Source organism: Staurois parvus, unplaced genomic scaffold (genome assembly GCF_062004578.1).
Source record: "Staurois parvus isolate SC_StPar_1 unplaced genomic scaffold, SC_StPar_1.0 ptg000721l, whole genome shotgun sequence".
In the NCBI taxonomy this organism is placed as follows: domain Eukaryota; kingdom Metazoa; phylum Chordata; class Amphibia; order Anura; family Ranidae; genus Staurois; species Staurois parvus.
The window spans coordinates 1,606,839-1,678,927 of NW_028318517.1; the positions used below are offsets into that span (position 1 = coordinate 1,606,839).

Below are 72,089 nucleotides of genomic sequence, written 5' to 3' on the forward strand. Positions count from 1 at the left end.
TCTGGTCTAATGTCCTTCCCAATGTAATTTTTGTTTCTTTCCACTCTTTATTCATTTCACACATTGATAAACTTCAACCTGACCTGAAGAATCTTCCACGCACCACAGATCACTGCCAAATGGCCTCTTTCATTGGTGTGAGATGGTGGGAGCTCTTGGGCTGGGACAGAGTGTAATGCATTTCTCCTCCGAGACAACAAATAATCCTCATCCTTAGGGAGCTGAGGATACAGCTGAATATAATCAGGAAGCGCAGTGGCAGGCATCAAAGAAGTGGCAAAAAAAGGATTATTACTGTGTTTAGCTACTGGGGCAGAAGGGATTGGTGTCGGGTACTTATATCCTGGGCCATACTTCAACCAATTCAATGCTCCCTCTCATATATTTCATATCCCACTCAGGATCTGGACCAAAATAGGGAAAGTCAGTTTTATCCCCTAAACATATCCCCTTTATCATATCCATGTGAAAGTCATCATTGTCCCCATCTCTGAGAAAAGGACTGGCACTCCCCATGGTTGAACTCCACCCCGCCAGGCTGTCCATTCATGGGACAACATAACAATCCCAAGGTGACAAATACTCTTTTCATGTCTCATTAGCTGGTAGTTGGGATTTTTCTAGAGCTGATCCGTCTTCCTTAGTAAATTTCTTTAACAGTTTTCTTCCTCTGAATACTTTACACGGTGGCTCCGGAGGGTCTGGGTACTTCCCCTTACCTTGGGAGTTTCCCATCATCACTGCAAAGCAAAGAAGCAATATTATGTGAGCTGGCCTATGTGTTTCTCTCCCGGTGATGACTCTTTGTGCCGGGTGAAGCTGGACTGAACTCACGTAGAGCTCCAACAAAATTCTTCTCAACTGCACAAGTGCTTCAAAGCTGAAAATCACCTGGACAGGTACACCCCTATTGTGACTCCTTCAGACTGTCACCATGCTTTCACCTATCCCAGGCCAATGGAGAAATCTCCTCGCTGAGTAGATGGGGCGTCTCACAGTCCTACAGAGACTTAGAATACATCTACTGAACAGTTTCTCTAGTTACAAGCGTACATAATCACTGAACACACTACTCTGTATGATTGTATGGAGGACATACACACATTTCTTATACATCAACCTAGGTTCTGTTTAACCCCGCGAGCTCCCAGAGCTCCAATGGACAATTGCTCATACTACCGCAGCACAGAGGCTTGGTGGAGATAGGGGGCGATCAGGGCAAAGGAAGACAAAAAATGCTCACTTACCTCCGATGGCCGATCCTATCCCACTTCTGACACCACTTCTGTCAGGAACATCAATTTATGCCGACCTCCTCCTCCATACAAACATCCAGTTCAAAGTACTTTGGGAATAATAAAGTCAGACATCTGGATGTGTGATGCAAAATGTGACTTCTTTATTATTCATCAAGCTTTAAGTAATAATTGATAACCCGGCATATATCAGGCGTTTTCCATAAATCACCAATCAGAATACAGAATTTTCAGTAAACTACTCCATGTTGCGTCATAACAAAAATACAACAGGATAGTGACTTCTGATTTCTATAAACAAGAAATGTGTGCATAGATACCAGCATTCACATCCCACGGGAACATCTTGTATGTACAACAAACCAGTTAGTAGGCACAAAGCAAAAGTGAGTGAACTATTAACCCTTTCATATAGTAGGTGGAGCGAATTACTATGATACTTAGCGCCATCTAAAGGCCAGATAGGTTTTTTTTGCTTTAAATCAATGGTTGGTTTAATCCTGAGGTTTTTTTTAATTTATGTCCTTCAATGTCTACTGTACTCATAAATGTAGGAGTGTGATCTCCGTTATTTGTATGACACCATCCCTGACATAGTACACTAATAATATGTTGGGTGGAGAGACAAGCATGTGTCCAGCCGTGACACCAAAATGCCTCAATTAGGAAAAACAGTTCCATACCACATTATGGCCACTAGATGGAGCCAATGATCATAGGAAATCACTGTATGAAAAGACCAACATGTGACATGGCTGAATGAATGCTGGTCATATTAGTTCATCTATTCTCTAAGTGGGGCGGTATCTATTGGGCCAATCCCTTTTACAAACCACACATAATATCGCCCTTCAAAGTGAGAACAAAAACAGTTTCCACAAAATCAAAGAGTAGAAATATTTTCCGGTGGATCCCCTCTACCCAGACCCCATATGTAGACATAGAACAACAAGCTGTGTTCCCTCTCATGCCGCACTCCTCCAACCACCCAAACCCACACAGAAGCCAAGGGAAATAATGAGAGGAAAGTTCCCCCCTAGTTTGGGGCGGAGTTCTCCTTCCCTCCTGTTGGGGGATGGGAGAAGGATGGACTGAAGACAGAGAGACGCTTCGGGGTCACCACTGTTCTGTAGAGCCTTGAAATGAAGGACATCAACTTCAGAAGTTCTTGTTGTCTGTGTAAAGTTCCCCGATAACGAGATCTGGGCTCTCCCGGCTTCTAGCTCTGTAACCCGCTATATCATTATCAGGAAACGCAACTCCGACACCCAAGAAGGGCTGAAGTTGTGTCCTTCATTTCCAGGATCTACTGACCACTCTGCACCCCGACATTTACTGCACTTCATCCATGTCTTTGGGGGCCTCTCATCTCCTTATCAACTGTTTCTTCCATGATGAAGATCAGCCATGGAGTATATCTGAGGTGTATATCAGGGTGTGCTTTTTCCCCACATGAGAGCTGGGATGTCCAGCAACATTCATCTAGAAGACATTTCCCGCACTCAAGGCACTAATACACCTCCAGGGTTGTGTGGGACCCCTGATGTACAGGAAGACAAGACTTCAGTGAGGAACATTTCCCTCACTCAGGACAGGAAAGTGGCTTCTCCCCCGTGTGACATCTCTGATGTCTGGAAAGATGGGACTTCCGTGAAAAACATTTCCCACACTCAGGACAGGAATACGGCTTCTCACCTGTGTGACATCTCTGATGTCTGGAAAGATGGGACTTCCGTGAAAAACATTTCCTGCACTCAGGACAGGAATATGGCTTCTCTCCCGTATGAGATCTCTGATGTGTGTGAAGATGGGACTTTGCTGAAAAACATTTCTCACACTCAGGACAGGAATACGGCTTCTCCCCCGTATGATATCTCTGATGTGTGTGAAGATGGGACTTCAATGAAAAACATTTCCCACACTCAGGACAGGAATACAGCTTCTCCCCCGTATGAGATCTCTGATGTGTGTAAAGATGGGACTTAGCTGAAAAACATTTCCCACACTCAGGACAGGAATATGGCTTTTCCCCCGTATGAGATCTCTGATGTGTGTTCAGATGGGACTTCACTAAAAAACATTTCCCACACTCAGGACAGGAATACGACTTCTCCCCCGTATGAGATCTCTGATGTGCGTTAAGACTGGTCTTAAATGAAAAACATTTCCCGCACTCAGGACAGGAATACGGCTTCTCCCCTGTGTGAGATCTCTGATGCTTGGAAAGACTGGACTTCTGTGAAAAACATTTCCCACACTCAGAACAGGAATATGGCTTCTCCCCCGTGTGAGATCTCTGATGTGTCTGAAGATAGGACTTGTCTGAAAAACATTTCCCACATTCAGAACAGGAATATGGCTTCTCCCCCGTGTGAGATCTCTGATGTGTCTGAAGATAGGACTTGTCTGAAAAACATTTTCTGCACTCAGAACAGGTATACAGCTTTTCCCCCATGTGAGATCTCTGATGTTTGTATAGATGGGACTTGTCTGAAAAACATTTCCCACACTCAGGACAGGAATATGGCTTCTCCCCTGTGTGAGATCTCTGGTGTGTGTAAAGATTGTACTTCCTTGAAAAACACTTCCCACACTCAGGACAGGAATATGGCTTCTCCCCCGTGTGAGATCTCTGATGTCTGTAAAGCTGGGACTTCACTGAAAAACATTTTCCACACTCAGGACAGGAATATTGCTTTTCCCCTGTGTGAGATCTCTGATGTATGTGAAGATTGGACTTTTCTGAAAAACATTTTCCACACTCAGGACAGGAATACGGCTTTTCCCCTGTGTGAGATCTCTGATGTCTATAAAAATTGGACATATGTGAAAAACAGTTTCCACACTCAGGACAGGAATACGGCTTCTGCCCCATGTGAGATCTTTTATGCACATTAAGACCATGTTTAGAACGGAAACCCTTCCCGCACTCAGTACAGGATAAGTTCTTCCCTGTTGGAAGGCCGGCCCGGTCCCGCACAGTCTGAGGTTCCTCAGGATACGAGGAATCCGATGGTCCATCTACACTGGGTGGTGTCGGATGGACATTGGAGGGAGCCGGGTTTTCTCCTGGACTATACTGTGTGATGTCCTCATCTTCTACTTTCCAGTCTGGAGACAAAGTGAGACAATCCTCGGAGGTTTTCCTCATCTCCCGACCATGGACTAAAATACAAAGACAAAGAGGATTACTAGACAGGAGCTGATTGGTTCCCCCAAACCAGGACTCCGCCCACATCAGGCAGCTTGGGCTCTGAGGAGCTTACAATTCCACCCTCAAGGGAACTAGGAAATGGCTCCTCTGATCTCCTACCAGGTCATTTCTTTATTCATGGACCTTAATCAGAGAGTGAGGAAACAACCAGAACTGTCTTTTATAGGAGGGACAGTGATGAGGGGATTATAGGACGAGGGTCCCCACCCCCTCTATCACTCATTGCCATCTTCTCCATGTTTTCCTATGTTAATATATAACAGTGGGTAGATAGAGAGCAGAAGTCAGGAGTATGTAATGTATAAAATGGAGTATATAGTGCAGGGGTCAGGAGTATGTAATGTAATCGTGCTGGAGCGATTGTGGCCTAAAACCAAATCCCACCAAGCATTCACCCAATATAAACCTGCTTTTCTAACATACACTTCCTCCCTTCAAACTGCCAAACAAGCCTACTTTGTCACTCTCATTAATACCTTCTCTTCGAGTCCTCATCGGCTCTTCTCTACCTTTAACTCTCTACTTTCTCCACCCCCATCGCCACCCAGCACCTCATTCACTGCCCACGAGATTGCACTCCACTTCCGAAACAAGATTGATGCAATTCATAGGGACATTGCCACTACACAGACATCCATCCCACTTAGTATCCCTCACACCATACCTCCCTCAACACTGTCCTCCTTTGACCCCGCTATACTGAAGAGGTCACTAAGGTTTTATCAGAAGCCGAACTCACCACCTGCCCCCTGGATCCTGTCCCCTCACAACTCCTTTGGTCCCCCTCCTCTTCCATCCTATGCTCCCTCACTCACATCTTCAATCTTTCCCTCTCTACTGGTGCCTTCCCCTCCCCTCTAAAGCATGCACACATCACTTCCATACCTAACAAGCCCTCCCTGGACCCCACCAACCTGAACAACTTAAGACCCATCTCCCTGCTGCCATTTACCTCTAAACTCCTAGAACGCTTAGTCTACAATCGTCTGAGCTCCTCCCTCACCGACAACAACCTTCCTGACCCTTTACAGTCTGGCTTTCACTCGCTACACTCCACTGACACCGCCCTACTAAAACTCACTAATGATCTACTAACTGCAAAAACCAATGGCCACTACTCCGTACTCATCCCAACCAATGGCCACTACTCCATACTCATCCCAACCAACGGCCACTACTCCATACTCATCCCAACCAATGGCCATTACTCCATACTCATCCCAACCAATGGCCACTACTCCATACTCATCCCAACCAACGGCCACTACTCCATACTAATCCCAACCAACGGCCACTACTCCGTACTCATCCCAACCAACGGCCACTACTCCGTACTCATCCCAACCAATGGCCACTACTCCGTACTCATCCCAACCAATGGCCACTACTCCATACTCATCCCAACCAATGGCCACTACTCCATACTCATCCCAACCAATGGCCACTACTCCATACTCATCCCAACCAATGGCCACTACTCCATACTCTTACTACTTGACCTCTCTGCGGCTTTTGACACAGTTGACCATCCCCTCCTCCTCAAAAAACTCCACTCTTTTGGCCTCAGCAACTCCACTCTCTCCTGGTTCTCTTCCTACCTATCCCAATGCTCCTTCAGTGTTACCTATAATGCTGCCACCTCCCCCTCCCTCCCCCTCTCTGTTGGGGTCCCTCAAGGTTCTGTCCTTGGACCCCTTCTCTTCTCCATCTACACCTCCTCACTTGAAAAACTTCCATGGCTTCAACTACCATCTCTATGCTGATGACATGCAAATCTATCTTTCTACACCTCACCCCTTCAGTCTCCTCCTCACCTCACCCCTTCAGTCTCCTCCTCACCTCACCCCTTCAGTCTCCTTTCGCATTACTAACCTACTAAGTGACATATCGGCTTGGATGTCACTCCACTTCTTCAAACTCAATCTTTCCAAAACTGACTTTTCCCCCCAGCCCGTGCCCCCTACCCTGACTTCACCATAAATATCACTAACACCATCCTAACCTCGGAAACCACTAAGCAACTTATTCACTCCCTTGTCATATCTCGCCTCGACTACTGTAACTCCCTCCTCACTGGCCGATCTCATCGCAGGCTATCCCCCTCCAGTCTATCAAGAATGCTGCTGCCAGACTCATCCACCTCACTAACCGTTCTGTATCTGCCACCCCTCTCTGCCAACCCCTCCACTGGCCTCCATTCAGTATCCTCCACCCCTCTCTGCCAATCCCTCCACTGGCCTCCATTCAGTGCCCTCCACCCCTCTCTGCCAATCCCTCCACTGGCCTCCATTCAGTGTCCTCCACCCCTCTCTGCCAATCCCTCCACTGGCCTCCATTCAGTGTCCTCCACCCCTCTCTGCCAATCCCTCCACTGGCCTCCATTCAGTGTCCTCCACCCCTCTCTGCCAATCCCTCCACTGGCCTCCATTCAGTGTCCTCCACCCCTCTCTGCCAATCCCTCCACTGGCCTCCACTCAGTGTCCTCCACCCCTCTCTGCCAATCCCTCCACCGGCCTCCACTCAGTGTCCTCCACCCCTCTCTGCCAATCCCTCCACTGACCTCCACTCAGTGTTCTCCACCCCTCTCTGCCAATCCCTCCACTGGCTCCCAGTTGCCAAACGGAAAAAATTCAAAACTCTGACAATGACATATAAAGCCATCCACAACACTGCCCAAATTTTAATAACCGATCTTATCTCTAGATATCACCCAAACTGTACTCTCCGCTCCTCGCAAGACCTCCTACTCTCTAGCTCCCTTGTCTCCTCCTCCCATGCTCATCTCCAGGACTTCACCAGGGCGTCACCCATCCTCTGGAACTCCCTACCCCAATCTATCAAATTATCACCTGCCTTTTGGCGTTCACTGAAAACCTTTCTCTTCAGGGAAGCCTATCCCGTCCTCTGCTAATTCTGGAATCCTCTACTCTTCCAACCACTCTATCCCCCACAGTTACCACCTACTGTACCATTCACTCCTCCCTCCTAGATTGTAAGCTCGAAGGAGCAGGGCCCTCAAATCCCTCTTGTATTGAACTGTATTGTTGCTGTATTGTCTCCCACTATAATGTAAAACGCTGACCAAACCATTGGCGCTATATAAATCCTGTATTATAATAATAATGTATACAGTGTAAGGGCCAGGACTCATAATATTGTTATTCAGTAATTAAAGGTCCTTAAAGGGTTGCTTGCCTCCCATCTCCTGAGACTGCACTCAGTGACTTGGGTCTGAGACACTACAGACATATCCCTCCACCCGGCACAGCCAGCAGATAACAGAGAAGGTCCCCTGGAGGAGTCAGGCACAAGGCAGGAGACCCCAGTCACATGTCCTGGGTGCCTACATTATGCAATGCTTAGAGTAAAAATCAACATTTTGCTGCCAGCTGAACCCCAGAACCTCCATAAATCCAGTCTAGATACATAAATTGTGTCTGCAGCACAGAGAAGGAAGATTATCCGAGAGAAATCCAGGAATACAGGACGGGGAACACAGCTCAGGAAAGTGACCAGGGGATTACAGGCTGATATCACCCAGTCCCCGCCCTACTCTGGACCAATCAGTGAGCAGTATGGGTGGAGGAATGGATTTAGTGTTCATGACCCACCTGTGCTGATCTCTGAAGGAGTGTCCTCCTCTATAAATGTCCCCGTTATTCCATCCTCCTCCATAGACTGCTGATCATCCCTCACATACGCCTCTTCTTCTTCTGCTTTCACCTCAAATTCTATATCGATTGGATCTCCACTCTAAATCAAGGAAATGAGAGAAAATATCATCTGTAAAATAAAAACTCACATAAAAATGTACACATCTTCTCTATAAGTCCATGTTCTAGATGCTCCATCCCACCAACCTTGCAATGGTGAGGGATGGTGTGACCTTCCTGTGTGGAATCCCGGGAATACAGAGGACGGGGACATCTCTCTGGTGGGTTCCTGGTATTAGGTGGCTCCATCATATCCTTGTGTCCTTCTGAAAACTCCTCCATCACTCCATACTCCTCATCCTCCTCTTTATACTCTTCTTTAACATCAATATTATCATCCCCGAGGATTCCACTCTGAAAGATATAATAAAACATTCATTGTAACAAACATGCTGTGTATAAATCACAACTACCAATAATTGTCATCATCTACCTGATGATGGTGAGGGATGGTGTGACCTTCCTGTGTGGAATCCCGGGAATACAGAGGACGGGGACATCTCTCTGGTGGGTTCCCATGACTGGATCCATCTGTAGGAAACACACACACTGACTGAATCCATTGTTTCTATGTGTTTATCAGATGATGGGGGATCTAGGTGGATCCTCCGTACTGCTCTCTCCTTTACAATAAAGTCTCCTCTTACCCGGTGATGTGAGGGGCGGCTGATTGTCCATCATGACGTCCTTGTAGAGATCCTTGTGTCCTTCTAAATACTCCCACTCCTCCATGGAGAAATAGACAGTGACACCCTGACACCTTATAGGAACCTGACACACACAATGATACAGTCACCATCCAGACACATCCCTTGTCTGTTACTGGAGAATGTCCCAGAATTCCCGGCACCGCTCACCTCTCCTGTCAGCAGCTCAGTGATCTCTCTGGTGACTTCTAGAATCTTCTTCTTCTTTCTCTCTTCTATCAGGGAGGGAGGTGGAGGCAATGTGATGTCATATGATCTCCAGACTTCACAGGAGGAAAACTCTACATCTGAACACAAATAGTCACATCAAATGATATTCCCAGAATCCTCCTCACCTCTCCAGTCATGTCTATCTATTATCCACTTCAATATCGGGCACTTTCACCCCCTCCCAGTTAAGGCCAATTTTCATCTTTCAGCACTGTTGCACTTTGAATGACAATTGTGCGGTCATGCAATACTACACATGAATGTTTTTTATATTTTTTGAGATAGAGATTTTTTTAAGGTATTTGATCATCACTGTTTTTGTTTTTTTGTTTGCTATATAAATAAAAAAAATACAAAAAAATTGAAAAAAAAAACATTTGCTCTCTTTGTTTTTGTTATAAAATTTTGCAATGAAATAATCTTTCTTCATACATTTAGGCCAAAATATATGCTGGTACATTCTGGGGGTAAAAATAATCCAAAACAGTCTATATTATTTAGTCTGTGAGAAAGTTATAGAGTCCACAAGCTATGGGATATATGTCTGAAAATTGATCAGTTGAGACCCTAAAATGCCAGATGCTGGTATGACGTATAGCACTGATTAGGACATTGGTATGAGGTATGACAATGTTCAGGATGCTGGTATGGTGTATGGTGGGGATCAAGACGCTGCTAGGGTGTATGGGGTGATCAGGACACTGGTATTGAGTATGGAAGTGATCATGACATTGGTATGGTGTATGGTGGGGATCAAGACGCTGGTATGGTGTATGGTGGTGATCAGGACATTGGTATGGTGTATGGAGGTGATCAGGACATTGGTATGGTGTATGGAGGTGATCAGGATGCTGGTATGGTGTATGGAGGTGATCAGGATGCTGGTATGGTGTATGGAGGTGATAAGGACATTGGTATGGGGTATGGCGGTGATAAGGACATTGGTATGGGGTATGGTGGTGATCAGGACATTGGTATGGTGTATGGTGGTGATCAGGACATTGGTATGGTGTATGGTGGTGATCAGGACAGTGGTATGGTGTATGGGGATGATCAGGGTGCTGGTATGGTGTATGGCGGTGATAAGGACATTGGTATGGTGTATGGCAGTGATCAGGTCTCTGGTATGGCAGTGATCAGGATACTGGTATGGGGTATGGCGGTGATAAGGACATTGGTATGGTGTATGGCGGTGATAAGGACATTGGTATGGTGTATGGCAGTGATCAGGTCTCTGGTATGGCAGTGATCAGGATGCTGGTATGGTGTATGGTGGTGATAAGGACATTGGTATGGTGTATGGCGGTGATTCTCTGACTCTGGGTGGAGGAACATTGGGTGGCGTGGATGGATTTGGCAGCGTGCTGGTGCCAACTTTCCTCCCCCCAGGGTCACTGCAGGTGTAGAGAAAAGCTGTGTAAGAGGATATGGAGGAGAGATGAGGAGGAGATCCAGGAATCAGGAGAAAGGTCAGGGCAAGCAACAGACGAGCGCATCCAAGAGACCAAGCCGGGGTCACTACACAGAAAATCAATCCAAGGAAACAACAGGCAGGACGAGGAATAGCAAGAAGGAGCTGAGAGACAAATGAGAATATTGCTCAGCCAATGGGAGATGATCTCAGCATGACTTCCATCATGAAGGAGATGAGGGGGAGGGGAGGAAGTCACTGAAGGTGACCATAGATCCATGGAAATTCAGCTGGTTCAGCAGGGATCGCTCACATTTCCATCCATGTGTGGTCACTGCTGGATAAAAGCCACTCCCCCAGCGGCTGCAGCCAATAGCTTCAGTGCTGATCTGTGTATTCTGAGAGCGGAGGAGTCCCCCCATAGTCAAAAAAATGTTCCGGCCCCGGAAGTGGGGGAATGTTCTGCCCCTGAAGGGGTTAATCTGGGTTCCCACACTATATATGTGTGTATCATCATCTGCTGGAGATAAAAGATGTCACAGTGACTATGGAGGAAGAGGACGGACATGACTATGGAGGAAGAGGACGGACATGACTATGGAGGAAGAGGACGGACATGATGGGGGGTTACTGGGTGTAAATAGGAAATAAAATCTTATTACCTCCTCTGCTGCCACTTCCACCAACATCTCCTCTCTACTTCCTGTCTGTACCTGACATCACTTCCTGTCTGTCTTCCATAGAGACTTCCTGTCTGGGTAGAAGTGAGATCCCCACCTTGTGGAGCTCAGAGGAACTGCAGCCCCGAGAAGCATCTGGTAGTGTGACCCCAGAAATATACCTTATACCAGATGTTCTACAGGACTAAATCTGCAATCAATGTTACTGCAGAATCAAAGGGGCCAAAATCCCTCCCCCGAGCAGTCATATATTTCTGTTCCCCTTGGTGGGAGTGGAGGTGACCCCTCTATAAGGATCTACAGTCCATACACACCCAGCACAAGGCCGGGGTCACACTACCAGACGCTTCTCGGGGCTGCAGTTCCTCTGAGCTCCACAAGGTGGGGATCTCACTTCTACCCAGACAGGAAGTCTCTATGAAAGACAGGAAGTGATGTCAGGTACAGACAGGAAGTGATGTCAGGTACAGACAAGACTTTCAGTGTGGAAGCGAAGCAGAGAGGAGACGTTCCTGGAAGTGGCAGCAGAGGAGGTAATAAGATGTTATGTTCTATTTACACCCAGTAACCCCCCCATCATGTCCGTCCTCTTCCTCCATAGTCACGTCCGTCCTCTTCCTCCATAGTCACGTCCGTCCTCTTCCTCCATAGTCACGTCCGTCCTCTTCCTCCATAGTCATGTCCGTCCTCTTCCTCTATAGTCATGTCCGTCCTCTTCCTCCATAGTCACGTCCGTCCTCTTCCTCCATAGTCATGTCCGTCCTCTTCCTCCATAGTCACTGTGATGTCTTTTATATCCAGCAGATGATGATACACACATATATAGTGTGGGAACCCAGATGATCCCCTTCAGGGGGAGGAGTTGATGATAATATATTTGCTCCCAAAGCTGGCCTACATGGTTCAGTTTTATCGTTCAGCCAGCGGGATGACCATAAACACTGAAGCGATTCCCCCATCCACACATTGGAGGTGGATGGGGGAATCCTCCCCGCTGCACTCTTGTATTCTGACAATGGGGGGACTCCTCCGCTCTTAGAATACACAGATCAGCACTGAAGCTATTGGCTGTAGCCACTGGGGGAGTGGCTTTTATCTGGCAGTGGCCACACATGGATGGAAATGTGAGCGATCCCTGCTGAACCAGCTGAATTTCCATGGATCTATGGTCACCTTCAGTGACTTCCTCCCCTCCCCCTCATCTCCTTCATGATGGAAGTCATGCTGAGATCATCTCCCATTGGCTGAGCAATATTCTCATTTGTCTCTCAGCTCCTTCTTGCTATTCCTCGTCCTGCCTGTTGTTTCCTTGGATTGATTTTCTGTGTAGTGACCCCGGCTTGGTCTCTTGGATGCGCTCGTCTGTTGCTTGCCCTGACCTTTCTCCTGATTCCTGGATCTCCTCCTCATCTCTCCTCCATATCCTCTTACACAGCTTTTCTCCACACCTGCAGTGACCCTGGGGGGAGGAAACTTGGCACCAGCACGCCGCCAAATCCATCCCCACCATTAGGGGCTGTGGAGACAATTGTCTGCTATTTACACTCCGTTCCTCCGCACGTCACCTGATCACATGACAGCTTACTTCCACAGATTCCGGACAGATTTCTGGATGGTAAAGGTCAAAGGTCACTCTTCAGTTTAGGAGAGGTAGGACGCACCCAGGAACAAGGATTTGGTTTGCATGGGAGCCTAATCTAGAGGACCCCTCAAGTCTCCCCATCCAAATGTCCCTCCATCCAGAGTCTATATATTCTATGACATCACACTGAACTCACCGCCCCTCCCCCCAATGTCCCTCTATCCAGAGTCAGAGAATCCTATGACATCACACTGATCTCACAGCTCCTCCTCCCAATGTCCCTCCATCCAGAGTCAGAGAATCCTATGACATCACACTGACCTCACAGCTCCTCCTCCCATTGTTTCTCCATCCAGAGTCTATATGTCCTTTGACATCATACTGACCTCAGAGCTCCTCCTCCCAATGTCCCTCCACCCAGAGTTAGAGAATCCTATGACATCACACTGACCTCAGAGCTTCTCCTCCCAATGTCCCTCCACCCAGAGTTAGAGAATCCTATGACATCACACTGACCTTACTGCTCCTCCTCTCAATGTCCCTCCATCCAGAGTCAGAGAATCCTTTGACATCACACTGACCTTACAGCCCCTCCTCCCAATGTCCCTCCATCCAGAGTCAGAGAATCCTATGACATCACACTGACCTCACAGCTCCTCCTCCCATTGTTTCTCCATCCAGAGTCTATATGTCCTTTGACATCATACTGACCTCAGAGCTCCTCCTCCCAATGTCCCTCCACCCAGAGTTAGAGAATCCTATGACATCACACTGACCTCAGAGCTCCTCCTCCCAATGTCCCTCCACCCAGAGTTAGAGAATCCTATGACATCACACTGACCTTACTGCTCCTCCTCTCAATGTCCCTCCATCCAGAGTCAGAGAATCCTTTGACATCACACTGACCTTACAGCCCCTCCTCCCAATGTCCCTCCATCCAGAGTCAGAGGATCCTATGACATCAAACTGACCTCATAGCTCTTAGGATGTGGGGGGCCCTTAGCATCCTCAGTAGCAAAGTTGAACTGCTTGTCACGTGTTGTATGTAATGACGCCAGAATTGACACATTTTTAACCTATGGAATGTGGGGGTCCTGTGTGGGTGAATTATACCTCAGACTGAAATGGGGCTTTAATAAAATGGGGACTTGAATGGTAAGGTGAGGAGGATTATGGGAATATTATTTGATTTTACTATTTGTGTTCAGATCTAGAGTTTAAAAAATCTATACTGGATGAAGGTATGTTCCCCTTCGCACCATCTGACCAATTGATGAATCTAAAATATATTACCTTTACTCAAACATATAAACAACGTATGCTCAGCTGTAATTGATGGCTTTATATAATCCCATTTTAGATGAAGTGACGGCATACAAGGAGGTCCTGTAGTTTGATCAGAAGCCTATCAGCTTGACTCTATAATCTCTGTTGAGGAAATGGAGTTCCCCCCCCTGGACAAAACTAATTGGATTGTATAATCTATCTTGTTACATATATGTAATATGGGTACACTCATCCACAGGCCTGAATGTCATCCTCTCGTGGATAAGCCCCATACATCACCATATCCAGACAAAATACCTCACTGTCTTGAGGAATGCAAATGATGCTTTGTAAAATGCAAACCTCTCCAAAGAAAGGGAGCGGAGTGAATATCATGTGCATTGAAAAAGTGTTCCCAAAGAAAAAAGAATCTCTACATGTTTCACTCCAGAAAACAGAGCTTTGTCAGGGATACAAAGAACCAAAATAGGTCACATAGTGGGTGGAAGTTGTGCTCAGCTGCACACGGTGGCACAATGGCACCTATCATTTGTTTCACCTCTATATATAGAGATGATCATCAAAATGCCCCCCCATCACACACAGAAGGAAGGAAGGTAAATCCTTCATTTACACCATGAGGTGCCCTTGATCCTAAACGGAAGATCCATTCTGCAAAAGACATTTATCTGGGCCTCCTTTTCTAGGACCTAGATTATATTTGTCAATAATCCAAAAGTCTAAGAGATCAGGCTATCCATCATGTTTTTGTATCATGTGTCTTGCTACTGGTCTACCCTTGTTTGGAGCAATATCATTCACATGTTCAAGAACTCTTCTCCTAAAGGGGCAAATTGCTTTTCCTACATATATTAGGGGGCATGGGCATTTTAAAGCATAAATCCCCCCCTCTGCACTGCAATTATAGCAATCTCTTATTTTAATAATCTCCCCAATTTTAGGAGTAACAAACTCCTTGGTATTGCTGAAGAAAGTCCGTGCCTTACAGTGACCACACCTGAAACTACCTTTTGGTTTCTCAGGCAGCCAAGTGTGTTTCATTGATGATTTAGAGGTTTTTTCTAGATGACTATGTACTAACATGTCTCTCAAATTCCTCCCCCGTCTGTAGGTTATCTTGGGGTCTGTAGATAGGATCTGTGATAGATATTTGTCCTCACACAAAATGGTCCAATATCTCTTTATGATGTTGAAACTCTGCCCTGATTGATTTGAATATTTACCTATGATACGCATGCCTTGCTGGTCATCCACTATTATGTTTTTCTTTTCTTTTTTTTGTATAATCTGTTTTTATTAAAGATTTTAAAAATAGAAGGTAAAGAAACAGTAAGGATAAAGACACACAGAAACATATAGGGCAGATATCAATATTAGAAAAGGTTCCAATAGCAGACCCAGTGTACAATGATGTAATACAAATATAGGTCCAGCACATGGTACAGTACAGATGACATGCCACATACCCCCCACCCGCTGTCATGGCAGCGAGAAGCTGCACAAAACTTATCACCCATAGATCTGACCGCCACGCAGGAGCTACGTCTCTGCTCGAGGCCAGCCAATCTCAGGGCGAAGGATCAAACATGCCCCTGTATACTTCAAGCTTCAAACTTAGACAGTAAAATACCATTATATAGCACAAAGGGCATTTGCAGAAACTCAGCACTCATGTGAGAAGGCAAAGCATATAAAAATAATCCAGAGAAAAGAAAAATAAAAGAGGGGAACAAAAGAGAGTACTAGAGGCCGTATAGGGCCAGTAGAATAGGAATAGTAACACAGGATTGAGGGCACGATGCTCATGCTAAAACAGGAGGGGGACAATTCAGGGAGCAGAACCTTGGAGAGACCCACCACATGGCAAGCTGGCCATAGAGTTTCTGGGTCTAGGCATGCAGAGGGACACCAGCTGGGGGAGGGGGGGTCTGGAAGCCCAGATGGGGGACCCAAGGAAAGGATTGAGAATTGTAGAGAGCCCGTATCTGGAGGAGAGTCAACTGGGTCCTCTAATTCCATAGAGTAGTACAACCACCCTTCCCAAATGCCATGAAATTTCTCAAGGTTGTTTTTGACAGTATGGTTCCAGCGTTCGGCCTGATAGACCCTTTCAACCTCTTGCTTCCACTCTGCTACTGTAGGGCATCTACTCTGCTTCCATAGGCATGGTACTAGGCACTTAGCAGCATTCAAAAGATGCAGAGTAACACTCTGTTTATACATTTTGATTGAGGAAGGGGTGCCATGAAACAGATAGTGTAGAGGGGTGAAATCAATAGGTTGAAAGGTCGTTTTCTGGATCCAGGGGGAAATATCCCTCAAAAACTTTTGAATCTTGGGGCAATGCCACCAAAGATGTAAAAAGGTGCCTTCCTGAGGACACCCCTGCTATCATCTATTATCAGACCCAGGGAAAATCTTAGCAAGCCAAGAAGGTGTCCTGTACCACCTAGATAAAAACTTATATCACGACTCTTGTGTTTTGGAACTAATGGACAAAGCATTGTAGTAGCAATTATGGCAAACCAGAAAACTCCGGACATGGACTTGAGGAATACAAATGATTTATTAAAAACAGCACTGTTTTGACCCAGCCGGGCACAAGCCTGCAAAGCTGAGTGAGTTATAGAAAACTTCTTACAAGCGTATATACCAACGATTACGTCACAATACATACATTCCTCTTTCACTTCCTATATTTTCAACAGGATTCCTAAACTCTGCAGAATAACCTTGGACAGCAGCTGCAGATAAGAATACCAGCTACGAGCCGGTACACAGTATTCACAGGAAATAAGTGAGGAGGGACTATGAGCCAAAAACCTTGCAAACAGATACTGAAGTGTGGGGTCTTGTGAGCTACTATGGTGTATGCTAAAATATTTCAATATTACCAATACTGTGTGGTAAAATCGATACAATAATGAGATTATCAGAAAAATTGTGTAAAGAAATATGAGAAAATGAGTGGTTCGCTTACACTATACACATCCTCATACCATTGTGTCATAGAATATAAAGTCAGAAGTGGTGTCGCGCTCCACTACCAATTGCAAAAATGTAAATAAATAAATAATTGTCCAGCTTCAATAGAGTGTATATTATGCACACTTTCGTAGCTGGACTGTTATTTATTTAATATTTATTTATTCACATTTTTGCAATTGGTAGTGGAGCGCGACACCACTTCTGACTTGCAAGCAGATCCTGTTAGAAATGTTACGGTTTAAAGGGGAACTCTGCCATATCTGGGTGCTACCACATTCCCCCCTTTGATGCTATCGTAGCGAACGTTTGAATGAGATAAAGTATCACCAATTAACCACTAACTACGCAAATCATAAGGGTCTAAGGGCAGACTTACTGATCTTGGACATCTAGGGGTTGATATTACCACATGGCCATTACATGGATTGCAGTCTTACTATTGGACAGCTGGATAAGCTAGGCAAGGACTAAAGGCTAGCGTCATGACTTTCCTCTCCCCATGTTCCCCATGCTACACAACTCCACTGAGGACAGTCATTTCAGAATTCATTATTGCAGCCATTTCCTCGCTTCCCTAAGCAAATATACTTATCATTTGCCAGGTACTCCCTTTCCCATTCTAACCCCCCCGCAACCTTTCCTGGGGGAATAGTTTAGGTTAATAGCAGAGCATACATCAAAGATCCGGCTCGCTGCAGCATTGGGATTGGTTATCAGGGTACGGTTTATCAGCTTGCCTGTGGAGCTGTAGCTCCATATGGTCACCCAGGTTTTAGTGGGTCTATAGGTGGGGTCATAACAGGTTACCTGGTTCCCTACCGTGCACATTGAATACGTTGTTTCATTATGTACACAAGTCTCAGCCATTGTTCCCTCACCTTGATAATGAGAATGCCATAGTAACATTCTAGTGGTTACAGATCCTACTCTTGTAGTCTCCATACATGGGTCACATGATCTGCCCTCCCCCCTCTCGTTCTAGTCAGGGTTATTACTATGGCTACCAGCATTTTATTAAAACATTTTTATCAGGTATCCTATCCGTGTATATTCCCATCTTGTGCTGTGCATTGGCCAGTCAGCTTCCAGGTGTGACTGGAGCAGAGCTGGAATTCTTCCTTCTGGTCAGATGTAACCTTTTCTTCCACCATGCGTAGACTCAACAGCTTCCAGGTATGTACTGAGAGCAGGGCTGGAGTCCTTCCTTCTGGTCAGATGTAACCTTTTCTTCCACCATGTGTAGACTCAACAGCTTCCAGGTATGTGCTGAGAGCAGGGCTGGAGTCCTTCCTTCTGGTCAGATGTGTTGTGGACCTTTTGAATTATGTCTCAAAAATATGACTTTATCAAGACATAATATTATATGGCAAACAGCTCAGTATAGCCGGATGCTAAGAGTTAATTTTGTCTTGGTTGAACCATCAAGGATTCTAGTTAAAAAAATGGAGAAGGGGGGAAGTGAGACTTTTCCAAGACAATAAGACTGTTTGAACTGTCAACAAGGACTATTTGTATATTGAGGTTGAGAAGAATGCAGATACAGAAAGTCAAACAAATAGCCAGATAGGACTTAGACTTTCAAACATTTAACAATAATGAGACAGGAACTCAACTGGTTGAAAGCTTAACCAAAACGTGCAGAGTGTGATAAACCAACAGACCTCTGAAATATACTATTGTTCACCAAGGGTGAAAGCATTAACAGTTGTTTACCATGAGTCCAACACAAGGGCCAGGCAAACAGAAAGTTTTTTTTCTACACAGAGAAAATGTTGATTCTAAAACAAAGGGGTGAAATTTAGGACATTTAAGTCTAAAAGTTGACTGTATATAAAGTCTAAAAGTTCACTGTATATAATTACAAAAATATATTACAAAAACATATTATAAATGAGATGTTATGGATTTTACACACCACTAAATATTCAGAAATGGGAACTATATATCACTAACTTGAGTATTGAGATGATGGGAAGTAAGATGTATTATAAACTAGCATTAGTTACATGTCTTATCAGGAAACAAACAGGATGGTATTTCAAGAAGGAATAACTGAATATACACCTATATTCCATGGTCCCTATTTAGAATATCATAGGTATGATCACTTATATCTGGAAAAAGACGTATATTTGATTCCTGAAATTACCTTAAGATTCCACCCATGGTATGAGTCATCTCAAATACTCAAATTGTTCTATGATACATGACCGCCACCTGGCGGGCAGGTGAGAAATAGCTTATGTACACACATTTCTCAACTAGCCAATCAGGAAGCCTGGTGGGAAGGTATCTTAGAACAATGGATTAGTGGATATAAAAGCCTTTGTACCTTTAACAAGATAAGAAAGCTCATCAAGAAAAAGCTCAAGAAGAGACCTCATCACAAGAAGACCCTGACATCTGAAGAAGATCTCTGCTGAATAACTACTCTTTCATACCTTCAAACCTCCTAAAACTTTAACTAAATTTCTAAACCTCTAACCTTATAACTTCCTACATTCTCCCCTACTGAATCTATCACTTGCCCTATAATATCAGTCTAAAGGCGTTCCACTGCCAGCTAAATCCACGGGAGAGTTGCCTAGTCTGAATTCCGGGTGTGGTGAGATGTTTATTTGATTTTGTATTACTTATTTTTCCATTGTGTGGAATCATAAAATTACCTTAGTGTATCACAACAATATTGGGTAGTTAGATATATGTAGAGAGATCCTGTTTTACTGTTAAAAATTGTTTATTGCCATATTATAATTTTTTTTTTCATATTTCAAATTTATTGAATATTAATAACCAGAGTATCATATATCAAGGGCTTGCTTCTTGCAATCCTATGGCCACGGCTTGTGAGAATATAACCTTTGAGATATTCGAAATTATTAATTATTAATAAATTTAATAAATAATCATATCATTTAAAAATTGTGATATTGATGTAATTAGTTAGAAACCTTATATTGTGTCTTACATTGGTAGGACATATTTTTGATTGTGTGTACCAATATTCATTTATCACCAGTCTTTTACGTTTTGTGTTAATATATATATAATTTTTGTACATAAATAAATTTTATATTTATCTATTATAAGGCAAATTTTGTGTGTATGGTACGAAATCATATTGGCTAAAAGAATTTAAGGTATAATAATAAGTGGTGATCAAATTATCAAGGTGTCCAAATTATTGGTTCACTAAATATTTGCCGTATTTTAACGGCTGGAGGCACTGTAATATTTCATCTAAGGGAAAGGGACACGCCCTTTATAAATAATATATATCCTTACATAAACCACCACAGGATAAATTTGGAGGCGCTGCTGAGAGCCATAGAAATCGTACCATAACACAAAACGCACTGGTGATTGTATATTTGTACACTTTGTCAAACATATATTTTATATCAAAATGGCATCCAGTAATCACGGATCCACCTCTTCCAAGCATAACGAGGAAAATATGGCGGCTCAAGGCATTGAGCAGGAAGCTCTGAAGCCAGCCCGGAAAGCTGTCGGTGCTTGGCAGAAGTATGTTGAATGTGAAGTAATAGATTACATCCGCAAGAGATTAAGTTTGGGGGATAGCAATAATGAGTTCGTGGATGAAGAAAAAAGGCAGGCTATGAGCACCTTTGAGGACCTGTTCAACCAAAAGGGCCAGGTTGTTGGGTTTTTAATAGCATTTGCTGGAGCAGAAAGTGATAAAAGCCGTGACAGACTTCTCCTAGAAGCTTGGCCCATGTTATGGTTCATGACCGCTGGAGCTGCCCAGCGAACCATGACTTTAAGGGAAGAGTTGTCAGAGGCCCGCCTCTTGTTAGAAAGCAAAAATCAGGACATTGAGTCTTTGAAAGGGAAGCTTGGCCATGCCGGTATTTGTTTAGACGAATCCCAGAAAGATTATGATAGATTGGTCAGAGACTTTCGAAGTGCTCAGGACCTGTATGAAAGAAACTTTCAGGAATTAAAACAACTTCAAGAGAAGTATCAGGACTTAAAAGATGAGGTGGAGTACTTCAGGTCAGAGAGGTTATCTCCTGTCAAAATTAAAGTTCACCCAGCATGACCAGTCAGAACTTACCTTGATAAAATCTGAGCAGAAAACTCTGGAGGAGCAGATTATGAGGTTGACGGCCCAAATAAATTCTGGGGTCCAAAACCGGACCAACCCAGGCAAGCAGGAGGCTGATGAGCGGAGATACCCGCATCACAGCGAAGTACCTGATAGTGAGGCAGGGTCAGAATATAGGTCACCTCCTAAGCTTTCAAGATACACTCCAGAGCGCTCAGAAGAAAAATATGAGGTTTCATATAGGCAGGAAGGGAAATCCCAGGGGTCATTCAGGAGATATGACACCCCAAAGGTCATTAAGTTCCTGAAGGACACTGTTCCTATTGTCATGGAAATTTTGTATTGTTGGTCGAACTTTAAATGTGTCATATATTCGTGTTATTCATATGTCTCTCGTGTGGCTTAATTAAAGCTCTGAAGGCTGCAATTGGGCCATGCGCATGTACAATGTATGTATTACAGTACTCAGCTTGGTAATGGATGAGATGGCAGATCTGCGCTTATAGACCGGCGTGTATACCACCACGGCATTCCATGCGAATGCTGCTGTCAGTAGACCGTGGGCCTGTATCCACATATCAGCAGCATGGTACCACGTGGGCTTCATAACGCAATGCGCAAGCGGTGTGAACTCCACGTGTAGGCTTATGCATATCTTACAACCCATTACCAATCTGAACTGTATCTCGGATGGATGTGTTTTAATAAAGATCGTATCGGGCCCATCCAGGTACAGACTGATATTTTTAGGGAGTGCTTGTGCAGAGAATTTTGCATACCAATAGAAGCTAGTAGGACAGGAAATATGACCTCAGATGGCTCATAGGGGGGAAGGGGAGGAAGTCTGCTGACCTCAGAAGACTCATGGGGGAGGACCAGTGATAGATAATAGCAAAGGCTATGCTCCAATTGGAATGTATATCCTCTGTATAAGCAATCCCCATTGCATTGTTCGGTGGGAGGGATTGACTTTATTCATGTGGGGGGCATGTGTGTATTCTTAATAAAAACAGAGAGCTGAGCCTAAAGCCGGCCCTTATGTGGATTGCAACCAGCCTTAGAGTGTCGTGTGATCATTCTAGGGTAACGGAGCTCCATCACCCACAAATTCAACAGAACCAAAGTATTTGGATGGGCAGGAATCGTGTAGTTTGGCTGCAGTCGTGGTAAGCGAGATTCGCACAGCTTTATGGGGGATTTCTGCACATCCAACTGCGAGTACTCACGGTAAGGAGAAATTCGTTAAAGCGAATTTCCAAGACAGTTTGGCGAGCCTGGTGGATACTAACGCGTATTCTTGCGTAGCTAACCTAGAACGAGGGGGGAATGGCCATCATGAACTAGCAAAAAGTATGCCGGCACATTTCAGGTCTCTCTGCCATTAAGAGGATCGCTTTTTGCGTGTTCGTGTGGCTGATTTCGCTCTCTGTTAGCTAACAAGAAATACCGCTTAACAAGGACCTCGTTTTTTGTCCTAAACTCTTGATTTGTGGGTGAAAGACAAGGGTTTGTCTCTGCGGAACGCAGCAGAGGGGGGGGGTTTTGGTTGGCTGGATTTGGTCAAGTTTAAAAAATCTTCCAACCAAAAATTAAACGGGTATATGTTTTAGTGGGTAAAAGTTGTTGCATGGTGTTAGGTAAGTATTTGCGGGTTGTAGGTACTGTGGTGATTGCTTTACCCCCCTCCACGTGAGGTAATTATTACAGTGCTGAAAGGCTTAGGTTAATTGTTAACTGTTGTAAGATCTGTGTTATGTGGTCTGTACAATGTTTTGTGGTACCACTGCTCCCAGCAAGCATGCAGCAGGGGGTCCTTTTTGTTACATGTGCATGTTAGTGTGATATGTTGGTGTTTTATGTCCGTTCTGTGATTGTGCCCAAATTGTGTTGTATGTGTGCTTCATATTGTTGTGTAATTGTCCAGTGTATGTTCTGTCTAAAAGTCTGTTTTATGTAAGAGGCAATTTTGAGGCTAGAGTCTGCCGTGTGCTCCTCTGTGGGGGGTCATTCTAGTATCTGCCATGTGCTCCTCTGTGGGGGGTCATCTTCTTGACTAAACCACATGGACTCCTTTTGTTTGGTGGCCATTTTGTTGGCTACCAAATGTGCAGTAATCTCTATGCAATGTGCATGAAGTTTCCTATATGCATTTGACCCATATTGTGTTTTTTAATCCAAATTTTTTACAGTTTCATTTGTTTGCTTTTAGCTTTAAATTTGCGTATTGCCAGCCAATTTAAAGTGTATTAAGCGAGTTTTCCCTTCACGTGTTCCACATTTAATGAGCACGGTGAAGTCTGGGTTTTTGCACATAGATTTCTTGTATAGTGATTATGTTTTCTTGTGTTTTTCCTGTTAAAAGTAGTTCCTTATTGTAAAGCGGGTTTGTTTTAAGCTGCTGTGTCGCGTGTTTCACGTCCAGCAGACTTTTTGTGTAAACGGTTCAAGGTGGTTGCAGTAAAGATTGCGTGTATAACGTGGATCGTTTAGCGGTGCTGATAGGAGTGATTTTTGCGTCAGCAACAAGGTTACTTTTGGCGCAGTTTTTCGGTTTACCTCTGTGTAATTGTTTTACTGTGAAACGTCCCGTGTTTTTCATAAGGATCCACTTTGTCCTTTTTAACAGTTTTTCAGGTTGAAAAAGGGTTTTTCTGTGTGTATTAGGAAAGTTTTTTTCTTTACACAAATTTCCTAAAGGTCAGTTAGCAGGTTTCTGCCCAACCAGTGACCCCTAAGTAACATCCAAGAACCCCTCTTTTTGTTTTGACTTGTGTTAGCTACTGTGTGCAGGGAGAGAAAAGCCACTTTCATCATTGTGCGGTGTGGCCTGCCAAACACAGTGGGTGATGAGAACCACATAAATTACGCTGTGCGAGTGGGCGGTCCAGGGAAGTCCTGGTCACCACAAACACTTCGGGTGGTCAGGATCACACAAATTGCGCTGTGGGAGTGGGAGGTGTGCTCTCAGTCTGACCGCCACTTGATGCGCTTCGGGTGATCGATAAGTATCACATAAATTACGCTGTGCTGGGAAAGTGGTGGAATCAGGCCTCTCGGTAGGATCCCACCGAGTGCTCCAGGGGGTAAACAGGTACCCGGACGCGGGATATATACCAGTGACTAGTCACGATGGGCAGTAGTCAGTCCATGAAGAGAGAGGGGGAACCAGCCCTCTTCAGGGTAAGGACAGCTGCACAACTGATGAAGGTGAGTTTGGGGGGGAAGTCTACAGAACCCCTCAAAAGGTGGAATAAATGGTCGAAGGGTACCAGATGGGAAATTCCCCGGGAAGGTACATTTGACGCATGGAGGTGGGAAAAATTCATCTCTGAATTTGGACCACGGATGCAGGCGTCAGAACTAGAGATCGCACAGCTATGGCTTCACAGGTCAATCCGATTAGGGAAGCAAGGCATACATAAACTGGTGTCTGTCCGGAAGAACCAGGTGATGTATACCCGGCCTCCAGAGGGAATAAAACAGGAAGATCCGGTGTCAGAGGTGGAGGAAGCTCTTTCAGGGCTGACTCTACTAAGGCAGGCAGGATCAGGGTCTGCTGGGGTCCCCCAACAACCAACAGTGGCTGAGATAAGTATAACTGCACCTGTCTCTTCTGTTAGTGACGTCACTCTTGACATACCTTCTGTGTCTTCTGTCTCTATGCCTCAGCCTCTGCCTCTACCTCTCCCTTCTCCCTGCTTCACCCCAGCTCCTTCTGTTTCCAACTATGAAGCCTACTCAACAACCGATTTGCAGACTATCTGTGAATCAAGGGGAATAGACACCCGGTTAAAAAAACAGGGCGGATTGCATCAAAGCGCTACGAACCACTGATCAGACCCCTGCCCCCCAGCTATACCCTGATCTGAGGGACCTCAAACCTGAAGGTGCAGTAAGCGAGGTGGTTAATCTAAGCCCACCGATGATGCTGGGTCAGCCCTTGCACTCTTCCCGGACCGAGGCCTATCCAGTCAGGGTGCAGCAATTTGAAGGTCCTCCCAATGCACGGGGGGAACGGACTTTAGGGGAACGGGTAGTTTGGCATGTCCCCTTCACCCCGGCAGAGATCCGCACTATTCTGGCTGAGCTCCCGGACTATCGAGTCAATCCGAGAGGATTTGCTCGAATGTTTGGACAAAACCAGTTCAGCTATGGTATGAGCGGGTCAGATTGTGCACAGATCCTACGGGCAAAGGTGGGCATGGAAGTGGCCAGTACAGTGATTGCAGGGTGCTCTATAACCACGCATGAGGAGATGACTTCAGGGGGCAAAGAGTTCTGTACACAGCTAAAGGCAAAGCTTCCAGAAATGTATGGTGCTACCTCTACTACGGACATGATGAAGCTCACCCAGGGTCCTAATGAGGAAAGCGCCTGCTTCTGGCGCCGTCTCAAGCAGACGGCACTGGATGCGGATCTGGAAGTTGGACCTGATGCTCCAACTGAAGGGGTAAAGGTGACCGCGACGCACATTCTGTTGCGGGCCAAATTTTTGGAAGGCATCGATACTAAAATTCGGGAAAGGCTGGTTCTGGCCCGACCCGAATATAATGAGATGTCTATCCCTGCTATCCTTTCCACTCTTGCGGCAATAGAGAGGGAAATGGATAGAAGAAAACAAGACAAGGCCAAAGTTCTTATGTCCCAGACCCCACACGAAAAACCAAGGGATCTGGGTCACAGGAAGGATAGGCCCCCACCCAGGTGCTTCCAGTGCCACCAAACGGGGCACATGAGGAGGAGCTGTCCCCAATTACCTAAAGGTCGGTGGCAGTTCATTCCTGATGAGTCCTCCGCCCCTATGACCACCATGGTAAGTAACTCCTATGAATTCTCATAGGAAGTTGACAAATCGGTGTCGGCCCAGATCCATCTTTTTCTAGAGGAATTAAAATATCCCCTCCCTTGCCTCACTGACACCGGTGCAGCAAGAACGGTCCTACGAAAACAGGACATCCAAGGCAAGGTACCCCTCTCAGGGGAAAGCCCTCCTAACCCCTACTAACCTCACTATCAAACGATGCACTATTCTTAACCCAGCTTCTCTTCTTCCTGTGTCGGAAGATGAGAAGGGGGGGGAGGACAGCAATGACAGTGCTGAATTTTGCAACACGACTAACAATACTAACACCTCTTCTGCTAACATGTCTTCTTTGTCCACTACTAACCTCTCTTCCAAAGGACACGACTGCATTTCTTTGGTGGAACTGGAGTCAGCGACGACACACCCCATATCACCCCGAGAGTAGCGGTAAGGTTGAACGTCTTCCAATACCCAAAAACCTTGGCCTGAGTGTCTCCCCATTGCCCCCTATTCCATCCGGAATGCCCCTCGGCAACCACATGGGCTGTCACCCTACGAGGTGTTGTTTGGGGGACCTCCCAAAACAGGGTTGTACTTTCCTCAACAGTTGTCATCTTTGCATTCACAGCTTACAGGTTATGTGCAATCTCTGCAACGGGAGCTGCAGAAGATACACCATCGGGTTCGCGAATCGCTCCCCGATCCAAATACAATAACAGGTGTTCTTTCTATTGAGCCAGGTGATTGGGTCGTCCTAAAGAAACATCAAAGAACCGGACTCGAGCCACGGTTCACCGGACCATACCAAGTCCAGCTGACGACACCTACCTCACTCAAACTCGAGGGACGAGACAACTGGGTGCACGCAAGCCACTGCAAGAAGCTTTTCAGCTACACCAGAGAATGAGGGGTGTCATTTTCCTTTTTCTTTTTGTTTGTATGTCATACATGTGTGTGAACGGAGGAAAAGACGGCAGATACCCCAACCTTTTATTTAAAATGCACCTGCGTTTAGCCAGAACCGCCAACAAAACCAACTGTTGGGTATGCTCAAAGCCCCCACCCAGTCATCACATGTCCGCAATGGCCGCTGTTCATGCCCTATATGACATCCGCGTCGGCATGAAAAAGCAAGGGACCCCTGGTCAGCCCCCACGTAGACATTTGTCGGTAGAACTTAATGACACATTTTTAGCAGGTAACATCAGTTTCAGCACCAATATTAGCTCTAGCTCCTGTAGGGCCCTCACCAGTCCATTATGGGTAACTGGGCAGCTAGGCAGCCCTCAGGTGTGCTTTAACATCAGCTTTGGCACAGGTAACAAGTTTGTTGGGATTACCACCTGCGAGGGAGGTATAACTGTCAATCTGACTAACCAGACTTCCTTTCTGAGTAACCACACTGACCGACCAGACCACGTGTGTTGGAAGGACGGATGTGATGTGCAGACTGAGGGAGCAATCCCCCAGTCTGTGCAACTGTTGCTCAGTACCAGAGGCCGAACGAGGAACTCCTCCTGTTCTGCTCTGACAGGTCCATACTATTTTCTGTGTGGTTCGGCAGCCTATAGAACATTTCCCCAGAACGCGAAAGGTTCGTGTGCCCTCATAAAGCTAGTCCCCGCATCCTATGTAGTGATGGACCATGAAGAGTTGATGGTCCACAAGAAGGTAAGGATGGCAGGGAGAGTTCGCAGGGAACTGTTCTCTGAGGGCGACCAGGCATGGGCTTGGTTCCCCTCATGGACAGGATGGGGAATAGAACTTATGAAGCGCCTGAACAATTTTTCTGTCATCGTGGATAGTATGTTTAACGAGACCGTAGAGGCTGTCAGAGAAATTGCCCAAGAACAACGGCAGATGGGAATTTTAGTGCTTCAGGAGAAGATGGCCCTCGATTATCTTTTAGCCGCCAAAGGGGGGTTCTGTGAGTTCATCGGAGAGGATTGTTGTACTTGGATAGAAGACACCGATGACAAGGTCCAGGCCCATATGGACAAAGTTAGTGAACTACAGGGAAAAGCTAGAGCTATAGCTAGTGAGAGTTGGAATCCGTTCAAGGGTTTGGGAGGATTGGGAGATTTCCTGTTCTCCATCGGATCTTGGTTGAAGGAAGTGGGAGTGTATATCCTGATGCTTCTCTTTTTCATCTGCCTTTTATATGCCGCGGTGAGATGTTCCTGTTGCCTCATCGACCGTGTAAGCCAAGCTCGGGCAGACGACCACATCTCCATGCCCGCTCCGGGGATCCCACTCCAACCACTGATCGGGGGAAGACCTCACCAACCAACCACCTTCTCTACAGATTACATCCTGGCTTCCCTCTAATTTATCTCTCTGAAGACCACATTCTCCAAGACCTTCAAGCAAGCTTCAAGCCTCATCATTGTTTGTGTCTGCGATTTGGAAAACTGTCTGGGTCGAGACCAGCCTTGTGTGGCCCCGTCTGCAGGGGCAATTTGAGAATCTATTGCTGGATCTCCCCAGACCACCGTGGGATCACAAGCTTTATTCATACCACAAGTCTGTTTGTGGTTTTTGCAAGAGCCTTCCTGTAGTGAAGGTTCCAACGCTCTTGAGGATCATCGCTTCAATCAAGCCTGTTTGCGTCGAGTCTGCGTCGGGTCTTGTTATTTCAGGTACCCCGTGGAGCTTTATTCTCAGGGACAACTACAGGAACTCTTTGAAGTTTGAGACTACACCCATCAAGCTGAAGAAGATCAAGAAGGGACACGAGGAGAATATGATAAAACAGGAGGGAATGTCATGGAAATTTTGTATTGTTGGTCGAACTTTAAATGTGTCATATATTCGTGTTATTCATATGTCTCTCGTGTGGCTTAATTAAAGCTCTGAAGGCTGCAATTGGGCCATGCGCATGTACAATGTATGTATTACAGTACTCAGCTTGGTAATGGATGAGATGGCAGATCTGCGCTTATAGACCGGCGTGTATACCACCACGGCATTCCATGCGAATGCTGCTGTCAGTAGACCGTGGGCCTGTATCCACATATCAGCAGCATGGTACCACGTGGGCTTCATAACGCAATGCGCAAGCGGTGTGAACTCCACGTGTAGGCTTATGCATATCTTACAACCCATTACCAATCTGAACTGTATCTCGGATGGATGTGTTTTAATAAAGATCGTATCGGGCCCATCCAGGTACAGACTGATATTTTTAGGGAGTGCTTGTGCAGAGAATTTTGCATACCAATAGAAGCTAGTAGGACAGGAAATATGACCTCAGATGGCTCATAGGGGGGAAGGGGAGGAAGTCTGCTGACCTCAGAAGACTCATGGGGGAGGACCAGTGATAGATAATAGCAAAGGCTATGCTCCAATTGGAATGTATATCCTCTGTATAAGCAATCCCCATTGCATTGTTCGGTGGGAGGGATTGACTTTATTCATGTGGGGGGCATGTGTGTATTCTTAATAAAAACAGAGAGCTGAGCCTAAAGCCGGCCCTTATGTGGATTGCAACCAGCCTTAGAGTGTCGTGTGATCATTCTAGGGTAACGGAGCTCCATCACCCACAAATTCAACAGAACCAAAGTATTTGGATGGGCAGGAATCGTGTAGTTTGGCTGCAGTCGTGGTAAGCGAGATTCGCACAGCTTTATGGGGGATTTCTGCACATCCAACTGCGAGTACTCACGGTAAGGAGAAATTCGTTAAAGCGAATTTCCAAGACACTATGTTTTCTAAGAAAGGGTCCCTTGAGATCACCGAACACATGAAAACATATGAACAGACGTTAGAGATTCTGGGCATTAGAGATGACCACACCAAAATAGAATTGCTGCCATGGGTGTTTGAAGAGAAATACCGGCAATTCTTTGATACCTTGAGGGCCTATTCCAATCAGTCCTGGAGAGAGGTTAAACATAAGTGCCACATGGAATTTGGGCCTTATAAAACTGTAACCTCTGCCAAGGCTGCGGCCTACAATTTAAAGTGTGATCCTCACCAAAGCCCTGCAGAATTTCTGGCTGTCCTCAGAAATGCCTATTTCCTGGCTGAAAAGGATCCCAATCCTAACCAGCCAGAATTCAAGACCCTATTCTATGAAGCATTACCTGCTTACATAAAATTGGGACTTGCAAAGGATTACAGAAAGGGATGCTCTCTTGATTGGTTGGTGAGAGAGAGTGACTATTTATTCTCAATCCAACAGTCCAGTGAGGGCGGGATAAAAAGAGAACCCAAAAATAGCCCCAAGATAGTAGCAGCCACTACCGTTTCCCCTCCAAATCCAAATTTGCAGGCGGAGAAGAAATCATATGCGGAAGTAGTCCATGGGGGTAAAACCAATGGTTCCCCTAGATTTGTACCTCAAACCCAGTAAGTGAAGGAGGTCCATAACTTTGCACCCCAAAACCAGTGGGTGAGGAAGGATAGACAAAAGCCAGGGAACTACGGTAGTGGAAGTGAGAAGAATAAAAAGTATGGTAAGGGCCAGTACAGTGATGAGAATCAAAGGGGGCCATGGTATCCTCGGAGGTTCTATTATCCTCGCCAAAACCAACATGGGAATTTTTATGGGAACCCCAATTTCAATAGGAACCATAATTACAATAAGAATCCCAATTTTAATAAGAACTCCGACTTCCAAAGATTTCCTCCATGCCAAGAACACCCTCAAGCTCAAAGGGGGGATACAGTACCCCAGGCTCCCCTTAATGACAGGGAGACCCCAAAACCTCAGAGAGAACAATGGCGTCGGGACCAGAGCAGTAGTTCTGACTCTGAGTCTCATTACCAGTCCCGTCCAAAATACAAGCGTAAGTATAGGAAGAGGGAGAATCAACAGAATGACTCCTCTGAGCGTATTGGACAAATAGAGGCACAGGTCAGCAAAATGGCTGAACAAATGGACAGGCTTGTCACTAAATTTTCATCCAATCCTTTTTTAGGAGCAGCTCCTGTGACCAACCAAGGGTCACAGAATTAACAGGCAACCAAGCCTTAAACCAACAGGGGAGAACACTGAGTCGAATGATAGGAGATGTGTGCCCCGTCCCTGACACGCCTACTAATGGAGAAGCTAGTTCTCAGGCAAAGGGGGACCATTTGTTGGTTATTAATGATTCTCCTGCTTTTCAGTGTCCATCTATTGCCCCTAATATAGTCGCGGCATCGGAAGTCGTCGGGATTGACAAGCCAGACGGAGCGCCAACTTCTAGTTGTGCTTCTGTCTTGAGACAGTCCAAGAATCCCACCAGGGAGGATAAGGGTAATGTGTCCACCACATGCGGTGAGATAAGAGCCAGTCATAGGTTATTGAAGGGCCCACAGATCTTCAACCACACTAATTTCATGTGTGAGCTGACTGAATCTGATGGGAGATATTATGCCACGGTGCAGGTGCAGGATGCCAGTGATCTTTCGATTGTCGGCTTAATAGACACTGGATCCCAAGCAACCATCATGTCACAAGAACATTTTGATAAAGTGGCGAATGTCATGCCCACCAAGCCGAGACTTAAAAGCTTTGACAGCTCATTGATTGGTGTAGGTGGAGACCCTTTACAAGTCATGGGTACCGCCTGGCTTAAACTGAAACTGGGTAATAAGGAACTGAGACACCCCATCATCATTGCCAGCATCTCCCAGCACCACATGATAATTGGGATGGACTTCCTAAAAAGGCTGAACACAATAGTTGACTGTGTGAACCAAGTCCTGTGGTCACAGGTAAATACCCCGATTAAATATGGGAAACTTAAAACTCCCCATTCCCGACAACACTGCCACCTGGTGGAAGAAAGGCCTGGATCATTAGAAATCCATTTCAGGAACAGCCAACTTCCTGATGTAACGGTTATCAAACCTGATGACCATAACCCTATCAGAAGAGATGAGGAACACATTTTTAGAATTCCCCAAGATAAAATAAAAGATATTTCCCTCCAAGATGACATCCTTACGATATCTTTTCATCAGGAGGATAAACCAAGAAAAGGGGGAGATCATACCCAATTCTTGACAGGTATTGAAAGGGTTAACAGCGACTTGTTTATCCCCATCCGGATAAATGGTCTTAATAGGTCAAAATATGCCAAACTAGATTTGAGACAGGAACACAGCTTTGTAAGCCATGGGCTGATAAAACACCTGACCGAAATGGAAATGATCCGTTTCTCCACACCTCAGCGTCATTGGATTTCAGACTCCCTTGATGACTCTGATGATCACAATTCAATGGCTAGGTGTCTCTTAAACGTCACTGTAGGAAACAAAACAGCCACCCATGTGTTCCTAGTCTTGGATAATCCCCAAACTAAAATTTATTTTGGCAACGATGTATTACATCGATTTGCAATGCAAGTCGGCCTAATTAATGACTGTTTATGGAGTCGACTAAAGGGGGACCCCGAAAAATACCAAAATCTGGACTTAGCTTTAAAATCCCAGCAACAGATGCCTTATGCTGTTGAAGTCCAGGTAGCCCAAAAGATTACAATTCCTAAGGGCATAAATAATTTCATACTCCCCATCCAAGTTAAAAAGGGACATAGACTGAAGGGGTCAGATGCATTAGTATGCCTCTCCCATAAAATGCAGGGGGAGGGACTGAACATTACACACACGCCCCTAGTCAACACACATCAATCCCCGATGTACATTTACGTACATAATCTGTCCAATCAGGACATCGTCTTACCCAAAGAGACCCTTATTGGTCTAGCGGTAGAGACTGAATATTACACCTTTGGGGTCACTAACCAGGTGATTGGACTCATCCCCGATGAATATTTGTCGGAGGAACAATTAATTGAACAAACATTCCATTCATTACCAGAGGGTATTTTCACCATAGAGTCCATTTATCCATTCGATTCTAAAGATGGCACCTGTCGAATCGAAGAGACATCAATTGTCTTTGATCACCCAATCAAAGAACAAGAGTACCCCAAAGAACCTGGATGGCAGGAGAACACACACACACATCACATACCCAATCACCTCACCACGAAACTTGAAGAGGCATATGAGATAGGTCAGCCGGAAAGCTTTCCTGGATTCAAGGAGTTAGTGGAAGAGATGGTGGCCCTCGCCGATGCATGTGCCAGTGATCTCGACCGACAATTGCTCCGAGAGCTTCTCCTTGAATTCCAAGAGATCTTTGCCAAGGATTCTTACGATTGTGGGACTACTGACCTACACATCGCTAGGATCCAAACAGATCCAGACGCCCCACCAGTATTCGTAAGACAGTATAGGTTACCATTAGCTTCCTATGAATCTCTAGCTGAGATTATCAGGAAGTTACATGAAAGGGGTATAATTAGGCCCATCCACAGCTCCTACAACCACCCGATCCTGGGTATCTTAAAACCCAATGGACAATGGCGTTTGTGCGCTGACCTCCGTCAGCTGAACAAACGTGTGTACATGTCAGGATGGCCTGTCCCATACATAGACCAGTGTCTAGCCCAGCTCCAAGGATCCCAAGTTTTCACAGCCTTGGATTGTGCACAGGGGTATTGGACCATTAAGGTGAGTGAGGAAGACCAATACAAACTGGCCTTCAGTTTTGGGAATCGACAATATTGTTGGGTACGAATGCCTTTCGGATTCATAAATTCCGGACATGAATTTGCTGTGTTCATGCACAAGGCCATGCCAGACGCCTTCGAAAGGGGGACGTTGGCATATGTGGACGATATCCTGATCAAAAGTACTGATATGTCCAAGCATATTACAGAACTTCGGCATGTCCTGGGCCAATTAAAAGCAGCAGGAGTTAAACTGTCCTTACAAAAAGCCCAGTGGTGTCGCACGAAGGTGAACTTCCTAGGCCATGAAGTTACTGCTGAAGGTTTGAACCCACAAAAGAAGAAGGTTGAGGCGGTTCTGAACTGTAAAGTCCCTACTAACCTTAAAAAATTGAGATCATTCCTAGGTATGGTAAACTACTCGTGTAAATTTATTGATAATTACGCCGAGATAAGCAAGCCGTTGCTTCACCTACTGAAGAAAGATGTCGAATGGTCGTGGGGTAAGAAGCAGGAAGACGCTATGAAGGAGTTACAGGAACATCTCACACAAGCGCCGTGTCTAGGATATCCTGAAGGGGGTAAAAACTTCTATCTAGAGACAGGGTTTACGCAGGTAAGTATGAGTTCCGTTCTTTACCAGAAACAAGATGATGTCAGTAAGGTGATTGCCTATGCCAGTAAAACTTTGTCCCCGGTTAAAGTAAAATTCAGTGACTGTGAAAAAGCTCTATTGTCCACCGTGTGGGCATTACAGAATTTCCGCAGTTACATTCAGGGAGAGAGAATCATTGTTGAAACGGCACACCAGCCTTTACAGTATTTAAAGAGTGAAAGACTTTGTCTTTGCAAAGGTGGCCTCTTGAAATTCGGTACAAACAGAACAAGGAAAGTCCAGTAGCCCAGGGCCTAGCCGAGCTCCATGATTGTTCCGCAACTACGCCTGCTATGGAGGCCCCGGACACTGACTTTCTGGAAGAACAACTGTCCTCTCCCTACAAGGTTTATGATGAAGAATACTGTAAACAGCTGCCGTGTGTATATGTAGATGGTTGTGCTTTTCATCACAAGGATGGGGAACAGCTCCAACTAGTGGCAGGTATTGGAATCGTTTGGACCCAAGGTGTCACCCCAATTTCTGTGGGATACAAACTTGGACCAAAAAGCAGTCAGGTTGCTGAACTTACTGCAATCCTTAGAGCAGTTGAGATGGCTATAGAGTTCAACATTAATGAGTGTGCCATCATAACCGATTCCAATTATGTCAGGAATAGTTTTGTGGAGTATTTCCCTAGGTGGAAGCGAAACAACATGAACAAGAGTAATCACAAACCCGTGAAACATGGTAAGCTCTTTTGTCACATCGATGAACTGGTAAGGTCCAATGATATCACCCTGCACTTCAAGAAGACCAAAGGCCACTCCAAGGTTCTAGGTGCCGAGAAAGAAGGGAACGATCTGGCCAATTCTTTAGCCAAGGAAGGGGCAATCACCGGTAAATTGTTAGACATCAATCAATTTTTAGGTACCGTACAGGTTGAAGCTGTCACCAGACAACAGGGCAGAACAGCTGGTGATCCGAATGCATTACAGTGGAGTCACGATTCTCCTAGTGAGGATTTAATTACCGCCCAAAAAGAAGACCCAATAATTGGCTTGTTTTATAGTCATATAGAAGATCCCAACCAAAATCCCATAAATAAGGAAGTATGTAGTGGGAAGGAGGATTTATGTATCTTAATGAAATCCAAATCCCAATTCTCTTTGTACCAGGGATTGTTGATACGAACCTCAAAGGGTGGCGTACAACAATGGGTCGTCCCACTTAAATTTAGAGGTTTGATGCTACAGCATGCCCATGATGCTCCCACTTCCGGTCATCGTGGAGAGAAGATCACGTATGAGATCCTGCGGGATTATGCCTACTGGCCTCATATGTTACGTGATGTGAAGGAGTACTGCCAAGGTTGCCTAATATGTCCCCAATTTCAACCTACCAAGCCAACTCACAGAGCACCTCTCCAGAAGAGGGGGATATGTATGCCTTGGTCAGACCTTCAGATGGATTTTATTGGGCCCGTAACAAAATCTTCACGAGGAAATCGGTATATGTTAACAGTTACATGTTTATTCACCAAGTATGTCGAATGTATACCAGCACCAAATAATAGCTCCGAGACATGTGCTGCATTGCTAATAAATCATGTATTTTCTCGTTTTGGTCTCCCACAGAGGATAGAGTCTGATAGAGGATCGCACTTCACTAGCGAAGTGATGGCCAAATTGTGGAAAATTTTGGGGGTTAAAAGGAAATTGCATATCGCCTATCGGCCAGCCTCTAGTGGTGGTGTAGAACGATACAATCAGACCATCGTTAACGTCCTTAAGAAATTTGTTAAGGAAACAGGCAAAGATTGGGATGTCAAACTCCCGCTGGTCCTGATGGCGTTGAGGGCTACTCCGAATACAGTTACAAAAATGTCATCTTTTGAACTGATGACAGGTAGACGGATGGTACTGCCCCAGCACTTATTGTATCGCACTACAGATCAAAATTTGATCAATGCTACCACCACACACCAGTACATAGAGGATTTACGTAAACATCTGCAATATGCTTTTGCCTTTGCCCAGCGAAATTTGGAAAGAGCTGCAACTAGTGCTAAGACATACTATGATCTCAAAACCTCCAAGAAGGAATATGAGATTGGTGACAAGGTCTATCTATACAACTTTGCAAGAGACCAGATCAAGGAACGGAAATTCCTTCCATCTTGGAAAGGTCCGTTCTCTATCATTGATAAAATCTCTCCGGTCGCATATAAATTGCAGGTTACCCGGTATGGTGAAATCAGTGATAGATGGGTGCACATCAATCAATTACGTGCTTGCCATCCAAAGTCTCAATTGCAGTTGTTGGAAGACTAACCCACCAATTCCTATCTGGAGATATTGAGATCATTATTAAATTTCCTTTAAACATATAATTCATCCTTTGCCTTACAGGATCCAGTAATATGATTTTATGTATATCCAATACTTAAACTGTTCATTTTAATAATTTAGAAAGGAAGGCCCAGACAATGACCAGACCGGCGATCGGAGGTGTCAATGACCGGACCCTAGAAGGAAGCTATAATGTCCTGTGGGAAAGACCAGATGCCAGAGATCGATCCGGAGACGATAACCTGATGTCCCAGGCCACCAAGGGCCAGTCCAGAGGAAAAGACCCGCCTAGGAGACCGTCTACGAGACCTGTCGTGCGGAGGACCCATGGACCCCAAGGTGGATGTGCCAGGCCAGGCCGGCCTCATCACAAGACCAGGATCGTCATCAGAAGTGTCCATCTAAAGACGCCGAGTCAAGTTGAGGACCAACCAGCATCACCGCTGCCATTTTATTATTAAAAAAAAAAAATTATTTTTTTTTTTATTATTTCATTCACTTCACCGGAGAAGACGAACGATCACTCTAACCAAAAGTCCCACTCATGTTTTTCGATACAGACACCCCTCTACACGTGCCTGTACCCCAAAAAAAAGGGGGATTTGTTGTGGACCTTTTGAATTATGTCTCAAAAATATGACTTTATCAAGACATAATATTATATGACAAACAGCTCAGTATAGCCGGATGCTAAGAGTTAATTTTGTCTTGGTTGAACCCTCAAGGATTCTAGTTAAAGAAATGGAGAGAATGGGGGAAGTAAGACTTTTCCAAGACAATAAGACTGTTTGGACTGTCAACAAGGACTATTTGTATATTGAGGTTGAGAAGAATGCATATACAGAAAGTCAAACAAATAGCCAGATAGGACTTCGACTTTCAAACATTTTAACAATAATGAGACGGGAACTCAACTGGTTGAAAGCTTAACCAAAACTTGCAGAGTGTGATGAACTAACAGACCTCTGAAACTATTACAATATACTATTGTTCACCAAGGGTGAAAGCATTAACAGTTGTTTACCATGAGTCCAATACAAGGGCCAGGCAAACAGAGAGTTTTTTTTTCCTACACATAGAAAATGTTGATTCTAAAACAAAGAGGTGAAATTCAGGACATTTAAGTCTAAAAGTTGACTGTATATAATTACAAAAATATATTACAAAAACATATTATAAATGAGATGTTATGGATTTTACACACCACTAAATATTCAGCAATGGGAACTATATATCACTAACTTGAGTATTGAGATGATGGGAAGTAAGATGTATTATAAACTAGCATTAGTTACATGTCTTATCAGGAAACAAACAGGATGGTACTTCAAGAAGGAATAACTGAATATACACCTATATTCCATGGTCCCTATTTAGAATATTATAGGTATGATCACTTATATCTGGAAAAAGAAGTATATTTGATTCCTGAAATTACCTTAAGATTCCACCCAAGGTATGAGTCATCTCAAATACTCAAATTGTTCTATGATACATGACCGCCACCTGGCGGGCAGGTGAGAAATAGCTTATGTACACACATTTCTCAACTAGCCAATCAAGAAGCCTGGTGGGAAGGTATCTTAGAACAATGGATTAGTGGATATAAAAGCCCTTGTACCCTCATGAAAAAAAAAAAACCTCATCAAGAAAAAGATCAAGAAAAGACCTCATCAAAAGAAGACCCTGACATCTGAAGAAGATCTCTGCTGAATAACTACTCTTCCATCCTTTCAAACTTCCTAAAACTTTAACTAAATTTCTAAACCTCTAACCTTATAACTTCCTACATTCTCCCCTACTGAATATCTATCACTTGCCCTATAATATCAGTCTAAAGGCGTTCCACTGCCAGCTAAATCCACGGGAGAGTTGCCTAGTCTGAATGCCGGGTGCGGTGAGATTGTTTATTTGATTTTGTATTACTTATTTTCTCTGTTGTGTGGAATCATAAAATTACCTTAGTGTATCACAACAATATTGGGTAGTTAGAGATATGTAGAGAGATCCTGTTTTACTGTAAAAAAATTGTTTGTTGCCATATTATAATTTTTTTTTTTCATATTTCATAATTTATTGAATATTAATAACCAGAGTATCATATATCAAGGGCTTGCTTCTTGCAATCCTATGGCCACGGCTTGTGAGAATATAACCTTTGAGATATTCAAAATTATTAATTATTAATAAATTTAATTAAATAATCATATCATTTAAAAAGTGTGATATTGATGTAATTAGTTAGAGACCTTATTATTGTGTCTTACATTGGTAGGATATGTTTTTGATTGTGTGTACCAATATTCATTTATCACCAGTCTTTTGCGTTTTGTGTTAATATATATATAATTTTTGTACATAAATAAATTTTTATATTTATCTATTATAAGGCAAATTTTGTGTGTATGGTACGAAATCATATTGGCTAAAAGAATTCAAGGTATAATAATAAGTGGTGATCAAATTATCAAGGTGTCCAAATTATTGGTTCACTAAATATTTGCCGTATTTTAACGGCTGGAGGCACTGTAATATTTCATCTAAGGGAACGGGACACGCCCTTTATAAATAATATATATCCTTACATAAACCACCACAGTATATTTCCGGAGAGTTAAAATATTATACAAATATGGAAATATACTACATTAATTATTATTACATCATTTAATTATTATTATTACTATTATAATCATATATCAATTAACATTATGATTAAGAATTTTTATAGTAAAAGAAACTGAAGATAAGGTATAGAGTTTTGAAGGAAAGTTATTTTTGGTTGGTCCAGTTATGAAGAATATGTACAATGATTTGGTACAAGGCTGTGTGTATGGGCCATGAATGAAGTGTGCATTGGTTAAAAATTAATTATGGACTAACCATAATAAGGGGGATTTGTTAGAAATCAAAATTATGATTCGGCACTTATATTGATGGCAAGCTTGCAAAATATTTGGTTTTTATGATTAATCATAATTAATATTAATATGTGTGAATTGTCGCCTTAAACCGATGATATTTAATTCTTCAGTAAAATAGATGAGATATAGCTATACCTGAGACCAAAAGATATATAAGTTAAGCTGAGACAGTAAATATGAATGAGTTCGCTGAGACAGCTATACCAGCTGAAGACTATATTTAGGCATAGCTGGTTAGAAGTCTCTAGTAAAATGTCAAAGGCATTAGGAGGACTCATTATAGACTTACTATTACATTATGTATTTTAATAGTATCTGTGTGTATTTAGTATACGTCTCTAACATTGATACATATATAGATTAGTGATTATACATTGATATGTTGAAAAGATATGTTCTTAAGCTATATTATTCTTTAAATATAAATAGCTGAGGTTACATCATTAGCTTACAATATTATGTACATCATCATCCATATGTTCCTGTCCATCAAAAACATTATGTGAGTGTCGTCCCCTCCCTTCTATGCCATACAAGGTATTAAGAATCTCTCGTTATCACACTCATTCTGCATAAAACGTCCATAAGGGACAGAGGACGAGAGCTCACACGCTAACACTGACACTCTGACACACATACATGTCTAGGATGTTCTGAGAAAACAACAGGTGCATGCTGCAAGACAAAGTTCATCACTTCCATCTATTTCCGGCTTCTTCACAAAGTCTCGAAGGACAAGAACATGAAGGACAGAACAGCACATGGCCGGACTTCTATGACAGATAATGGTGACTTATCTTTAAACTTTTGCTTGTTATTTCTACAGTAGTTGTGTCTCCATGGAACTGTTCATGATACGCTTTACATTGTTATTTCTACAGTAGTTGTATCTCCATGGAACTGTTCATGATACACTTTACATTGTTATTTCTACAGTAGTTGTATCTCCATGGAACTGTTCATGATACACTTTACATTGTTATTTCTACAGTAGTTGTATCTCCATGGAACTGTTCATGATACACTTTACATTGTTATTTCTACAGTAGTTGTATCTCCATGGAACTGTTCATGATACGCTTTACATTGTTATTTCTACAGTAGTTGTATCTCCATGGAACTGTTCATGATACGCTTTACATTGTTATCTCTACAGTAGTTGTATCTACATGGAACTGTTCATGATACACTTACATTGTTATCTCTACAGTAGTTGTATCTACATGGAACTGTTCATGATACACTTTACATTGTTATTTCTACAGTAGTTGTATCTCCATGGAACTGTTCATGATACACTTTACATTGTTATTTCTACAGTAGTTGTATCTCCATGGAACTGTTCATGATACGCTTTACATTGTTATTTTACACCATTGTGTGATAGAATAAAATCACACTTCATTTTTTATTTCAACGGCTCTTTCATTCATAATCGCCTCAAGACACTAAAGAAGTATTGTATGTGTCTAAAATCCAAAAGACGGGACATTCTGGGTAGTCTGTCTCTCTCTGATATGAAGGACGGGACTAGAGATGAGCGAATCGAAGTATCCGAAGTGGAATTCGAGTCGAATATCGGAAAAATTTCGATTCGTGCCGAATCCGAAAAATAGCCTAATTCGGACGCGCGAATCAAAATTTTTCAGAAAATGGCGGCTGACATGTGCGGCGACGGAGTGGGGATGTCTGGGAAGGCGCGCAGACAAGGCGCGCTGACCCATAATGCATTCCTCAACTACATGTGATCGCATCAGCCAATCAGCAGCCAGCCAGCCAGCACTGTGTAATGGTCGAGCTATAAATAGCGGCCATTTTGGAATTCTTCATTTGCCTGCAGTTATTGAACAGAGGCAGACCGCTCTGTACTAGGGACAGGGACAGAGTTAGGGCCACAGAAACGATAATTGGGGACAGAGAAAAGTTACTTAGGGAAAGAGAACCATTACTCAGGGACACAGACTTGTTAATGAGGGCCACAGAATCGTTATTTAGGGACAAAGAAACGCTAGTTAGGGCCACAGAATTCATACTCAGGGACAGACAGAATTGTTACTCAGTGCCAGAGAATTGTTACTTAGGGCCACAGAAACGTTATTAGGGCCACAGAATTGTTACTCAGGGACAGACAGAATTGTTACTGAGTGCCAGAGAATTGTTACTCAGGGACAGACAGAATTGTTACTGAGTGCCAGAGAATTGTTACTTAGGGCCACAGAAACTTTAATTAGGGCCACAGAATTTTTACTCAGGGACAGACAGAATTGTTACTGAGTGCCAGAGAATTGTTACTCAGGGACAGACAAAATTGTTACTGAGTGCCAGAGAATTGTTACTTAGGGCCACAGAAACTTTACTTAGGGCCACAGAATTTTTACTCAGGGACAGACAGAATTGTTACTGAGTGCCAGAGAATTGTTACTCAGGGACAGACAGAATTGTTACTGAGTGCCAGAGAATTGTTACTCAGGGCCCCAGAAACTTTACTTAGGGCCACAGAATTTTTACTCAGGGACAGACAGAATTGTTACTGAGTGCCAGAGAATTGTTACTCAGGGACAGACAGAATTGTTACTGAGTGCCAGAGAATTGTTACTTAGGGCCACAGAAACTTTACTTAGGGCCACAGAATTGTTACTCGCACAGACACAGAATTGTTACTGAAGGCCACAGAACTGTTACTTAGGGCCACAGAATTGTTACTCGCACAGACACAGAATTGTTACTCGCACAGACACAGAACTGTTACTGAGGGCCACAGAACTGTTACTTAGGGCCACAGAATTGTTACTCGCACAGACACAGAATTGTTACTCAGGGCCACAGAACTGTTACTTAGGGACAAAGAAACGCTAGTTAGGGCCACAGAATTCATACTCAGGGACAGACAGAATTGTTACGGAGTGCCAGAGAATTGTTACTCTGGGCCACAGAAACTTTACTTAGGGCCACAGAATTTTTACTCAGGGACAGACAGAATTGTTACTGAGTGCCAGAGAATTGTTACTCAGGGACAGACAGAATTGTTACGGAGTGCCAGAGAATTGTTACTCAGGGCCACAGAAACTTTACTTAGGGCCACAGAATTTTTACTCAGGGACAGACAGAATTGTTACTGAGTGCCAGAGAATTGTTACTCAGGGACAGACAGAATTGTTACGGAGTGCCAGAGAATTGTTACTTAGGGCCACAGAAACTTTACTTAGGGCCACAGAATTGTTACTCGCACAGACACAGAATTGTTACTCGCACAGACACAGAACTGTTACTGAGGGCCACAGAAACTTTACTTAGGGCCACAGAATTGTTACTCGCACAGACACAGAATTGTTACTCGCACAGACACAGAACTGTTACTGAGGGCCACAGAACTGTTACTTAGGGCCACAGAATTGTTACTCGCACAGACACAGAATTGTTACTCAGGGCCACAGAACTGTTACTTAGGGACAAAGAAACGCTAGTTAGGGCCACGGAATTCATACTCAGGGACAGACAGAATTGTTACGGAGTGCCAGAGAATTGTTACTCAGGGCCACAGAAACTTTACTTAGGGCCACAGAATTTTTACTCAGGGACAGACAGAATTGTTACTGAGTGCCAGAGAATTGTTACTCAGGGACAGACAGAATTGTTACGGAGTGCCAGAGAATTGTTACTTAGGGCCACAGAAACTTTACTTAGGGCCACAGAATTGTTACTCGCACAGACACAGAATTGTTACTCGCACAGACACAGAACTGTTACTGAGGGCCACAGAAACTTTACTTAGGGCCACAGAATTGTTACTCGCACAGACACAGAATTGTTACTCGCACAGACACAGAACTGTTACTGAGGGCCACAGAACTGTTACTTAGGGCCACAGAATTGTTACTCGCACAGACACAGAATTGTTACTCAGGGCCACAGAACTGTTACTTAGGGACAAAGAAACGCTAGTTAGGGCCACGGAATTCATACTCAGGGACAGACAGAATTGTTACGGAGTGCCAGAGAATTGTTACTCAGGGCCACAGAAACTTTACTTAGGGCCACAGAATTTTTACTCAGGGACAGACAGAATTGTTACTGAGTGCCAGAGAATTGTTACTCAGGGACAGACAGAATTGTTACGGAGTGCCAGAGAATTGTTACTTAGGGCCACAGAAACTTTACTTAGGGCCACAGAATTGTTACTCGCACAGACACAGAATTGTTACTCGCACAGACACAGAACTGTTACTGAGGGCCACAGAAACTTTACTTAGGGCCACAGAATTGTTACTCGCACAGACACAGAATTGTTACTCGCACAGACACAGAACTGTTACTGAGGGCCACAGAACTGTTACTTAGGGCCACAGAATTGTTACTCGCACAGACACAGAATTGTTACTCAGGGCCACAGAACTGTTACTTAGGGACAAAGAAACGCTAGTTAGGGCCACGGAATTCATACTCAGGGACAGACAGAATTGTTACGGAGTGCCAGAGAATTGTTACTCAGGGCCACAGAAACTTTACTTAGGGCCACAGAATTTTTACTCAGGGACAGACAGAATTGTTACTGAGTGCCAGAGAATTGTTACTCAGGGACAGACAGAATTGTTACGGAGTGCCAGAGAATTGTTACTTAGGGCCACAGAAACTTTACTTAGGGCCACAGAATTGTTACTCGCACAGACACAGAATTGTTACTCGCACAGACACAGAACTGTTACTGAGGGCCACAGAAACTTTACTTAGGGCCACAGAATTGTTACTCGCACAGACACAGAATTGTTACTCGCGCAGACACAGAACTGTTACTGAGGGCCACAGAACTGTTACTTAGGGCCACAGAATTGTTACTCGCACAGACACAGAATTGTTACTCAGGGCCACAGAACTGTTACTTAGGGACAAAGAAACGCTAGTTAGGGCCACGGAATTCATACTCAGGGACAGACAGAATTGTTACGGAGTGCCAGAGAATTGTTACTCAGGGCCACAGAAACTTTACTTAGGTCCACAGAATTTTTACTCAGGGACAGACAGAATTGTTACTGAGTGCCAGAGAATTGTTACTCAGGGACAGACAGAATTGTTACGGAGTGCCAGAGAATTGTTACTCAGGGACAGACAGAATTGTTACTGAGTGCCAGAGAATTGTTACTTAGGGCCACAGAAACTTTAATTAGGGCCACAGAATTTTTACTCAGGGACAGACAGAATTGTTACTGAGTGCCAGAGAATTGTTACTCAGGGACAGACAGAATTGTTACGGAGTGCCAGAGAATTGTTACTCAGGGCCACAGAAACTTTACTTAGGGCCAGAGAATTTTTACTCAGGGACAGACAGAATTGTTACTGAGTGCCAGAGAATTGTTACTCAGGGACAGACAGAATTGTTACTGAGTGCCAGATAATTGTTACTCAGGGCCCCAGAAACTTTACTTAGGGCCACAGAATTTTTACTCAGGGACAGACAGAATTGTTACTGAGTGCCAGAGAATTGTTACTCAGGGACAGACAGAATTGTTACTGAGTGCCAGAGAATTGTTACTTAGGGCCACAGAAACTTTACTTAGGGCCACAGAATTGTTACTCGCACAGACACAGAATTGTTACTCGCACAGACACAGAATTGTTACTGAAGGCCACAGAACTGTTACTTAGGGCCACAGAATTGTTACTCGCACAGACACAGAATTGTTACTCGCACAGACACAGAACTGTTACTGAGGGCCACAGAACTGTTACTTAGGGCCACAGAATTGTTACTCGCACAGACACAGAATTGTTACACAGGGACACAGAACTGTTACTGAGGGCCACAGAACCGTTACTTAGGGCCACAGAATTGTTACTCGCACAGACACAGAATTGTTACTCGCACAGACACAGAATTGTTACTGAGGGCCACAGAACTGTTACTTGGGGCCACAGAAACGTTAATCAGGGACACAGAATTGTTACTGAGGGCCACAGAACTGTTACTTAGGGCCACAGAATTGTTACTCGCACAGACACAGAATTGTTACACAGGGACACAGAACTGTTACTGAGGGCCACAGAACCGTTACTTAGGGCCACAGAATTGTTACTCGCACAGACACAGAATTGTTACTCGCACAGACACAGAATTGTTACTCAGGGCCACAGAACTGTTACTGAGGGCCACAGAACTGTTACTTAGGGCCACAGAATTGTTACTCGCACAGACACAGAATTCTTACTCGCACAGACACAGAATTGTTACTCAGGGAAACAGAACTGTTACTGAGGGCCACAGAACTGTTACTTAGGGCCACAGAATTGTTTCTCGCACAGACACAGAATTGTTACTCGCACAGACACAGAATTGTTACTGAGGGCCACAGAACTGTTACTTGGGGCCACAGAAACGTTAATCAGGGACACAGAATTGTTACTGAGGGCCACAGAACTGTTACTTAGGGCCACAGAATTGTTACTCGCACAGACACAGAATTGTTACTCAGGGACACAGAATTGTTACTCAGGGACACATAATCGTTTAATTAAAGAGTATGTCAGACAACATGCAGAGGAGTGGCAGAGGAGGCAATGTTTTAGGAGCGAGCAGACGTGGCAGCAGAGGAAGGGGTCGAGGCAGCACTATTCGCAGCCAGAGGCCAGTGCTCCCGGTGTCATCCAGCGGTCGTGTCTCCACCGACAACCCTGCCGTCGTCGATTGGTTGGCTCGGTCGTCTTCCTCTTCCCAGGTCACCTCTGACACCTACAGCCAACGGTCGGTGGGTACGTCAGACACAACCGTTAGTTGGCATGGCCCGGGACCAAGCCCACTGAAATCACGTGTCCTCTACCTGCCCCTGTCCTTTGGTGTTCCCTCACCAAGCGAAGTATCGCATGCTGTGGGCTCAGCCCCACTGTACAGTGAGGAAGAGCTAACAGAGGGCGGTCAGGAACGGGGGGAGACATCCGCCTTTTCAGCAGCCAGGCGAAGAAGTAGTGGCGAGGAGAGTGGCTCGGTAGCCGGTCTAGAGACAGGTCTGTCTCCTGACCCAGACGCAGCCGAGGGGGCTAGTAGTGAGGCGGAGACCCTACTTGATGATGAGGAGGTTGATCGCACTTGGCAGCCTCGTCGTCATCAGGCAATTTCTTCCGCATCATCAGGAGAAGAGGGTGGCAGCTTGGCAGCGAGCAAAACAGTCGGTGGGTTGCCCAGGAGACAGCAGCAGGGTCGCAGCAGTGTCAGTGGAGCCAAACGGCCACGGAGTAGAGCACCAGCTCCACTGCAGCCTACCACCACGGCCAGTAGTGGTGCCGGTGTGCACGGAGGAAGCAGCAGTCAGCCAGTGAGGAGTATCGGGGGCAAAGTTTCCTACTCAGCGGTGTGGCAATTTTTCGTCAAGCCGCCCGAGGAAGTAAACGTAGCCGTATGTCGACTATGTGGCCAGAAAGTCAAGCGTGGCCAGGGGGCCCATGTTGGGACTACAGCGTTGCGGCAGCATATGCAGCGTCGCCATTTGGTGGCCTGGGAAAACCGTGATAAAGATACGGCGGTTCTGCCCGCCCCAGCCCCCGCTCCATCACCCGCTCCGTTACTTGCTCCGTCACCCGACGTCAATCGCCCTCCATCAGCCAGTCAAGGCTCCAACACCTCTGCTGAGGGGAGTTGTCGCTCGTTGGCATCTTCTGCTCGTTCAGATGCTCCTTCTCCTGCTACTCCTCTTCACGGATTCCGTCAGCAGTCTTTCTTGGAATCCGTTTCCAAGAGACAACAGTTTGCGAGCACGCACCCGACGGTGCAAAAGCTGAACGTCCTCCTGTCCAAGTTGCTGGTGCTGCAGTCCCTCCCTTTCCAAGTGGTGGACTCAGCACCTTTCAGAGAAATGATGGCTTGTGCCGCGCCGCGGTGGAGAGTGCCAAGCCGTCATTTCTTCGCCAAAAAGGCAGTGCCAGCCCTGCATTCACATGTAGAAGAGATGGTGGGCCAGTCTTTGAGCATGTCGGTCTCTGCCAAAGTGCACGGCAGCGCCGACGTGTGGAGCTGTAACTATGGTCAGGGACAGTACATGTCATTTACGGCCCACTGGGTGAACGTGGTGCCGTCACAGCCGCACCAGCAACTTGGACAGGTCACGCCGCTTTTGCCTCCACGTTTGCACGTCCTTGGTCCAGCAAACATGTCCGCCTCTACCACCTCTTCTTCCGCCGTGTCCTCAGCCGCCACCCCCGTGCCAAGTCCCATTACCCGACCGGCATATCACATGTGCAGGGCGCAACGGTGTCACGCTGTTCTGCACCTGGTATGCCTTGGCGAACGTAGTCACACAGGGGAGGAACTTCTGAGTGTAATGAACAGAGAAATCGACAGATGGCTGTCTCCGCGCAAACTGAAAATCGGAACCATGTTGACCGACAACGGAAAGAACATGGTGTCTGCTCTGCGTCAAGGAAGGTTGTGCCATGCGCCATGCATGGCTCACGTGTTCAATCTGGTTGTCAAGCGGTTCTTAAAATCCACCATCCCACTGCAAGACATCCTTAAAATGTCACGTAAACTTTGCATGCATTTCAGCCATTCCTACACCGCAAAGCACACCCTCCTTGAGCTGCAGCGGCAGAACGGAATTCCACAGCATCGCCTGATCTGCGACGTTGCAACAAGGTGGAATTCAACCCTACACATGTTAGACCGCCTTTACGAGCAGCGAAAGGCCATCACCGATTTCCTGATGTTACAAGCGGATAAAGGTACTCCCCTGTGTAACTTCGATGTCAGCCATTGGCAGCTCATGCGTGACACCTGCCGCTTGCTCAGGCCCTTTGAGGAGGCCACGCTATTCGTGAGTCGGCAGGACTATGGGATGAACGACGTCATTCCTCTGTTGCACGTCCTTGAACAAATGCTGTTAACAATGGCTGGTCAGGGTGCGGTAGACGTGGCGCACAGATCTCAACGCCACATGACCCCTGTGGGGGCAGGACAGGAAGAAGAGGAGGAGGTAGAGGAGGACATTTGTGCTCAGGAATTATTGAGTGAAATGGGTGGTTTTTCCACTCAGCGGACAGGAGTGGAGGAGCAGGAGCATCTGGTAGAGGAGGAGGAGGAGGAGACAGAGGACCCAGACGCACCGTGGCAGTATGCTGTGGAGATGGAGGCAGGGAGTCCCTCGCATTCCTTGGCACAAATGGCCCATAGCATGCTCGGTTGCTTGCGTAGCGACAGCCGAATAATAACCATCAGACAGAGGGATGACTTTTGGCTGTCCACCTTGTTGGACCCTCGCTACCGTTCCAAAATGGTGGCCTTTTTCACACCTGCTGAGAGGGAGGCCAAAATAACGTACTATAAAAACCACCTATGTAGTCAGTTGGTCTCTGCCTTTGTGCGCCAACGTCCATCCTCAGACACTGTGGGCCCTGTGCGCTCGCGTTCCGCTGCCATGGCAGCAGGGGAGGGGTGGGGTGGTAGGAGCAGTGGCAGCTCCACCAGCAGCGGCTGCCTCAGTCTGCAGTCGATGATGAGTAGCTTTCTTCACCAGCGCAGTGAGGAAACTACTAACCAGCCGCAGCAGCAGCAGCAGCATCAGGTGGACCTGGAGCAGGACCTCAAACAACAGGCTTGGGCCTACTTGGACAGCACCCTGCCAACCGAGGTAGACAATCCCCTTGACTACTGGGCAACAAAACTTGACCTTTGGCCCCAACTAGCTGAATTTGCCCTTGAAAGGCTGTCATGCCCGGCCAGTAGCGTGGCATCGGAGCGCGTGTTTAGTGCGGCAGGAGGTATTGTAACTCCGCGGAGGACACGACTGTCCACCCAAAGTGTGGAGAGACTCACGTTTGTGAAAATGAATCAGGCGTGGATTAGTCTGGATTTCAAACCACCAGTTCCTGACACAACTGACTAAATCCGCCATGAATCATGCCTCAAACATGTGCCACTTTGAGGTCTCCTCACACACTGCTGGTGTGTTGAATTTTTTGACATAGGGTGCTGGCAGATTATGGGCCTCCTATAGCTGCTGCCAGGCCCCTAATCTGCCATAGGCCCCTATATACCGCTTCCTCATGCTGCTGCCAGGTCCAGAGTCTCTCATGGGTCCCTGTACGGCCTCCCATTGCTGCTGTCTCCATCGCCACACTCTGCCATGTGCCACTTTCAGGTCTCCTCACACACTGCTGGTGTGTTGAATTTTTTGACATAGGGTGCTGGCAGATTACGGGCCTCCCATAGCTGCTGCCAGGCCCCTAATCTGCCATAGGCCCCTATATACCGCCTCCTCATGCTGCTGCCAGGTCCAGAGTCTCTCATGGGTCCCTGTACGGCCTCCCATTGCTGCTGTCTCCATCGCCACACTCTGCCATGTGCCACTTTCAGGTCTCCTCACACACTGCTGGTGTGTAGAATTTTTTGACATAGGGTGCTGGCAGATTACCCGCCTCCCATAGCTGCTGCCAGGCCCCTAATCTGCCATAGGCCCCTATATACCGCCTCCTCATGCTGCTGCCAGGTCCAGAGTCTCTCATGGGTCCCTGTACGGCCTCCCATTGCTGCTGTCTCCATCGCCACACTCTGCCATGTGCCACTTTCAGGTCTCCTCACACACTGCTGGTGTGTAGAATTTTTTGACATAGGGTGCTGGCAGATTACGGGCCTCCCATAGCTGCTGCCAGGCCCCTAATCTGCCATGGGCCCCTATATACCGCCTCCTCATGCTGCTGCCAGGTCCACAGTGTCTCATGCCATGTGCCACTTTCAGGTCTCCTCACACTGCTGGTGTGTTGAATTTTTTGACATAGGGTGCTGGCAGATTATGGGCCTCCTATAGCTGCTGCCAGGCCCCTAATCTGCCATAGGCCCCTATATACCGCTTCCTCATGCTGCTGCCAGGTCCAGAGTCTCTCATGGGTCCCTGTACGGCCTCCCATTGCTGCTGTCTCCATCGCCACACTCTGCCATGTGCCACTTTCAGGTCTCCTCACACACTGCTGGTGTGTTGAATTTTTTGACATAGGGTGCTGGCAGATTACGGGCCTCCCATAGCTGCTGCCAGGCCCCTAATCTGCCATAGGCCCCTATATACCGCCTCCTCATGCTGCTGCCAGGTCCAGAGTCTCTCATGGGTCCCTGTACGGCCTCCCATTGCTGCTGTCTCCATCGCCACACTCTGCCATGTGCCACTTTCAGGTCTCCTCACACACTGCTGGTGTGTTGAATTTTTTGACATAGGGTGCTGGCAGATTACGGGCCTCCCATAGCTGCTGCCAGGCCCCTAATCTGCCATGGGCCCCTATATACCGCCTCCTCATGCTGCTGCCAGGTCCAGAGTCTCTCATGGGTCCCTGTACGGCCTCCCATTGCTGCTGTCTCCATCGCCACACTCTGCCATGTGCCACTTTCAGGTCTCCTCACACACTGCTGGTGTGTAGAATTTTTTGACATAGGGTGTTGGCAGATTACGGGCCTCCCATTGCTGCTGCCAGGCCCCTAATCTGCCATGGGCCCCTATATACCGCCTCCTCATGCTGCTGCCAGGTCCAGAGTCTGTCATGGGTCCCTGTACGGCCTCCCATTGCTGCTGTCTCCATCGCCACACTCTGCCATGTGCCACTTTCAGGTCTCCTCACACACTGCTGGTGTGTAGAATTTTTTGACATAGGGTGCTGGCAGATTATGGGCCTCCCATAGCTGCTGCCAGGCCCCTAATCTGCCATAGGCCCCTATATACCGCCTCCTCATGCTGCTGCCAGGTCCACAGTGTCTCATGCCATGTGCCACTTTCAGGTCTCCTCACACTGCTGGTGTGTTGAATTTTTTGACATAGGGTGCTGGCAGATTATGGGCCTCCTATAGCTGCTGCCAGGCCCCTAATCTGCCATAGGCCCCTATATACCGCTTCCTCATGCTGCTGCCAGGTCCAGAGTCTGTCATGGGTCCCTGTATGGCCTCCCATTGCTGCTGTCTCCATCGCCACACTCTGCCATGTGCCACTTTCAGGTCTCCTCACACACTGCTGGTGTGTAGAATTTTTTGACATAGGGTGCTGGCAGATTACGGGCCTCCCATAGCTGCTGCCAGGCCCCTAATCTGCCATAGGCCCCTATATACCGCCTCCTCATGCTGCTGCCAGGTCCAGAGTCTCTCATGGGTCCCTGTACGGCCTCCCATTGCTGCTGTCTCCATCGCCACACTCTGCCATGTGCCACTTTCAGGTCTCCTCACACACTGCTGGTGTGTTGAATTTTTTGACATAGGGTGCTGGCAGATTACGGGCCTCCCATAGCTGCTGCCAGGCCCCTAATCTGCCATAGGCCCCTATATACCGCCTCCTCATGCTGCTGCCAGGTCCAGAGTCTCTCATGGGTCCCTGTACGGCCTCCCATTGCTGCTGTCTCCATCGCCACACTCTGCCATGTGCCACTTTCAGGTCTCCTCACACACTGCTGGTGTGTTGAATTTTTTGACATAGGGTGCTGGCAGATTACGGGCCTCCCATAGCTGCTGCCAGGCCCCTAATCTGCCATAGGCCCCTATATACCGCCTCCTCATGCTGCTGCCAGGTCCAGAGTCTCTCATGGGTCCCTGTACGGCCTCCCATTGCTGCTGTCTCCATCGCCACACTCTGCCATGTGCCACTTTCAGGTCTCCTCACACACTGCTGGTGTGTAGAATTTTTTGACATAGGGTGTTGGCAGATTACGGGCCTCCCATTGCTGCTGCCAGGCCCCTAATCTGCCATGGGCCCCTATATACCGCCTCCTCATGCTGCTGCCAGGTCCAGAGTCTGTCATGGGTCCCTGTACGGCCTCCCATTGCTGCTGTCTCCATCGCCACACTCTGCCATGTGCCACTTTCAGGTCTCCTCACACACTGCTGGTGTGTAGAATTTTTTGACATAGGGTGCTGGCAGATTATGGGCCTCCCATAGCTGCTGCCAGGCCCCTAATCTGCCATAGGCCCCTATATACCGCCTCCTCATGCTGCTGCCAGGTCCAGAGTCTGTCATGGGTCCCTGTACGGCCTCCCATTGCTGCTGTCTCCATCGCCACACTCTGCCATGTGCCACTTTCAGGTCTCACACACTGCTGGTGTGTAGAATTTTTTGACATAGGGTGCTGGCAGATTACGGGCCTCCCATAGCTGCTGCCAGGCCCCTAATCTGCCATAGGCCCCTATATACCGCCTCCTCATGCTGCTGCCAGGTCCAGAGTCTCTCATGGGTCCCTGTACGGCCTCCCATTGCTGCTGTCTCCATCGCCACACTCTGCCATGTGCCACTTTCAGGTCTCCTCACACACTGCTGGTGTGTTGAATTTTTTGACATAGGGTGCTGGCAGATTACGGGCCTCCCATAGCTGCTGCCAGGCCCCTAATCTGCCATGGGCCCCTATATACCGCCTACTCATGCTGCTGCCAGGTCCAGAGTCTGTCATGGGTCCCTGTACGGCCTCCCATTGCTGCTGTCTCCATCGCCACACTCTGCCATGTGCCACTTTCAGGTCTCCTCACACTGCTGGTGTGTAGAATTTTTTGACATAGGGTGCTGGCAGATTACGGGCCTCCCATTGCTGCTGCCAGGCCCCTAATCTGCCATGGGCCCCTATACCGCCTCCTCATGCTGCTGCCAAGTCCAGAGTGGGTCATGGGTCCCTGTACGGCCTCCCATTGCTGCTGTCTCCATAGCCACACTCTGCCATGTGCCACTTTCAGGTCTCCTCACACTGCTGGTGTGTTGAATTTTTTGACATAGGGTGCTGGCAGATTACGGGCCTCCCATTGCTGCTGCCAGGCACGTAATCTGCCATGGGCCCCCGTACCGACTCCTCATGCTGTGACGTTGCAACAAGGTGGAATTCAACCCTACATATGTTAGACCGCCTTTACGAACAGCGAAAGGCCATCACCGATTTCCTGATGTTAAAAGCGGATAAAGGTACTCCCTGTGTAACTTAGATGTCAGCCATTGGCAGCTCATGCGTGACACCTGTGCTTGCTCAGGCCCTTTGAGGAGGCCACGCTATTCGTGAGTCGGCAGGACTATGGGATGAACGACGTCATTCCTCTGTTGCACGTCCTGGAACAAATGCTGTTAACAATGGCTGGTCAGGGTGCGGTAGACGTGGCGCACAGATCTCAACGCCACATGACACCTGTGGGGGCAGGACAGGAAGAAGAGGAGGGGGTAGAGGAGGACATTGGTGCTCAGGAATTATTGAGTGAAATGGGTGGTTTTTCCACTCAGCGGACAGGAGTGGAGGAGCAGGAGCATCTGGTAGAGGAGGAGGAGGAGGAGACAGAGGACCCAGACGCACCGTGGCAGTATGCTGTGGAGATGGAGGCAGGGAGTCCCTCGCATTCCTTGGCACAAATGGCCCATAGCATGCTCGCTTGCTTGCGTAGCGACAGCCGAATAATAACCATCAGACAGAGGGATGACTTTTGGCTGTCCACCTTGTTGGACCCTCGCTACCGTTCAAAAATGGTGGCCTTTTTCACACCTGCTGAGAGGGAGGCCAAAATAACGTACTATAAAAACCACCTATGTAGTCAGCTGGTCTCTGCCTGTCTGCGCCAACGTCCATCCTCAGACACTGTGGGCCCTGTGCGCTCGCGTTCCGCTGCCATGGCAGCAGGGGAGGGGTGGGGTGGTAGGAGCAGTGGCAGCTCCACCAGCAGCGGCTGCCTCAGTCTGCAGTCGATGATGAGTAGCTTTCTTCACCAGCGCAGTGAGGAAACTACTAACCAGCCGCAGCAGCAGCAGCAGCAGCAGCAGCAGCAGCATCAGGTGGACCTGGAGCAGGACCTCAAACAACAGGCTTAGGCCTACTTGGACAGCACCCTGCCAACCGAGGTAGACAATCCCCTTGACTACTGGGCAACGAAACTTGACCTTTGGCCCCAACTAGCTGAATTTGCCCTTGAAAGGCTGTCATGCCCGGCCAGTAGCGTGGCATCGGAGCGCGTGTTTAGTGCGGCAGGAGGTATTGCAACTCCGCGGAGGACACGACTGTCCACCCAAAGTGTGGAGAGACTGACGTTTGTGAAAATGAATCAGGCGTGGATTAGTCTGGATTTCAAACCACCAGTTCCTGACACAACTGACTAAATCCGCCATGAATCATGCCCCAAACATGTGCCACTTTCAGGTCTCCTCACACTGCTGGTGTGTTCCATTTTTTGTCATAGGGTGCTGGCAGATTACGGGCCTCCCATAGCTGCTGCCAGGCCCCTAATCTGCCATGGGCCCCTATACCGCCTCCTCATGCTGCTGCCAAGTCCAGAGTCTCTCATGGGTCCCTGTACGGCCTCCCATTGCTGCTGTCTCCATCGCCACACTCTGCCATGTGCCACTTTCAGGTCTCCTCACACTGCTGGTGTATTCCATTTTTTGTCATAGGGTGCTGGCAGATTACGGGCCTCCCATAGCTGCTGCCAGGCCCCTAATCTGCCATGGGCCCCTATACCGCCTCCTCATGCTGCTGCCAGGTCCAGAGTCTGTCATGGGTCCCTGTACGGCCTCCCATTGCTGCTGTCTCCATCGCCACACTCTGCCATGTGCCACTTTCAGGTCTCCTCACACTGCTGGTGGGTTCCATTTTTTGTCATAGGGTGCTGGCAGATTACGGGCCTCCCATAGCTGCTGCCAGGCCCCTAATCTGCCATGGGCCCCCGTACCGACTCCTCATGCTGCTGCCAGGCCCGTAATCTGTCATGGGCCCCTGTTGTCGCTTGTTGGCATATTCCGCTCGTTCAGATGCTCCTTCTCCTGCTACTCCTCTTCACGGATTCCGTCAGCAGTCTTTCTTGGAATCCGTTTCCAAGAGACAACAGTTTGCGAGCACGCACCAGACGGTGCAGAAACTGAACGTCCTCCTGTCCAAGTTGCTGCTGCCAGGCTCGTAATCTGTCATGCGCCCCTGTACCGCCTCCTCATGCTGCTGCCAGGTCCAGAGTGTGTCATGGGCCCCCGTACCGACTCCAAATGCTGCTGCCAGGCCCGTAATCTGTCATGGGCCCCTGTACCGCCTCCCCATGCTGCTGCCAGGTCCAGATTGTGTCATGGGTCCCTGTACGGCCTCCCATTGCTGCTGCCAGGCCTGTAATCTGCCATGGGCCCCCGTACCGACTCCTCATGCTGCTGCCAGGCCCGTAATCTGCCATGGGCCCCTGTACCGCCTCCTCATGCTGCTGCCAGGTCCAGAGTGTGTCATGGGTCCCTGTACGGCCTCCCATTGCTGCTGTCTCTATCGCCACACTCTGCCATGTGCCACTTTCAGGTCTCCTCACACTGCTGGTGGTTTCCATTTTTGTCATAGGGTGCTGCATGGCCTCCCATTGCTGCTGCCTCCACCGCCACACTGTGGCTCCACACTCTGGTTTTGGCCCCGTGACTGGCCAAATGAGTGAAGTGTGCGGTGATTCTAAGATCGACGGCACTCATCTGCATGTCATACTGCCTGACAGTATTATTTCTCTTCCCCAGCAGACTCCAAGGGCATTTAAAATAAAGGTACAGTGTTCAGCACTAATATTAAGTCTCTCTGAAGCCTAGAAACACCCTTTTTTAAGTTAAATTCACAGCGAATATATTCGACTCGAATCGAAATTTTTCTACGAATTCGCCGAATCAGTCGAATCGAATTTTTGAATACTTCGCTCATCTCTAGACGGGACATTCTGGGTAGTCTGTCTCTCTCTGATATGAAGGACGGGACATTCTGGGTAGTCTGTCTCTCTGTGATATGAAGGACGGGACATTCTGGGTAGTCTGTCTCTCTCTCTCTCTGTGACATGAAGGACGGGACATTCTGGGTAGTCTGTCTCGGTCTCTAATATAAAGGACGGGACATTCTGGGTAGTCTGTCTCTCTCTGATATGAAGGATGGGACATTCTGGGTAGTCTGTCTCGCTCTCTGATATGAAGGACGGGACATTCTGGGTAGTCTGTCTCTCTCTGATATGAAGGACGGGACATTCTGGGTAATCTGTCTCTCTCTGATATGAAGGACGGGACATTCTGGGTAGTCTGTCTCACTCTCTGATATGAAGGACGGGACATTCTGGGTAGTCTGTCTCTCTGTGATATGAAGGACGGGACATTCTGGGTCGTCTGTCTCGCTCTCTGATATGAAGGACGGGACATTCTGGGTAGTCTGTCTCGCTCTCTGATATGAAGGACGGGACATTCTGGGTAGTCTGTCTCGCTCTCTGATATGAAGGATGGGACTTCTGGGTAGTCTGCCTCTCTCTGATATGAAGGATGGGACATTCTGGGTAGTCTGTCTCGCTCTCTGATATGAAGGATGGGACATTCTGGGTAGTCTGTCTCTCTCTGATATGAAGGATGGGACATTCTGGGTAGTCTGTCTCGCTCTCTGATATGAAGGACGGGACATTCTGGGTAGTCTGTCTCGCTCTCTGATATGAAGGACGGGACATTCTGGGTAGTTTGTCTCGCTCTCTGATATGAAGGATGGGACATTCTGGGTAGTCTGTCTCGGTCTCTGATATGAAGGATTGGACATTCTGGGTAGTCTGTCTCTCTCTGATATGAAGGACGGGACATTCTGGGTAGTCTGTCTCTCTCTGATAGGAAGGACGGGACATTCTGGGTAGTCTGTCTCTCTCTGATATGAAGGACGGGACATTCTGGGTAGTCTGTCTCTCTCTGATAGGAAGGACGGGACATTCTGGGTAGTCTGTCTCTCTCTGATATGAAGGACGGGACATTCTGGGTAGTCTGTCTCTCTCTCTGATATGAAGGACGGGATATTCTGGGTAGTCTGTCTCTCTCTGAGATGAAGGATGGGACATTCTGGGTAGTCTGTCTCTCTCTGATATGAAGGACGGGACATTCTGGGTAGTCTGTCTCGGTCTCTGATATGAAGGACGGGACATTCTGGGTAGTCTGTCTCTCTCTCTGATATGAAGGACGGGACATTCTGGGTAGTCTGTCTCTCTCTGATATGAAGGACGGGACATTCTGGGTAGTCTGTCTCTCTCTGATATGAAGGACGGGACATTCTGGGTAGTCTGTCTCTCTCTGTTATGTAGGACGGGACATTCTGGGTAGTCTGTCTCTCTCTGATATGAAGGACGGGACATTCTGGGTAGTCTGTCTCTCTCTGATATGAAGGACGGGACATTCTGGGTAGTCTGTCTCTCTCTGATATGAAGGACGGGACATTCTGGGTAGTCTGTCTCTCTCTGATAGGAAGAATGAGACATTCTGGTTAGTCTTTCTTGGTCTCTGATATGAAGGATCGGACATTCTGGGTAGTCTGTCTCTCTCTGTTTTGTAGGACGGGACATTCTGGGTAGTCTGTCTCTCTCTGTTATGTAGGACGGGACATTCTGGATAGTCTGTCTCTCTCTGATATGAAGGACGGGACATTCTGGGTAGTCTGTCTCGGTCTCTGATATGAAGAACGGGACATTCTGGGTAGTCTGTCTCGGTCTCTGATATGAAGGATGGGACATTCTGGGTAGTCTGTCTCTCTCTGTTTTGTAGGACGGGACATTCTGGGTAGTCTGTCTCTCTCTGATATGAAGGATGGGACATTCTGGATAGTCTGTCTCTCTCTGATATGAAGGACGGGACATTCTGGGTAGTCTGTCTCGGTCTCTGATATGAAGGACGGGACATTCTGGGTAGTCTGTCTCTCTCTGATATGAAGGACGGGACATTCTGGGTAGTCTGTCTCTCTCTGATATGAAGGACGGGACATTCTGGGTTTTCTGTCTCTCTCTGATATGAAGGCCGCTTCTCGGCCTTTTGGCACGATCAATCCTTGAGGTCGGTCATGTGAGAGCGCTGCTGGGGGGCCCCCCTTTTTGGGGCGCTCCTTGGGTGTACGTGAGAGGTGAGGCACTTTTTGTGTCAAGAATATGGCGAATCCAGGGATGAGAGTTTCGATACGGTTCATTGTGAGGCCGGGTCTGAAAGAAGAGGTGGATCTGAGGACTGTCGTGGTGGATCTTTTGACGGGTGCCTTGGGCATAGGGGTAAGAGATAAAGTATGCTTACAGGATTTCCCTAAACAAGGCTTATACGATGTCACGTTCTCTTCTACCGAGGTGTGTTGGAACATTTTTGAAGCGGCAAGAAATATGGAAGATGGGATTGTGGGAAAATTCGATGTGGTTCCTCTCTTCATGCAGGAAGAAAAGGTGATCGTGGTACATATGTACAATCCGTTTGCGGATCCTAGTTTGGTGAGAGCTTTTTTGCAGACTTATTGTGAAGAATTGCGGGGGGGGTGATAAGGTAATGAATAGGTTTGGTATTTGGTCCGGGAAATATCGCTTTATTGGTCGATTTTTGAAGGATGAGGATAGTGTGGGGGGAGTGCAGAGGCCCCCGGCTGTATTTAATATTGGTGGAGAGCGGGGGTTTCTGTTCTATGCGGGACAGCCAAGTTACTGTCGCAAGTGCTTTCTTTATGGGCATACAAGTGCTGAATGCGACCAAGACCCAAAATGTCGCTTTTGCGGCAAAATGGGTCATCCAGCAAGGGAGTGTCGGGAAGGAAAAGCATGTGATATATGTAGGAAGACGGGACACCTGGCGAGACAATGCGAGGAATATTTTGCTGCCAGGAGACGGAGTGCTTTGGAGGAGAAGATTGGAAAGTGGCAGGCTGGATATGGCAAGTTCAAGGAACAGCGGAGGCCGAGGAGGGGGCGAAGGGAGGGGGTGAGCGCGGGCCCCGCAGTAGCGGGCCTGGCGGTCCCCGTCCCTGTGCACCCGGTCAGTGAAGCTGTGGTGGTGGAGCAGCCAGGAGAGGCGGAGGGTGAGCAAGGCACAAGTCACGCGGTGACAGTGCACAGCCCGAGGAAGCCGCGGCTGCGGAAGATGTCGGGAGCCACGTGGCAGACGGCGTGGGGGACGATCGTTTGGATGGTGCAGGAAGAGGAGACCTTCATCCTCCCCGTGGGGGGTTCGGATGACAGGCTGCAGGTGGAGGACTTGTTCGCCGGCATCTATGGACCGGGGAGATACGCTGTTCTTATGGATGATTTGTCCGTTAGCGAGGACGAGGAGGAGATGCAGGGGGCGGAGAGTGACGTTAGTCTGGAAGGTGGGCAGCGGCTGTTTATTGCTACTGAAGAGCCGGAGAGGCCAGCTGTGTCCTCTTCGAAACGGGCGAGGGTGGATGATCCCGGTGGGGGGAGACAGGGAAGCCTGTCTAGTGCAGTTGCTGGGGATTCTGAGGAGTCCGCCAGTTCTCCCCCGTCTAGGAGACGGCAGCAGAGTGATGTGGGAGAAGTGAGTTTCTGTGATGAAGAGTGTATGGAGCACCATTGAATTGATTGTGATGGCAGTGAAAACAATACTTTCTCTTTATTTCATGATGGTGTTCCTTGTCAGTTCAGTTCAGTAAGGAGCATTTGCTCTGGATGGAGGAGGGCTGCGGTACTGGATCATCTGCGGAAGGTCCAAGCAGACGTTATTTGTGTGCAAGAATGTGGAGTGGAGAGGATTCCTGAAGGAGAGTGGACGTTGGGGACATCTTTGTGGGCACCACGGTGTACTTCTAAGAGTGAGGGTGTGGGGATCCTGCTAAAACATGCAGATGTACAGTGCTTGTCTCATGAAGTCCTGGTGCCTGGGAGGATGCAGATGGCAGTTCTTGTCCCATGAAGTCCAGGTGCCTGGGAGGATGCAGATGTACAGTTCTTGTCCCATGAAGTCCTGGTGCCTGGGAGGATGCAGATGGCAGTGCTTGTCTCATGAAGTCCTGGTGCCTGGGAGGATGCAGATGTACAGTTCTTGTCCCATGAAGTCCTGGTGCCTGGGAGGATGCAGATGGCAGTTCTTGTCTCATGAAGTCCTGGTGCCTGGGAGGATGCAGATGTACAGTTCTTGTCTCATGAAGTCCTGGTGCCTGGGAGGATGCAGATGGCAGTGCTTGTCTCATGAAGTCCTGGTGCCTGGGAGGATGCAGATGTACAGTGCTTGTCTCATGACGTCCTGGTGCCTGGGAGGATGCAGATGTACAGTTCTTGTCTCATGAAGTCCTGGTGCCTGGGAGGATGCAGATGGCAGTTCTTGTCTCATGAAGTCCTGGTGCCTGGGAGGATGCATATGGCAGTTCTTGTCCCATGAAGTCCTGGTGCCTGGGAGGATGCAGATGTACAGTTCTTGTCCCATGAAGTCCTGGTGCCTGGGAGGATGCAGATGGCAGTGCTTGTCTCATGAAGTCCTGGTGCCTGGGAGGATGCAGATGGCAGTTCTTGTCTCATGAAGTCCTGGTGCCTGGGAGGATGCAGATGGCAGTTCTTGTCTGATGAAGTCCTGGTGCCTGGGAGGATGCAGATGTACAGTTCTTGTCTCATGAAGTCCTGGTGCCTGGGAGGATGCAGATGTACAGTTCTTGTCTCATGAAGTCCTGGTGCCTGGGAGGATGCAGATGGCAGTGCTTGTCTCATGAAGTCCTGGTGCCTGGGAGGATGCAGATGGCAGTTCTTGTCCCATGAAGTCCTGGTGCCTGGGAGGATGCAGATGTACAGTGCTTGTCTCATGACGTCCTGGTGCCTGGGAGGATGCAGATGTACAGTTCTTGTCTCATGAAGTCCTGGTGCCTGGGAGGATGCAGATGGCAGTTCTTGTCCCATGAAGTCCTGGTGCCTGGGAGGATGCAGATGTACAGTTCTTGTCCCATGAAGTCCTGGTGCCTGGGAGGATGCAGATGGCAGTTCTTGTCTGATGAAGTCCTGGTGCCTGGGAGGATGCAGATGGCAGTGCTTGTCTCATGAAGTCCTGGTGCCTGGGAGGATGCAGATGTACAGTACTTGTCCCATGAAGTCCTGGTGCCTGGGAGGATGCAGATGGCAGTTCTTGTCTCATGAAGTCCTGGTGCCTGGGAGGATGCAGATGTACAGTTCTTGTCTCATGAAGTCCTGGTGCCTGGGAGGATGCAGATGGCAGTGCTTGTCTCATGAAGTCCTGGTGCCTGGGAGGATGCAGATGTACAGTGCTTGTCTCATGACGTCCTGGTGCCTGGGAGGATGCAGATGTACAGTTCTTGTCTCATGAAGTCCTGGTGCCTGGGAGGATGCAGATGGCAGTTCTTGTCTCATGAAGTCCTGGTGCCTGGGAGGATGCAGATGTACAGTTCTTGTCCCATGAAGTCCTGGTGCCTGGGAGGATGCAGATGGCAGTGCTTGTCTCATGAAGTCCTGGTGCCTGGGAGGATGCAGATGGCAGTTCTTGTCTCATGAAGTCCTGGTGCCTGGGAGGATGCAGATGGCAGTTCTTGTCTGATGAAGTCCTGGTGCCTGGGAGGATGCAGATGTACAGTTCTTGTCTCATGAAGTCCTGGTGCCTGGGAGGATGCAGATGTACAGTTCTTGTCTCATGAAGTCCTGGTGCCTGGGAGGATGCAGATGGCAGTGCTTGTCTCATGAAGTCCTGGTGCCTGGGAGGATGCAGATGGCAGTTCTTGTCCCATGAAGTCCTGGTGCCTGGGAGGATGCAGATGTACAGTGCTTGTCTCATGACGTCCTGGTGCCTGGGAGGATGCAGATGTACAGTTCTTGTCTCATGAAGTCCTGGTGCCTGGGAGGATGCAGATGGCAGTGCTTGTCTCATGAAGTCCTGGTGCCTGGGAGGATGCAGATGGCAGTGCTTGTCTCATGAAGTCCTGGTGCCTGGAAGGATGCAGATGGCAGTTCTTGTCCCATGAAGTCCTGGTGCCTGGGAGGATGCAGATGGCAGTGATTGTCTCATGAAGTCCTGGTGCCTGGGAGGATGCATATGGCAGTTCTTGTCTGATGAAGTCCTGGTGCCTGGGAGGATGCAGATGGCAGTTCTTGTCCGATGAAGTCCTGGTGCCTGGGAGGATGCAGATGGCAGTTCTTGTCTGATGAAGTCCTGGTGCCTGGGAGGATGCAGATGTACAGTTCTTGTCCCATGAAGTCCTGGTGCCTGGGAGGATGCAGATATACAGTTCTTGTCTCATGAAGTCCTGGTGCCTGGGAGGATGCAGATGTACAGTTCTTGTCTCATGAAGTCCTGGTGCCTGGGAGGATGCAGATGGCAGTGCTTGTCCCATGAAGTCCTGGTGCCTGGGAGGATGCAGATGGCAGTGCTTGTCTGATGAAGTCCTGGTGCCTGGGAGGATGCAGATGGCAGTGCTTGTCTCATGAAGTCCTGGTGCCTGGGAGGATGCAGATGTACAGTTCTTGTCTCATGAAGTCCTGGTGCCTGGGAGGATGCAGATGGCAGTGCTTGTCTCATGAAGTCCTGGTGCCTAGGAGGATGCAGATGTACAGTGCTTGTCTCATGAAGTCCTGGTGCCTGGGAGGATGCAGATGGCAGTTCTTGTCCCGTGATGTCCTGGTGCCTGGGAGGATGCAGATGTACAGTGCTTGTCTCATGAAGTCCTGGTGCCTGGGAGGATGCAGATGGCAGTTCTTGTCTCATGAAGTCCTGGTGCCTGGGAGGATGCAGATGGCAGTTCTTGTCCCATGAAGTCCTGGTGCCTGGGAGGATGCAGATGGCAGTTCTTGTCTCATGAAGTCCTGGTGCCTGGGAGGATGCAGATGGCAGTTCTTGTCTCATGAAATCCTGGTGCCTGGGAGGATGCAGATGGCAGTTCTTGTCTCATGAAGTCCTGGTGCCTGGGAGGATGCAGATGGCAGTTCTTGTCTCATGAAGTCCTGGTGCCTGGGAGGATGCAGATGGCAGTTCTTGTCTCATGAAGTCCTGGTGCCTGGGAGGATGCAGATGGCAGTTCTTGTCTGATGAAGTCCTGGTGCCTGGGAGGATGCAGATGGCAGTTCTTGTCCCATGAAGTCCTGGTGCCTGGGAGGATGCAGATGGCAGTGCTTGTCTCATGACGTCCTGGTGCCTGGGAGGATGCAGATGGCAGTTCTTGTCTGATGAAGTCCTGGTGCCTGGGAGGATGCAGATGTACAGTTCTTGTCCCATGAAGTCCTGGTGCCTGGGAGGATGCAGATGTACAGTTCTTGTCTCATGAAGTCCTGGTGCCTGGGAGGATGCAGATGTACAGTTCTTGTCTCATGAAGTCCTGGTGCCTGGGAGGATGCAGATAGCAGTTCTTGTCCCATGAAGTCCTGGTGCCTGGGAGGATGCAGATGGCAGTGCTTGTCCGATGAAGTCCTGGTGCCTGGGAGGATGCAGATGGCAGTTCTTGTCCGATGAAGTCCTGGTGCCTGGGAGGATGCAGATGGCAGTTCTTGTCTCATGAAGTCCTGGTGCCTGGGAGGATGCAGATGTACAGTTCTTGTCTCATGAAGTCCTGGTGCCTGGGAGGATGCAGATGGCAGTTCTTGTCTCATGAAGTCCTGGTGCCTGGGAGGATGCAGATGGCAGTGCTTGTCTCATGAAGTCCTGGTGCCTGGGAGGATGCAGATGTACAGTGCTTGTCTCATGAAGTCCTGGTGCCTGGGAGGATGCAGATGTACAGTGCTTGTCTCATGAAGTCCTGGTGCCTGGGAGGATGCAGATGGCAGTGCTTGTCTCATGAAGTCCTGGTGCCTGGGAGGATGCATATGGCAGTTCTTGTCTCATGACGTCCTGGTGCCTGGGAGGATGCAGATGTACAGTGCTTGTCTCATGAAGTCCTGGTGCCTGGGAGGATGCAGATGTACAGTGCTTGTCTCATGAAGTCCTGGTGCCTGGGAGGATGCAGATGGCAGTTCTTGTCTCATGAAGTCCTGGTGCCTGGGAGGATGCAGATGGCAGTTCTTGTCTCATGAAGTCCTGGTGCCTGGGAGGATGCAGATGGCAGTTCTTGTCTCATGAAGTCCTGGTGCCTGGGAGGATGCAGATGGCAGTTCTTGTCCCATGAAGTCCTGGTGCCTGGGATGATGCAGATGGCAGTTCTTGTCTCATGAAGTCCTGGTGCCTGGGAGGATGCAGATGGCAGTTCTTGTCTCATGAAGTCCTGGTGCCTGGGAGGATGCAGATGGCAGTTCTTGTCTCATGAAGTCCTGGTGCCTGGGAGGATGCAGATGGCAGTTCTTGTCTGATGAAGTCCTGGTGCCTGGGAGGATGCAGATGGCAGTTCTTGTCCCATGAAGTCCTGGTGCCTGGGAGGATGCAGATGGCAGTTCTTGTCCCATGAAGTCCTGGTGCCTGGGAGGATGCAGATGGCAGTTCTTGTCCCATGAAGTCCTGGTGCCTGGGAGGATGCAGATGTACAGTGCTTGTCTCATGAAGTCCTGGTGCCTGGGAGGATGCAGATGGCAGTGCTTGTCTCATGAAGTCCTGGTGCCTGGGAGGATGCATATGGCAGTTCTTGTCTCATGACGTCCTGGTGCCTGGGAGGATGCAGATGTACAGTGCTTGTCTCATGAAGTCCTGGTGCCTGGGAGGATGCAGATGTACAGTGCTTGTCTCATGAAGTCCTGGTGCCTGGGAGGATGCAGATGGCAGTTCTTGTCTCATGAAGTCCTGGTGCCTGGGAGGATGCAGATGGCAGTTCTTGTCTCATGAAGTCCTGGTGCCTGGGAGGATGCAGATGGCAGTTCTTGTCTCATGAAGTCCTGGTGCCTGGGAGGATGCAGATGGCAGTTCTTGTCCCATGAAGTCCTGGTGCCTGGGATGATGCAGATGGCAGTTCTTGTCTCATGAAGTCCTGGTGCCTGGGAGGATGCAGATGGCAGTTCTTGTCTGATGAAGTCCTGGTGCCTGGGAGGATGCAGATGGCAGTTCTTGTCTCATGAAGTCCTGGTGCCTGGGAGGATGCAGATGGCAGTTCTTGTCTGATGAAGTCCTGGTGCCTGGGAGGATGCAGATGGCAGTTCTTGTCCCATGAAGTCTGGTGCCTGGGAGGATGCAGATGGCAGTTCTTGTCCCATGAAGTCCTGGTGCCTGGGAGGATGCAGATGGCAGTTCATGTCTGATGAAGTCCTGGTGCCTGGGAGGATGCAGATGGCAGTTCTTGCCCCATGAAGTCCTGGTGCCTGGTAGGATGCAGATGGCAGTGCTTGTCTCATGAAGTCCTGGTGCCTGGGAGGATGCAGATGGCAGTTCTTGTCCCATGAAGTCCTGGTGCCTGGGAGGATGCAGATGGCAGTTCTTGTCCGATGAAGTCCTGGTGCCTGGGAGGATGCAGATGGCAGTTCTTGTCTGATGAAGTCCTGGTGCCTGGGAGGATGCAGATGGCAGTTCTTGTCTGATGAAGTCCTGGTGCCTGGGAGGATGCAGATGTACAGTTCTTGTCCCATGAAGTCCTGGTGCCTGGGAGGATGCAGATGTACAGTTCTTGTCTCATGAAGTCCTGGTGCCTGGGAGGATGCAGATGGCAGTTCTTGTCCCATGAAGTCCTGGTGCCTGGGAGGATGCAGATGGCAGTGCTTGTCCGATGAAGTCCTGGTGCCTGGGAGGATGCAGATGGCAGTTCTTGTCCGATGAAGTCCTGGTGCCTGGGAGGATGCAGATGGCAGTTCTTGTCTCATGAAGTCCTGGTGCCTGGGAGGATGCAGATGTACAGTTCTTGTCTCATGAAGTCCTGGTGCCTGGGAGGATGCAGATGGCAGTTCTTGTCTCATGAAGTCCTGGTGCCTGGGAGGATGCAGATGTACAGTGCTTGTCTCATGAAGTCCTGGTGCCTGGGAGGATGCAGATGGCAGTGCTTGCCTCATGAAGTCCTGGTGCCTGGGAGGATGCATATGGCAGTTCTTGTCTCATGACGTCCTGGTGCCTGGGAGGATGCAGATGTACAGTGCTTGTCTCATGAAGTCCTGGCGCCTGGGAGGATGCAGATGGCAGTTCTTGTCTCATGAAGTCCTGGTGCCTGGGAGGATGCAGATGGCAGTTCTTGTCTCATGAAGTCCTGGTGCCTGGGAGGATGCAGATGGCAGTTCTTGTCTCATGAAGTCCTGGTGCCTGGGAGGATGCAGATGGCAGTTCTTGTCTCATGAAGTCCTGGTGCCTGGGAGGATGCAGATGGCAGTTCTTGTCTCATGAAGTCCTGGTGCCTGGGAGGATGCAGATGGCAGTTCTTGTCTCATGATGTCCTGGTGCCTGGGAGGATGCAGATGGCAGTTCTTGTCTCATGAAGTCCTGGTGCCTGGGAGGATGCAGATGGCAGTGCTTGTCTCATGAAGTCCTGGTGCCTGGGAGGATGCAGATGTACAGTTCTTGTCTCATGAAGTCCTGGTGCCTGGGAGGATGCAGATGGCAGTGCTTGTCTCATGAAGTCCTGGTGCCTGGGAGGATGCAGATGGCAGTTCTTGTCCCATGAAGTCCTGGTGCCTGGGAGGATGCAGATGGCAGTGCTTGTCTCATGAAGTCCTGGTGCCTGGGAGGATGCAGATGGCAGTTCTTGTCTGATGAAGTCCTGGTGCCTGGGAGGATGCAGATGTACATTTCTTGTCCCATGAAGTCCTGGTGCCTGGGAGGATGCAGATGTACAGTTCTTGTCTCATGAAGTCCTGGTGCCTGGGAGGATGCAGATGTACAGTTCTTGTCTCATGAAGTCCTGGTGCCTGGGAGGATGCAGATGGCAGTTCTTGTCCCATGAAGTCCTGGTGCCTGGGAGGATGCAGATGGCAGTGCTTGTCTGATGAAGTCCTGGTGCCTGGGAGGATGCAGATGGCAGTTCTTGTCTGATGAAGTCCTGGTGCCTGGGAGGATGCAGATGGCAGTTCTTGTCTCATGAAGTCCTGGTGCCTGGGAGGATGCAGATGTACAGTTCTTGTCTCATGAAGTCCTGGTGCCTGGGAGGATGCAGATGGCAGTGCTTGTCTCATGAAGTCCTGGTGCCTGGGAGGATGCAGATGGCAGTTCTTGTCCCATGAAGTCCTGGTGCCTGGGAGGATGCAGATGTACAGTGCTTGTCTCGTGAAGTCCTGGTGCCTGGGAGGATGCAGATGGCAGTGCTTGTCTCATGAAGTCCTGGTGCCTGGAAGGATGCAGATGGCAGTTCTTGTCCCATGAAGTCCTGGTGCCTGGGAGGATGCAGATGGCAGTGATTGTCTCATGAAGTCCTGGTGCCTGGGAGGATGCATATGGCAGTTCTTGTCTGATGAAGTCCTGGTGCCTGGGAGGATGCAGATGGCAGTTCTTGTCCGATGAAGTCCTGGTGCCTGGGAGGATGCAGATGGCAGTTCTTGTCTGATGAAGTCCTGGTGCCTGGGAGGATGCAGATGTACAGTTCTTGTCCCATGAAGTCCTGGTGCCTGGGAGGATGCAGATATACAGTTCTTGTCTCATGAAGTCCTGGTGCCTGGGAGGATGCAGATGTACAGTTCTTGTCTCATGAAGTCCTGGTGCCTGGGAGGATGCAGATGGCAGTTCTTGTCCCATGAAGTCCTGGTGCCTGGGAGGATGCAGATGGCAGTGCTTGTCTGATGAAGTCCTGGTGCCTGGGAGGATGCAGATGGCAGTGCTTGTCTCATGAAGTCCTGGTGCCTGGGAGGATGCAGATGTACAGTTTTTGTCTCATGAAGTCCTGGTGCCTGGGAGGATGCAGATGGCAGTGCTTGTCTCATGAAGTCCTGGTGCCTAGGAGGATGCAGATGTACAGTGCTTGTCTCATGAAGTCCTGGTGCCTGGGAGGATGCAGATGGCAGTTCTTGTCCCGTGATGTCCTGGTGCCTGGGAGGATGCAGATGTACAGTGCTTGTCTCATGAAGTCCTGGTGCCTGGGAGGATGCAGATGGCAGTTCTTGTCTCATGAAGTCCTGGTGCCTGGGAGGATGCAGATGGCAGTTCTTGTCCCATGAAGTCCTGGTGCCTGGGAGGATGCAGATGGCAGTTCTTGTCTCATGAAGTCCTGGTGCCTGGGAGGATGCAGATGGCAGTTCTTGTCTCATGAAATCCTGGTGCCTGGGAGGATGCAGATGGCAGTTCTTGTCTCATGAAGTCCTGGTGCCTGGGAGGATGCAGATGGCAGTTCTTGTCTCATGAAGTCCTGGTGCCTGGGAGGATGCAGATGGCAGTTCTTGTCTCATGAAGTCCTGGTGCCTGGGAGGATGCAGATGGCAGTTCTTGTCTCATGATGTCCTGGTGCCTGGGAGGATGCAGATGGCAGTTCTTGTCTCATGAAGTCCTGGTGCCTGGGAGGATGCAGATGGCAGTGCTTGTCTCATGAAGTCCTGGTGCCTGGGAGGATGCAGATGTACAGTTCTTGTCTCATGAAGTCCTGGTGCCTGGGAGGATGCAGATGGCAGTGCTTGTCTCATGAAGTCCTGGTGCCTGGGAGGATGCAGATGGCAGTTCTTGTCCCATGAAGTCCTGGTGCCTGGGAGGATGCAGATGGCAGTGCTTGTCTCATGAAGTCCTGGTGCCTGGGAGGATGCAGATGGCAGTTCTTGTCTGATGAAGTCCTGGTGCCTGGGAGGATGCAGATGTACATTTCTTGTCCCATGAAGTCCTGGTGCCTGGGAGGATGCAGATGTACAGTTCTTGTCTCATGAAGTCCTGGTGCCTGGGAGGATGCAGATGTACAGTTCTTGTCTCATGAAGTCCTGGTGCCTGGGAGGATGCAGATGGCAGTTCTTGTCCCATGAAGTCCTGGTGCCTGGGAGGATGCAGATGGCAGTGCTTGTCTGATGAAGTCCTGGTGCCTGGGAGGATGCAGATGGCAGTTCTTGTCTGATGAAGTCCTGGTGCCTGGGAGGATGCAGATGGCAGTTCTTGTCTCATGAAGTCCTGGTGCCTGGGAGGATGCAGATGTACAGTTCTTGTCTCATGAAGTCCTGGTGCCTGGGAGGATGCAGATGGCAGTTCTTGTCTCATGAAGTCCTGGTGCCTGGGAGGATGCAGATGGCAGTGCTTGTCTCATGAAGTCCTGGTGCCTGGGAGGATGCAGATGGCAGTGCTTGTCTCATGAAGTCCTGGTGCCTGGGAGGATGCATATGGCAGTTCTTGTCTCATGACGTCCTGGTGCCTGGGAGGATGCAGATGTACAGTGCTTGTCTCATGAAGTCCTGGTGCCTGGGAGGATGCAGATGTACAGTGCTTGTCTCATGAAGTCCTGGTGCCTGGGAGGATGCAGATGGCAGTTCTTGTCTCATGAAGTCCTGGTGCCTGGGAGGATGCAGATGGCAGTTCTTGTCTCATGAAGTCCTGGTGCCTGGGAGGATGCAGATGGCAGTTCTTGTCCCATGAAGTCCTGGTGCCTGGGAGGATGCAGATGGCAGTTCTTGTCTCATGAAGTCCTGGTGCCTGGGAGGATGCAGATGGCAGTTCTTGTCCCATGAAGTCCTGGTGCCTGGGAGGATGCAGATGGCAGTTCTTGTCTCATGAAGTCCTGGTGCCTGGGAGGATGCAGGTGGCAGTTCTTGTCTGATGAAGTCCTGGTGCCTGGGAGGATGCAGATGGCAGTGCTTGTCTCATGAAGTCCTGGTGCCTGGGAGGATGCAGATGTACAGTGCTTGTCTCATGAAGTCCTTGTGCCTGGGAGGATGCAGATGGCAGTTCTTGTCCCATGAAGTCCTGGTGCCTGGGAGGATGCAGATGGCAGTTCTTGTCTGATGAAGTCCTGGTGCCTGGGAGGATGCAGATGGCAGTTCTTGCCCCATGAAGTCCTGGTGCCTGGGAGGATGCAGATGGCAGTTCTTGTCTCCTGAAGTCCTGGTGCCTGGGAGGATGCATATGGCAGTTCTTGTCCCATGAAGTCCTGGTGCCTGGGAGGATGCAGATGGCAGTTCTTGTCCGATGAAGTCCTGGTGCCTGGGAGGATGCAGATGGCAGTTCTTGTCCGATGAAGTCCTGGTGCCTGGGAGGATGCAGATGGCAGTTCTTGTCTCATGAAGTCCTGGTGCCTGGGAGGATGCAGATGTACAGTTCTTGTCTCATGAAGTCCTGGTGCCTGGGAGGATGCAGATGGCAGTTCTTGTCTCATGAAGTCCTGGTGCCTGGGAGGATGCAGATGGCAGTGCTTGTCTCATGAAGTCCAGGTGCCTGGGAGGATGCAGATGTACAGTGCTTGTCTCATGAAGTCCTGGTGCCTGGGAGGATGCAGATGGCAGTGCTTGTCTCATGAAGTCCTGGTGCCTGGGAGGATGCATTTGGCAGTTCTTGTCTCATGACGTCCTGGTGCCTGGGAGGATGCAGATGTACAGTGCTTGTCTCATGAAGTCCTGGTGCCTGGGAGGATGCAGATGTACAGTGCTTGTCTCATGAAGTCCTGGTGCCTGGGAGGATGCAGATAGCAGTTCTTGTCTCATGAAGTCCTGGTGCCTGGGAGGATGCATATGGCAGTTCTTGTCCCATGAAGTCCTGGTGCCTGGGAGGATGCAGATGGCAGTTCTTGTCCGATGAAGTCCTGGTGCCTGGGAGGATGCAGATGGCAGTTCTTGTCCGATGAAGTCCTGGTGCCTGGGAGGATGCAGATGGCAGTTCTTGTCTCATGAAGTCCTGGTGCCTGGGAGGATGCAGATGTACAGTTCTTGTCTCATGAAGTCCTGGTGCCTGGGAGGATGCAGATGTACAGTTCTTGTCTCATGAAGTCCTGGTGCCTGGGAGGATGCAGATGGCAGTTCTTGTCCCATGAAGTCCTGGTGCCTGGGAGGATGCAGATGGCAGTGCTTGTCCGATGAAGTCCTGGTGCCTGGGAGGATGCAGATGGCAGTTCTTGTCCGATGAAGTCCTGGTGCCTGGGAGGATGCAGATGGCAGTTCTTGTCTCATGAAGTCCTGGTGCCTGGGAGGATGCAGATGTACAGTTCTTGTCTCATGAAGTCCTGGTGCCTGGGAGGATGCAGATGGCAGTTCTTGTCTCATGAAGTCCTGGTGCCTGGGAGGATGCAGATGTACAGTGCTTGTCTCATGAAGTCCTGGAACCTGGGAGGATGCAGATGTACAGTGCTTGTCTCATGAAGTCCTGGTGCCTGGGAGGATGCAGATGGCAGTTCTTGTCTCATGAAGTCCTGGTGCCTGGGAGGATGCAGATGGCAGTTCTTGTCTGATGAAGTCCTGGTGCCTGGGAGGATGCAGATGGCAGTTCTTGTCTGATGAAGTCCTGGTGCCTGGGAGGATGCAGATGGCAGTTCTTGTCTCATGATGTCCTGGTGCCTGGGAGGATGCAGATGGCAGTTCTTGTCTCATGAAGTCCTGGTGCCTGGGAGGATGCAGATGGCAGTTCTTGTCTGATGAAGTCCTGGTGCCTGGGAGGATGCAGATGGCAGTTCTTGTCTCATGATGTCCTGGTGCCTGGGAGGATGCAGATGTACAGTGCTTGTCTCATGAAGTCCTGGTGCCTGGGAGGATGCAGATGTACAGTTCTTGTCTCATGAAGTCCTGGTGCCTGGGAGGATGCAGATGGCAGTTCTTGTCTCATGAAGTCCTGGTGCCTGGGAGGATGCAGATGTACAATTCTTGTCTCATGAAGTCCTGGTGCCTGGGAGGATGCAGATGTACAGTTCTTGTCTCATGATGTCCTGGTGCCTGGGAGGATGCAGATGTACAGTTCTTGTCTCATGAAGTCCTGGTGCCTGGGAGGATGCAGATGGCAGTTCTTGTCCCATGAAGTCCTGGTGCCTGGGAGGATGCAGATGTACAGTTCTTGTCTCATGAAGTCCTGGTGCCTGGGAGGATGCAGATGGCAGTTCTTGTCTGATGAAGTCCTGGTGCCTGGGAGGATGCAGATGTACAGTTCTTGTCTCATGAAGTCCTGGTGCCTGGGAGGATGCAGATGGCAGTTCTTGTCTCATGAAGTCCTGGTGCCTGGGAGGATGCAGATGTACAGTGCTTGTCTCATGAAGTCCTGGTGCCTGGGAGGATGCAGATGGCAGTTCTTGTCTCATGAAGTCCTGGTGCCTGGGAGGATGCAGATGGCAGTTCTTGTCCCATGAAGTCCTGGTGCCTGGGAGGATGCAGATGGCAGTTCTTGTCTCATGAAGTCCTGGTGCCTG

At 47.9% G+C, this 72,089-nt stretch overlaps 1 protein-coding gene across 1 annotated transcript; it reads right to left on the minus strand.

Annotated features, from left to right (window-relative positions):
* Positions 1 to 1,377: 1,377 nt before the first annotated feature.
* Positions 1,378 to 17,915, minus strand: LOC149445420 (uncharacterized). Its single transcript, XM_089653833.1, has 3 exons — positions 17,724 to 17,915; positions 8,082 to 8,223; positions 1,378 to 4,421 (listed from the first exon to the last, which is right to left on the minus strand). Exons 1-3 carry the CDS (start codon positions 17,913 to 17,915, stop codon positions 2,839 to 2,841), a joined length of 1,917 nt encoding a protein of 638 aa, XP_089509959.1. The 3' UTR covers positions 1,378 to 2,838.
* Between the last annotated feature and the right edge of the window lie 54,174 nt (positions 17,916 to 72,089).

What these genes read in the sequence shown, in the direction of transcription:
- LOC149445420 (XM_089653833.1), bottom strand. Translation starts at nt 17,915, where the DNA reads ATGGCTGAGACTTGTGTACATAATGAAACAACGTATTCAATGTGCACG. An exon ending in CAGCGAGCCGGATCTTTGAT is followed by an intron (nt 8,224 to 17,723) that starts GTATGCTCTGCT and finishes TCCTTGATTTAG; the next exon opens with AGTGGAGATCCAATCGATAT. An exon ending in TCCTTCAGAGATCAGCACAG is followed by an intron (nt 4,422 to 8,081) that starts GTGGGTCATGAA and finishes TTTGTATTTTAG; the next exon opens with TCCATGGTCGGGAGATGAGG.